The 72,089-nt window shown below is 38.2% G+C and overlaps 1 long non-coding RNA gene across 1 annotated transcript; it reads right to left on the bottom strand.

Annotated features, from left to right (window-relative positions):
- Positions 1-14,580: 14,580 nt before the first annotated feature.
- Positions 14,581-50,439, bottom strand: LOC111095851. Its single transcript, XR_005359325.1, has 6 exons — positions 50,300-50,439; positions 49,403-49,510; positions 24,949-25,011; positions 21,018-21,144; positions 17,563-17,666; positions 14,581-15,951 (listed from the first exon to the last, which is right to left on the bottom strand). It is a non-coding gene; the product is annotated as an uncharacterized LOC111095851 (long non-coding RNA).
- Between the last annotated feature and the right edge of the window lie 21,650 nt (positions 50,440-72,089).

Here is a 72,089-nt window from a genome sequence, read left to right as displayed (position 1 = left end):
GGTGTAGGTGAGGATAGTGGATTAATGGGAATTTTTCTTCAGTGTTTCTGGGGGTTTATATGGCATATAGATCTCCTGGCATGGTTAATCCTCTTCCAGGTGTACACGCTTGAGACCCTTATGCACATATGTCTGGGAAACATGGACAGTAATATACATATTGCAGAACAGTAATAATTAAGGTTGGAAAAATCCAAATATCCAGAAAAGGTAAAGTGTATGAAGAAATTTTGTATATTCATAAAACATTATATCTATAGTAATGAACATTACCAAAATCACAGCTTTGATCAACATTATAGATAATTTTCACAAACATAATGCTAAGCAAGACAAGAAAAAATACACAAAGCTGCCATATTACTTAGGGATGCGTGCTTAAGTGGTATATCATAAAGAAAAGTAGCAATATGATTATCAAAAGTGTCAGGATAACCCTTACCTTTCTTTGGAGGGAAGTTTGGAATTGGGTAAGGGGGAGGCACCCAAGGGTTGAGAGCTTCTGGAGCTGCCAATGCTCTATTTCTTGAAGTTAATTGTTATACTTTAGGGGAGAGGAATTAACCTAAATTCTGTTTTAAAATTTTGATTGTGAATTCAGAGGTTAAATCTTGTCTTCATGTGGGTCCTAGAATCTCTATGTTCATCAAAAGAGAGAGAGAGATTTGTAGCAGTAGATTGAGCTGGAGAAAAGTGGACAAAGGAATTGGCAGATACTGGATTATAGAAACTGGTGAGAAGAGATTAATGAAATGGGGTCTTTTGACTAGCTTTGTTCTGGGGATGGGCACACTGCTCTTCCCCCTGAAATCCAAGGTCATATCTTTTTCTTTTCCCTTATTCTGCCAAAATGGGGCATCCTATAACTTGATTCTTTTCTTTAAATTTGGCTCAGTCACAGTGGTTTTGGGAGCCTTCCATTCATCAGAGGGCAGAACATGCCCCAGAGTCACCTTGGCAGTATACACATATGTAGAGTGATAGTTTCCTAAAGGTCTTTGTCTGAATTGCAATTGCGTACATTTCTTCTTTGTAAATTCTTATTATAATGCTTTTATTTTCTGATTACTAACATAATACATGAGATCTATATGTACTAACTTATAAAGGCCACTAAGATGTAACATTGAATTTTTAGAAAAGCAAGTTATAGCTATGTACAGAAAAATGCCATTTTTAAAATTATACATTTCTATATGAGTGTACATGTGTGCCAGTGCATGGCGGGGAGGGATGATTTTTAACCCCAGAGGACATTTGGCAATGTATGGAGATATCTCTGGTTGTCATAACCAAGAGGTGGGTTCATGCTGTGCACCTCTAATCTAGCAAACAGAAATCCAGGTGTCTATGAAATATCCTACAGTACACAGAACAGCACACCCTCACTCCTAAAAAGCTACCCTGCCCTAAAATGTCCACAGCGCTGCAGATGAGAAGCCCCTCTATTAATAAAAATTAGGAATAATGTCAATTTCTGGGGAGGGGGTTGAAATGGTAAGGTATTTAAGGAGTATTTTAGCTTTATCTGAGTTTTTAAGTAAGAAAGTAAGTTTTATATTCTATAAAATATTAATAAGCATAATAAAGCATGAAAGTAATATGTGTATGTTATAAAAATTGGAAAATAGTTATAAAGAAAGATTAGTATAGTTAAAAAGAAAATTAAAACTATACAAAATTTACCATCTAGAGGTATCTGGCATTATTTCTCTGTAAGGATTTTTTCTATGTGTATATCTGTGCATATATAGAATTATATTTTTTAAATGATGTTCACACTCTACATAAAGTTTGATATATTTTACCACCTATGTTATATCCTGAACATCTTCCCATGTCAATAAATATTCTTTAAAAGCAGAATTTTAAGTGGCTGTGAAGCATGCGCTCTACATAAATGTACCAGAGCCACATTTCTAAAATAAATTCCAAACTATTTGTAATAAGGGAGTGTGTGTAAGTTTAGAATATATTCAAAGTGGAGGTGAATTTCTTTGGTTTTTGGAGAGAATAAGCCATAGTACAAAATGCCAACTTGAGATTTTAGTCAGATGATGACCTCATTCCATTTTCAACACTGGACAAATTATCAGAAATTAATAGATAACACACATTTGGAAATGGAAATTTGAGAGCTGGATGCCAACTTAGAAAATATATTACTTAGTAATGTTGCTACAGCAAGAAGCCTACTAAAATACTAGTAATTGCCACTTGTGGTTTAATTATTCCATTTTCTCAAGAACATAGTTTGGAGCTCAAGTATGCATATTGGGTAGCGATTAACCTTCAGTGGTAATGTGGAGGACACCAAATAGCTTATTTAAGCATCTCCCTTCTCAAAATGCCACTAAAATGAATTAAATTCCAATTTCTATTCATGGATTAGAGCAAATTGCTCATTACGGCTGGACGGATGGAGACCTTGTGACAAGTGGGAGGACACTGGGGGAGGAAATAACTGCCTGCAAGAGGTTTGTGCCCATCTAAAGATGAGGAAGGTGGAAGAGCAGAGACCTCGGGAGCCCGCAGGCACTCTGACTTCCCCAAGCTTGGCTTTCCCACACCTGGACAAGCCTGTTAATTCGGCGCTGGCTGGCTTGAAAATGCTTCGAGATCTCTGCCAGGTTCTCATTTGCCCTACCTCTGCCCCGTCCACTTGACCTTGCATGCTTCAGACTAGCAGGACGACACAGTGGAACAGTTGGAATTAGCTTTCTAAAGCACCATAAACTCAGCAAATATTTCTCTCCCCTCTGGCAACGCAGTGATGAGGTCATGATTCTGAGGTGAGACAATGTGTGAAAACAGTCCCGTTTCTCTCTGGCTAAGGGGGAAGACTCTGGAATCCGAATCCTCACTGGTCAGCCATGCAGGTCTGGGCATGTCACCTGAACTCCCTGTACCTCAGCTTCCTCTGTCTGCCCCATAGTGAGAGCCCTGACACCCATTTCTTTTCATTGCTGAAGGATTACATGAGATGATATAGAAAGCAGTGTGCTGGGTATAGAGACAAGCTCAGTCCCAACAGTGGTACAGCTCTCTGTTGTCACCCCCACCCCCATTCAACTGCTGAGCTAAGTACAGAAGAATGGAAAGAGAAGAATGAGAGCATTGGGGAAGGTGTCATGGAGAACATTCATCTGTCATGGTCTCCGAGCCTCTCTCTAACCTGCTCAGACTCATGTACCTCTTGGTGGACCTGTTTCTTTTCTGGCTTTGCTTTGGCATGCTGGCTAGGCTGGTTTATCTTCTCCTTCTGGTTTAGGAGGGTTAGGGAAAGGAAGAACAGCTTTCTGACACAGTATCTCCAGGGGAATTGTCATTTACACATTCATTCATCCATTCATCCACTCATTCATATATTCAAATGCTCAAAAATATTGATTGGATACCTTCTCTCTGGGCTAGACATGAGATAAGGAGGTGAACAAAATGCACACCATATTCTGGAAAAGCTCGGCGTGTATTGAAATAAGGAGATATTTGAACGAACTCAAATGATGAGCCCTGTTAGCAAGAAAAACAAAGCAAAACCAAAAAAAGAAATCACTGACCCCCTTCTCTATATGACCTTCTCCTGCTTCCTTTTTTAGAAAACATCTGCCTCTTTCCACAGCTGCTGGTGAAGAGGCGGAACGTCGATATTCAACCTACAAAAGCTGCGCCTTATGTACCAATTGTTGAACATCTCGCAGAACATTGTTTGGAAATCTTGAAGAAGTAAATCTTTTACTAGCCTGGTCTCTCAGAATGCATTGGCATTCATTCCTGTTCGGGTCTCTCCCTTTATTTATATTGAAAGGAAAGTATGTCAACATTAAGGAAAAACTTGTGAAGTTTGAGTTGGATCCAGTTCTAGAACTTAACTCCAATGTTGGGAAGTATTGATTTCTGGACCAAACTCTCTGTAAGGTTATTGTGATGAATTTCCTAATTGTTTGAAATGTTTGGCTGTATGTTTGGTTGTGGGTTTGTCTTTAGGGCTGAGATATTTTTTCTCATTGGTCTTACTTAAAATGATTCCTTTTTGGCTTATCCTGGGAACTTTGTAACAGAAGCTATGACTTGGATACTTGGTAGAAATAGTAGATGTCAGAATCACATCTAGAAAACTACCATGAACAAGTTCAGCTCCACTGAAATTCTTAGACTGTGGAGTAGCTCCCCTAATGGTGTGATGACTCAGACTGAATCAGACATGGAATATGCATTACAGAATGGTATTTGGGAAAAGCACCAACTTGCAGGCCTGAGAAGGACATGAGTTCTCCACAAACAACTGGGTCCTGGGGTTAAGCAGAAAACCCTTTGAGGGAACAGTAAATGTAGTGAGCACTGAAGATCTGGAGATCTGTCCCTCTGCAGCTTCCAGGTGGACTGCCCAGTGATTGTCTAAGCAAAGTAACTACTAGACACAGCCTCCTAAGTCAGTTTGGCCTTTCTTATGATTGAATCACCTGACTTCCTCACTCGTTGTCCTCACCTCTTTCAGATCAACGTATTAGGAGCTCTTCAGCATTCACAGGCCTAACTTTTCTTCAGGCTCTAGATCCAACTATTTTCCTGAGTTTTAGGAAACCCAAGGATTCCTATGTTCTACATCTTCCACCTTGTTCTGGTCCCATTCTGACCTTGTACCTCAGACCTAATGGATGTATTCTGACCAGTTCTTGATGTCTGAACATTTATTTCATACACTGATTTCAGTAATTGGATCTCTACGTTAATATCTTGACCCATTCAGGTTCCTTTGGGACTGGGCTTCTCCCTTGCATTGGAAAATTTTCTTAAGGACAAGACTCAGGGTTCTGAATGCTAATTTCCATACTACTTGAAACTCAAAGCTAGATCCCTGCATGGAGACTTCACTATTCTCAGGAACACCCACCTGCAGCCCTAGCTGGCACTACTTGTGTATCTACCTAATATGTACTATGTGCTGCGTTCATATCTCAGTCTTCTTTATTACTCTACCTGTCCATCCCTCCCACCTCTAATTCCCTATTGGTACCACATAACATGATCTGAAATTTGTTCATCTGAGTACCTATGGTGGGTGCTTTGGACACAATAGTGTATAGGACTGAGGACATCTCAGTGCTTTTCATCCAGTGAGGCATGCAGACAAGGAGATGAGCAATTATGACAGCATGAAATGCTGCTGTAGGGAAAATGTTGGGTGCTCTGGAAGCATTTGTGTGGGGGAAGCAGACATGTAGTTTGGACATAAGATGAGAGATTCTGGAGGTAGTGATATTTAAACCAACACTGGAAGGTTAAGCCAGACAATGGGAAAAGGCAAGAGAAAGAGTAAGGAGACATTATATCAGACAGAAAATTAGATTAGTTGAAGACCAATGAATAAGAGAAAGTGAAGATGACCTATCTGAGGAGTTGACCAAAAGCTTGAGAGAATGAGCGATGAGAAAAGAAGCTGAATAGGGCCCAGACCACACAGGTAGCAAGCTTGTTCTCTATCCTAACAGCAGCGAGAAAGCCTTGAATACTTTTAGATAGGGAAGTGGCATGCCATGTGGGGGTATGGACTCCTCATCCTGGCCCCCCTGATCTGGTACATTCTGTTTACAACCAAAATCAGCATTCTAGCAAGCACTTCTGTCAATTACCATTGAAGGTTTTGTCAGGATAGGCTAGAAAAGCTTTATTCATGCCATGTAAGTATAGTCTCACCTTGATAGTTGATATGGATGGTTCTACTAAAAATAACTCTCTCGTATTTGATGGCCACAGGCAATTTGGGGGGCTGATAACTTTGTTATGCTTTCTAATGACTCTGAGGTGTATTTTGAAATATCAGTCCACAAAAGGCATCTTATTGTGGGAAATGAAGCCAGATTGTTCTCCAGATGCCATCTTCAGAAAGAAAACATTGAAGTCTAATTAAAATGCAGCCTAAGCTATATTTCACTGAGGCTTTATAATAAGTATTTCCAATAGCTAGAGAAAAAAAAATACTCTTCCTGATAATCTATGTCCACACTCTTCCAGCCAGCCTTATGTTTATTTTTAAATATTGAAAGAGAGAGCAAGTGAACTTTCAAGAATCCAGTCATATCTTCTATAAATACACAATATTCACTAATTAATTTTTTAATAAATATTTCTGAAAACCTGTTAACTCCTAGGTAGCTTATAAAGCTGACAGAAGGATTTTTTTTCTCCCTCTGTAGAAAAAGCAACGAAAACATTAGAACCAACTTTTAGGAAGAAAGAGTTAATATAACATATGAATAAGATACTGCAATCCGCAAGACTATAACTATCATCTACTTTCTTCACTTTTCTATTTAGCTGGAGCTAGAAATGAGGGGGTAAGACAGAAAATGCTTCTTCCTATAACAGAAATGAGGACTGTCTTTTCTACTCTAGGCCTTTGCTCTGACTTTGATCATTATCCTCCCTTCATCTCTGTCTCTCTGTCTCTGTCTGACTCTCTCTCTCTCACACACACACACACACAAACGCACATATGCACACACCCACAAATATGCTCACATATAATCAACCAGATACTATATAGGTGACAACTGTTTCTTTGTTCTTGTTTTTTATTTTATTTATTTATTTTTAAAGATTTTATTTATTTATTCATGAGAGACACAGAGAGAGAGAGACAGAGACACAGGCAGAGGGAGAAGCAGGCTCCATGCAGGGAGCCCAATGCAGGACTTGATCCTGGGACTGCTGGATCATGCCCTGGGCCGAAGGCAGGGGCTAAACCACTGAGCCACCCAGGGATCCCCAGCTCTTGTTTTTTATTTTATTTTATTTTATTTATTTATTTATTTATTTATTTATTTATTTATTTATTTATTTTTTAAGTACAGAGATTTAAACAATTTCACTTATTTTCCTTAAGAAATTTCAAAACAATTCAAGAAACATGAAGTACATTATATTCAGGAGACTTTACTATTCAAGAACTACAAAACTCACTTTTTAATTCTATGTCACAGAAAATGAAAGAAGAAAAACAAAGAGAATACAGGAGAGAAAATGAATATATTTACAGATATGAGTGTATACCTATATCTGTATGTACACATACCTTTATGAGATATACTCATATATTGGGGGTAAAGGCTACACAGCAGAAGGACACCACAAAGGGAGCTTCAGAGGCAACTACACAGTACAGGGAAGTAGAAATCCAGAAACCTGCAGCGCAGGGGTGGGGGAAGGGGAGACAACAACATGGAGCCTTTGTTTTTTGTTATTGTTTTTTTTTTTTTTTTTTTTTTAAGCATGGAGCCTTTGGATAGACCTTCCTCTCCCAGACTGAGAGCATTAGAACTGGTGAGCACTGCCTATAACTACTCTTCAATACCCCAGTGAACTCTTCATCATTTGGAAATCATCTTTTTTCCTGGACAAAATTAATTCTTTTTTCCAGCCTTTTTGTTTAGATTTGCTGAGATATTGCTGATACACAAAAATTTGCACACATTTAATATACACATCTTGATGAGTTTGAACATATGCATACACTCATGATACCATCACCAGAATCAAGGTACTGAACATATCCATCACTTCTAAAAATGTTTCTTGTGTTCTCGTGTGTGTGTGTGTGTGTGAAAAGCATTTAACATGAGATCTGTCATTTTAAGATTTTTTAAAGTACACAATACCATGTTGTTAACAGTAGATATTATGTCATACTACAATAATTCTTTAGAATTTATTCTTGAATAACTGAAACCTTAATACTCATTAAACAATGAATGTTCCACCTCTAACTTCCCCAGTCCCTAGCAACCACCAATCTATTCTTTGCTTCTAGGACTTTTGACAGTTTTAGGTACCTCTTATAAGTGGAATTCTGCAGTAATTTCTCCTTCTGTGACTAACATATTTCATTGGCAAAATATTCTCTAGGTTTCTCCATTTGTTGCAAATGGCAGGATATCCTTTTTAAAGGCTGAATAATATTCCTCCATATTTAGAGAACACATCAAAAATAATTATAATTGTTTCTTCTTTCTTTTATAAGTTACAAATTTTCATTTTTTTTTTTTTGAGGCAGAGATCAACTCCAGAAGCCATAGGTTCTCCAGTCCTGTTGTCCAGGGCTCTTGGATGCATAGTCTTCCCTCTACTCTTTGTTGTTGTTGCCTTTGTTGTTGCTCTGAGGGTTGCTATCTATATTTTCTGGTTGATGACCTGTCTTAGTGGCATGCATGAAACCTGTAGGTATAATCTGGCCCCTTTAGGCTTGTGCTTCTTCAGAATCCTGCATATTGCTTCTTCCTTCTCTAGCTGCAGATAAACATAACAAAGAGATAGGCAAGGCAAGATATCCTCAGTACTTACCATGGTATTGGGGTTACGGCAGGCACCAAACAAATATTTTAGGAATATTAAATAAGTTAGAAACTGTGCTTTTTTCCCCCACTTAAAAAAAATTAAGCAATATACAAAAAATCTCTGGTATTTACATTTCAAATCCTATTAGTTTTTGATGTCCTCAACTGAAGTTCCCTGTATTGTCTCATGTTGATTAGTTCTTGAAATCAGCTTGGATTCGGGGTATTTGTTAGCCTCAAAATATTTTTAACATTTTAATTGTGTTATTCAGAAATGCAATTGCCCTTTGTTCTTTAAGTATTTTTTTCTCATTTTCACTTGAAACCGGGAATGTTTGGTCATTCTCCCTTGGGGGGTAAACAGAATTAGTTGGATAACCCTGATCTGAGTGTGCTTTAGGACATAACTCTTCTTTTTTTCTCTATGAGGATTTGCAAAGACATGCCCTGAACCATTTATCTGAATGTAAGACACTGGAAGATAAAATGAACACATTTGCATCTTAGGACTCTTGCTGTAACCCCAAATATATTACTAGCTATCAGTTCCATTGTCAAGCTTCAGTGCAACTCTTCTTGGCAAGCGATTTTATTTAAGTCTTTCTTTCTTTTCTTCTGAAAGCTTTTTTTTTTTTTTAAGCTTTTCTAATATAAGATATAAGATTGGAGTATAGCAATGGCCTTCACTGCCTTTTCTTTCTCCCCTTCCCAACCATGAGCAGCCATACAGGAGATTAAGGGATGAACTGGAAAGAAGCCAGCCTGTAGCCTTTCCATTCTTCTCGCTCCCCTGCCTTTCTCTATGTTTCCTTTACCCTCATTCAAATTTCAAGGTGAAGTGAGGCTCTGAGGAGGGCAGGTGGATGGTCGCTATATGAAAGTGAATTGGATGACAACAGAACCCAGAGGACAAGGATGTGTCATCCTGTGTTTACTACAGTTAAAATGCTTTTCAGTATTTTTGCATTGCAAGAGTGCATAGATTTTTATAAAATACACTTGATTATATAATCTAATCCTCATTCCAACTCTGAAAGCCAGGTGTAGGGCAAACTACTACATAGCTGTTCTTGCTTTTCTGCCTCAGCCCATAAAAATAAGAACTTTACTTATCTTAGAATTCTCAGACGATAAGTCCTTTCTTCTATCCCTCACTGGTTTCTTTCCATGGGAAAAGAGTGCTCTGACTAATTTGTGGTATGACAAGACATCAATCAGTCTGGACTTTTCCATTTTATTGGGTTTATGCATTTACAATTTTGCACAAAGTGACCTCAGCACCCTGAGCTTTAACTTCTCTTTGACTTGCTCTTTGGACTCTATGGACTTAATAGCTGACAGCAAGTCATGGTTCTCCATGGTACTGACCCATTTAGTGTCTACACAGCAGCCCGAAGTTTCTTGGGCATTCATAAGATCTAGGACTTTCAGCCACTTCAAACCCCAACAAAAGATTTTATTATTTCCATGTTCAGATGTGGAAAATGTCCCAGAGAGGTTAATAACTCGTTCAAATCCTTATAGCCAGTAGAAGGATTGAAGTTTAAATGCAGGTGTACCTTGGCTCCAAGCACACACCTTTTTATTGTTATTGTCCTGTAACATTGGCCCTGCAGATCATATGCCAACACTGTGGTTGGAAAACACCAGAACGCATTTTTCTGCTTGTAGAGGACAACGTGTTTTCCTAAAATGGTTAATCTGAGTTCTAAAATGTACATATGAAACAAGTACAGATAATCATCAGATGGGACTTCATCATGTTTTTGGAGTTCTCTGTCACTCCTCTATCACTAGGAAATTAGAGAATTCTGTGTCTCACCATCACAATTTTCCCCAGCCCCTCATGGGCAGCAAGTGAAGCTGAAGTCTCTTCTCTTGCTTAATTTTTGTAATCTAGTCGTTTATATATATATTTATATATAATATATATATATAAATATATAAATATCACATACTCATATTATCATATGAGTATCGTATGAGTAAATCATATGTATTAGGAAAATCATGAGAAAAATAGGCCACATGATAGTCACAGTTCTTTGAAGGTCAGCAGCTATACTGACCCACCAGAGAGGCAAGAACTCTTTTTTATGGTTATGAGACTTGAAAGATAAAAGTCTGGTGGTGCTTGTTGCCATGGGTTCTAAGGACAGCCAACCTCAGAGAACAGAGTCTGTAAAGGGGATGTGGAAGGAAGCAGGTGTCCTGAGGGTACACAAACCTCAGATTCCTGCCGCTCCCTGCCGTTCCTTCTGCAAGCCCATTCTCCTTAAACTGATGAGTGGGTTTTTCGTTGCTTAGAACTGGAAACCTACAAATGTAGCCCAGACTGTCATCATGTTGTAATATTGTGATATCGCATCCTTATGTTTCTTGATTCAAACCTTTCTCTCTCTAAAGGTCATTAGCTGGATATGGATTTGGTTGGGGTTTTGTGCCCCAGACCTCCCAAATTTCTGTGTGGTTGAGATCATCTTGAGAAGTACCTCATGCTACATGACCCCCAGAAGAAATAAGCATGGAGAATGGGCCTTTTCCATCTCCAGCTTGAGATGGGAAATGTCAATCTACTCTTGGAGACAGAAGACTAGAGGCACTTATGGGAAGAGCCTTCTGTCGTGGAAGGGGGGTTATGGGATGCAGACTAGGCTGATACATAAAGGAGCGTGGGTGTGCACTGTGGGTGTTTTCACACTTCTGGGAGAAGATTGCAGTCCAAAGCACAGCAATGAGGAGTATAACCAAATTTGAAAATGCAGGCGCCATGTGTGTCTTGAGCCTTCAGCAGTAAGACCACATCTCTGAATGTGTGGGAAGGGCACATACACTTTGCCAAGGTTTTATATCAAGGCAGTAATGAAAGTCACAGGTTAACTGGATCTCCTAAAAACACAGCAGGTTCTAGCATCTTCCCTCGCTCATGCTATTTTCACTAAAAAGTTGCATTTTTTAATTTACGGCCAGAGTGCCATCCCCCCTTTATATTTTCTTCCTTACCTCATAGCTGGTTGCTAATAAGTAATAAAATGAGCAAAGGCTGACAGCAGGAAAAAGAAGCAGAGAAGCAAATGGCATGGATCAGCCCAAACAACACGGACTTTCCCTGAGTAATCAAGAGTGCTGATTTGCAAAAGTATCATGCATCCTAAACAGCATGCTTTTCAAAGGCTGCACGCTCTCCAGTAATTACCTAACCAATAGGCACAATCCTCTGCATTGAGATTTGCCGTTTGCAGGTGGAGAAACAAGAGGTAGAGCCAGTGAGGGAATTGCTTTGTTAAGAAATCCTTGCATGTGTATCGCTTTTTATAGCTCCACAGTGAACTCTCACATTCATTATCCTGTATATGCCAGCAATGCTGTAAGATAGTTAGAAGAGATACAGTTTTTCACATGCAGTGGGTGGGAAAGCTCAGACTCAGAGAGGTTCTCTGGGCAGCCCAAGATCACACTCATGGACTGTCTTGGAGGTGGGACTTCAAACTGGCACCTGCATTACTGGCTTAGGAGTCTTATTACATGATCTGGGCTCCAGATCAGGAGTGTTGGCCCTTTGGACAACCCACATTTTTTGAGTGATTTTTTTCCCCTGAATATTTAACTAAGACAAGACTTTTATAGAACATTTATAACACAAAATGCACACAAATCACTCAAAACCAACAGTCTGGAGATTGGATGTTCAAAATATTTTAGCATGTATTTTTTCTTACATTTTTCTTGTATAATAACAATTCTAACATAAAAATATGCTAGGCACTACTTACATACTTTATACATATTAATTTATTTAATTCCCACAATAACCCTTTGAGGAAGGAACTATTATTCATTTTATGAATGAAGAAACTGAGGCATAGAAAGGTTAAGAAATTTGCCCAAGGGTACCTACCTACTGCATGTGACTCTTGAGCTTATGCTCTTAATTACAGTAATATATAAATACTCCCTACTATAACACACATGTATACACTCACACACGTGTGTGTAAACACACAAATTTGGGATCGTGCTTTTCAGTTCTTTGGAAGCTTCTTTTTGCATTTTTTAAAATATTTATTGCATCACATTATTAATCTAGGATAAAATATTTGCATATATATTTTAGATTTACTAAAATTTTCTTGACCTTCCTTTATTAATATGTATTTAATTTTCTTCTCTTTTTTCTTCATAAATAAAAGTTAAGATTCTTTTCTTTTTAAGATTTTATTTATTTGAGATAGAGAGGGAGAAAGCACAAGCAGGGGCTGTGGTAGGCAGAGAGAGAGAGAGAGAACCAGACTCCCCGCTGAGCAAGGAGCCTAATGTGGGGCTCAATCCCAAGACCCTGAGATCATGACCTGAGCTGAAGGTAGATCCTTTACCGACTGAGCCACGCAGATGCCCCAAAAGTGAGCATTCTTAAACATAGTCCACTTTTCCCAGCTCTGATTATTTTCTTAAGATAAATTCTTAGCTTCTGATTCAAATTTGACACATCTCCTTCCAGTAGCTTTTCTTTGCATGCTTACAATGTTAAGATTAAAATCACTTATAATTTTCACCCTGCTTTTTAATTTACTACCATAATGGTCATTTTCACATTTCATTTAAAGAGGTAATATATGTGTTAATATGACAAAAGCTAAATTGATATGAAGAGAGTGAAGGAAACAACGAAACACAAGAAGATTTGTGAGGCACCTGGGTCGCTCAGTTGGTTGAGCATCTAACCCTTGATAGAATCCTGCGATGATGATGACGGGCTTCCCGCTCAGCAGGGAGTCTGCTTGTCACCCTCTTCCTCTGCCCCTTCTTCTCCCTCTACTCCTGCTCTCTCTCTCTGAAATAAGTAAATAAATCTTAAACAAACAAACAAAAAAAGAAATTGTCGGCAATGGTGACTTATTTTCAGTTTTACTCTCCCTCGAATCCATCCTTCACACCATGGCTAGAGTTGTCTCTCTAATATGAAAAAGCACCATGCTGTCCTCTGCCCACAGCTCTCAGTGGCTCTGGGCACCCACAAGTTATTACCCAAATTCTTCTGCAGGGCACACGGTGTGCTTCATGACCCAGATAAAGGTTCATGGGAGACCATCTAGTCACCTCACAGGAAAATTTAAGGTTCTGCACCATACTATTTCTCATACCCAGTTTTTTTTTTTTTAAGTTTAACTGATATGTAACATTGTGTTAGTTACCGGTATACAACATAATGACTCAATATTTGTATATATTGCAAACTAATCACCACAACAAATCTAGTTAACATCCATCAGCACACATACTTAACAAATTTTTTTTTCTTGTGATGAGGACTTTTATGATTTACTCTCTTAGTAACTTTCAAATATGCACCACAGTATTGTTAACTATAGTCATCATGCTGTACATTTCATCCCCATGACTTATTTGTTTTATAACTGGAACTTTATAGCTTTTGACCCCTTCACCCATTTTGCCTACCTTGTGCCTCAGGCAACCACCAATTTTTCTTTGTATCTACGAGCTTTTTTTTTTTTAATCCCACGTATGGGAGATATCATACTATATTTGTCTTTCTCTGACTTATTTCACTTAGCATAATGCTCTCAGGTTCCACCTGTGTTATTGCAAATGACAAGATTTCATTCTCTGTTATGGCTGAATTGCATTCTCCTAAGTCCTACCTTTTGATGGTCCTCTTCCCTGGAATGCTTTCTCTTTCTTCTTCCCCAGATTGACCTTGTTAATTCTGTAGGACCCCGTTCAGATATTATTTCCTTCAGGAAGAATTTTTTCTTGGACTCCACTACACTCTGAGTTGAATAGATGAACCCCATCTGTTAATCACATGGCACCGTGGGGACAAGAGAGAAGCTTGGGAAGCCCTCCAATATGGGGAATAAATCCACTCAGGGACACAGTCTGCAGAGGCATTATATTTGAGGTTTTCCCCAGGCTCTCTGTAAGGAGTATTGTTCCTCTTGAGTGATCAAGGAATCCCGTAGGACTCCTTGATCAGAATTTCCCTGGATCATGAGAAGTCACTGGGGAAGGCCCCTTGTGACTGCTTTTCTTTGCCCCCTCCTTCAATAGCCCACCAGCTTTCCTGGTGCAGAAGTCAGTCTGTGTCTTAGAAGACTTTTCAAAAACGGTTCTCTACCTCTGCTGCTATGATTGCCAATAACTCTCTTTAGCTTCTGGTTTAGATTCATGAGAAAAACAGATTTCCTACAGGATAATAACTGTTTTTATTAGTTTTCTATACCTTTGTACAAATGAGAGTCTGAAAAAAGGAGAGAGAGAAGGAAGGGGACACAGAGCATTCTGAAATTTGCTGAAGGCTATATAGAATTAGTCTACCCTAGGGGTTGCAGCCACCGACCCTAGACAGTGAGTATCAGTGGGACCTGGGACTGGGACTCACCAGGACTTGCTAAAGTCCTGTACCCACAGGGGCTTGACTTGACTCTTTAGCCCCTGTTCATAAGGGCTCATTGTCTCCTCATTTGAGATCCCATAGGGATTACCTCTGCATCCCATGCTGGGATCTGGACAATTCCAAATGCAATTAAGCAATCCATTATTGCCTAGAGGATTTGTTGCTTATGGAAGATATAGCAGCTGAGATCATAAAGAATCTATCTTCCTCTCTGTGGTTTCTTTGTAGATAGTTTAACGTCACTTATTTCAGCAGTATCTGACTCTGCGAATGGGACAGCATCTGTGTGTTGCTTTTTTTAACCTTATTGCCTTGGTCAAAATCAAAGTAATCTTATTATAGATATTATTTCCTGTCCTCCCTATGCAGATCTTTATTTCAAGTCCCATCATGACACAGCTTACTGGAACCAGCATCCAAAATAGCTTAGCCCTCAAAGCAAATATTGCTCCTTTAATGGAAGGGCCTGGGACTAGAAGTCAGACTGGGATGATACTCTGCTTTCTTATACAGGCTGTCATGATCTGGATCAAATAATTTCACCACTGAGTTGCTATTTCCTCCTGAATCAGGAAAGTGGTATCTCCCTCCTTCGTCCAGGTGCTGATGGAGAGCAGTTGAAAAATGTCCCCAAGGCATCGGAGTTACATAGTTGCTTTTTCTAGTAGCATCTCTATCTTAGTAAAAGTTCTCTGGGGCTCATGTGGCTCAGGTAAAAATTGCCTTTCATCTATTTCTTCCTTGCTTTCCAGATAATCCGTGGCTAAAATTAGCAATGCTTAGTTCAGTAAAAAATATTGTTGCAGCAGGCAGCCATGGAAACGGTGTTTGAGCAGCTTGCCCTTCAGGGAGCTGCCTTTTGTGGGATATGCTTTCTCACTGATTAAATGAAACAACTCACTGCTTTTGAAACTGAGGTTTGAAACGAGTTAAGAGTACAGGCAAATCTTTCAAAAGAACCATCCTCCTCATTTTTTCCCCTTAATTTCCATCAAGGAAGGAAAAAATCAAGTGTCAGAATTTGCTTTTGAATAGAGTATGGGAAGATTAATCTGTTGACCCACCATCCTGCATCTGAGGTGTCTTTTCAGTAGTAATAGCGGGTAATGATATTAACATTAATTAATGCCTTCCTCCATAGATGATTTTGTAGTTCACAAAAGAAGCTTTCCTCTGCACTGCCACTGAAGTCTGATGAGAAGTCTAGAAGGTAAAGAGAACGTGATGGAGATATTCTTGAACAGATGAGGACACTCTTTGTTATTCACTTGCTAGTGACTGGAGACCATGGAATGAGAGCTCATGTCTCTCATTCCTGGTTCCAATGTTCTTTTGCATTCCCTGGCCTATCTCCTTGTACCTGGGGGTACCAAATCCAAGCAGCCGAGGTCAGACTCGTGTCCAATTGTTTGCATTTAATAAACTCTCAGCTTCATCCTGCTTAATCTCCCTGACTTCTAGAATTGCCCCCCTCTCAGAGAGCAGAGCCCTCCTCGTGCCCCCTGGGAAGGAGCCACATTCTGACCTGTTATTCTAAAGGACCCTTCCTCTGGGTCCTTATTTTCTTCTGATTTCTACCATACTCATTCATCCCTTTCTTTCCAGACTCTGCTGTCCTGCCAAAGATATCTAAGTTCGTTCACCGAAATGTGTTTATAGAGCCTAATGAATTAATAGATCCAAGGCAGAGACTTGTGGACTTTAATAGACTCTAATTGCTTAGGCTCTAGTCAATGGCTTCTTCATGCAAATTTGGCCAACCAGACTAAGGTCAGGAGCCTACCCCAGCGTCTTCCACTAGGGCCACACTGGTGACTGAAGGGTAATGATGTTGGGGAGAATGAGTATAAAAAATAAACTATTCCTATGAAAAAGTTTATCTTTTTTGCTGTTGGGTAAAGCATCCTTAGGAAATGGAAGGTTATGTTATTCAAATGATTTAATATTTAAAAAAATTTTTTTATTTAGTATTTTGAAGCTTACTATCACTATAATTTATCAGATAGATTTCTGTCCCCCTTGCTCCACTCCTCTCCTCCATCCAAAATGCTTCAATAGCTTCCCCAAAAGCTCTGTGGGCCAGAGTGAAGTTGCCCATCTCTGCAGCCACTATAGTCACAGGCAGCTGGCTTTCCTCTTGTCCTGGCTACCTGACCAGAGCTCCATCTTTGGGTCTTTAAGCCCACATGCCACTGCCACTGTATGCCATGAGGAGAGGGAAAAACTCATAATAGTTTCCTCGGCTCAGGAACTATCCAGCCCTGTTGCACTAAGATTTGTTTCTACTCTATTAATAGAGTATGATGATTAATTTGATGAGCTTTCAAAATTGGTGTCATTATCAATTGTGCTGTGTGGAGATTCTCAGCCCTCAGAAGTGTATGGGAAGGCAGTTTGCATAAGGGTCTCCTCAGGTATTCAGGTATTCATTCAAGGTTGCAAGAGAAGGTGTACTGTGTTGGCATAACCCTGACTGTCAAATTCACTGTGCAAAGTGGGTCAGAGAAAACAGCCACACATAGGACTTGTAGTTCTGTGTCAAAATTTGTGTATTCTGAGTATATGAACATAGTGTTTTTTTCCTCCATGAAATCGTCCCTGTGTCTCTTCCACCCTCCACTCTGGTCTCCTCTGGGTTCCCATAGTATCCCGTGCTTATCTCTGAGGTCTTATCAATCTGTACTTTTCCCTTATTCTTAATCATTTATCTCTCTAGCTCCAGTATCTGCTATTATATCTGTTGTATGAATTTAGGTTAAGAGCTTGCACAAAAATACAAAACAAATAGATCTCATTTTACATCTTAATTCTCACCAGCTAAAGGTGCCAGGGTAGAAATCGTGCACTGGTTGATTGCTAATGCGTGATGCAGGTATGGATGAGGTCCAGGTGCCTCCAGTCTAGGGATAGATGCACCTCTAGTTAAAAAAAAAAAAAAAAAAAGAATGTGGCATGTTGAGAACACTTGCATGCTGTGACTTTCATATGTGCTCTAATTTAGAAAATGCTATCTTTTAAAGGTCTGAATGGATAGATACAGATTCAGAAGGCCACTCTGCTTAGGTTTTCACCTTTACCCTCTATTCCGAATAGAAAGGTTCTTAGGTTTCTTTCTTTTTTTTTTTTTTATAAATTTTTATTTATTTATGATAGTCACACACAGATAGAGAGAGAGAGGCAGAGACACAGGCAGAGGGAGAAGCAGGCTCCATGCACCAGGAGCCCGACGTGGGATTCGATCCCGGGTCTCCAGGATCGCGCCCTGGGCCAAAGGCAGGCGCCAAACCGCTGCGCCACCCAGGGATCCCGGTTCTTAGGTTTCTAAGAGTAATATAAGCTAAATTCTTTAGGAGAGTTCATCCCTACAATACTCTTTTTGAAAATTCTTGCCTCTTAGTTGAAATATTGTGAAATGGGAAAAAATACAAAGAAAACATTGTGAAATGTTTCACATTTCAGATATAATGAATCCCATATCCTAGGAAAAAAAATACATATATTGTGAAGCCTTTCTTTCTTCCTTCCTTCCTTTCTTTCTTTCTTCTTCTTTCTTTCTTTCTTTCTTTCTTTCTTTCTTTCTTTCTTTCTTTCTTTCTTTCTTTCTTTCTTTCTTTCTTTCTCTTTTCTTTCTTTTAGAGCGAGAGTGTGAGATAGAGAGAGAGAGCATGTACGGGGGTGAGGGAGGATAGGAGAGAAAGAGAGAGAAGCAGGTTCCTCACAGAGCAGGGAGCCCAACATGGGGCTCGAGCCCAGGACCCTAGGATCACACCCTGAGCTGAAAGCAGCTGCTTAACCAACTGAGCCACACAGATGCCCCTGAAGCTTTTATTTTCAGTACTGTGATAGCTTCAGTTTCTATGTCTGGAATTATATTAGGTTCTTGTATTATCTTATATTTGCTCTCTCCATAATAAAATCAAATATTTATATATAACATGTATATTGTCAGTGTATATAAAGCCATATATATTGCTAGTATTACTACTAAGTGATTGAGTATATGTATTTGGTTGCACATTACCAGATATCTAGTAGGGATCCACCATAAACTGTTATCTTATGAACATCTAACACTTCTTTCAATTGAAATATGTACATAATTAACTTACATACCTAAACTAGAAAACTACTATTTTTCTCATTTAGAAAAAAGTAAATCATTACTGATGACCCTAATAAAGACTAAATTATAATTATAACATTTATAAAATATAAAACTGATATTTTTAAATGTGAAATTATTTTTTTTTAATTTTTTAAACTAGAAATATAATTTAAATATAAAATAAGCAACATAGAAGATTGAAGTCCTGGGTAAAACATCCTGGTGTTAATGGTGAGTGGTCTTAACCAGGGTGAGAAAATGAGTACCTAAATGTCCTGTCCTCCATTTATTAGTGCTCACCCCCTTCTGAACCTCTGAGAAACATCCTTGCTGGGTCAAAATTAATATTCATTACTTTTCTTGGCTGTAACAGAGACAGCTAGTGATCTGCTCTCCTTATCTTTTCGGAAATAGAACCCTCAAGTTTTTTTTTTTTTTAAGATTTATTTTATTTTATTCATAGAGACACAGAGAGAGAGAGAGGGAGAGAGAGAGGCAGAGACACAGGCAGAAGGAGAAGCAGGCACCATTCAGAGAGCCTGATGTGGGACTAGATCCAGGGTCTCCAGGATCATGCCCTGGGCTGCAGGCGGCGCTAAACCACTGCGCCACCGGGGCTGCCCAGAACCCTCAAGTTTTATTTGGTATGTTCATTCTCCAAATTCCCTCTCAGCTAAGTGTACCCTGTGTGACTAGGTTCTTTTTTTGTTTTGTTTTAAGATTTTATTGATTTATACATGAGAGAGACAGAGAGAGAGGCAGAGGGAGAAGCAGGCTCCCTGTGGGGACCCCGATGTGGGACCCAATCCCGGGACCCCAGGATCATGACCTGAGCCGAAGGCAGATGCTCAACCACTGAGCCACCCAGATACCTCTCTTTGTTTTTCTTTCCTTTTCTTTTCTTTTTTCTTTTCTTTTTTTCTCTTTTCTTTTCTTTTCCTTTCTTTCTTTTCTTGTTTCACACAGGCGCCCTGTGTGACTAAGTTCTGACTAACAGGGGTAGTGATGTGGCCATTAGCAGTCATGTCTTCACTTCTTTTCTCCATTTCTGCTAGCTGGGGATGTGAAAGTGGGAACTAGAGAAGTCCTCTCAGACAAAAGATGGAAGCTGTATGCGGAGGGTGGCAAGTCTCTGGTAGAAGCCCAAGTCCTTGATATCATGGAGCTTCCTGGTCGGTCTTGGCCTGCCTATGCTCCACACATTTTGTGACAGGAACATACACTCTCTTATTTAAACCACAAGTATTTTAACTTTGGTTCTATCCTAACCCTTACAGTGGCTTCCTTAGTCACTCTTCCTAATCAGACATTAAACTCAGGATGTGTTTGCCCTGGAGTGGGATTGGCTTTGGAAGACTACACTGGAAGAGCAAAGGTGACCTTGGCCACATCACAAACACCAGATAGTAGAACACACCATCTCCTATCTTCTCTCCTATCTTCTCTCACAAATGGGGATGAAACGGTTGAAATGAAGGGCTTTGTTGTAAGCCCTTGTTCAAACCTAGGTTTGAACCGTAAGTCTGCCTTAAAATCTGTCTTTTTTGGGTTTGACTTAATTGCCCGTGACCGAGATGGTTAGCATATTAATCAAGATTCTCCAGAGAAATAGAACCAATGGAAGATAGATAGATGATAGATAGATGATAGATAGATAGATAGATAGATAGATAGGTAGATGATAGATAAATAGATAAAGACATTTATGATAGGAATTGCCATGTCATGAAGAGAGTGAGGGGAGAATCTGAAGTTTCAGGCATAAGGTGAAAGGGAAGAAAGAGATCATTGAGTCTCTACTCAGGTGGGAGGGGTAGTGATTCCTGCCATGTAGGTAGGATGAGGGGTAAGCCCTAGAGAAGAGTTACTTGGTGCTGCCAGCTTAATACAGCCACACAGGCCAGATGATCCAGCTGGGAGGCTGGCTTCAGTTATTGGTAAAAGCTGAGAGAGACAACATAGATAAGACCTGAATGGAAGGTAAACCCCTTGACCCCTGTGGTTACTCCACTTGCAGGCTCATGATTTTTCTCATATGCTTGTTTTAAATCTGCTTCCTGCACAGAGACTCAAGCTGTCAAGGAACTGGACAGGCTAAACACAGAGATGCCTCCTCTCCACAGACTTCTCTTGCCAGCGCCGTTCCCCTTGGTCTCTTTCTCACCTTCATATGCACCTGTGCTGCAGTTCTGTCCACAGCGGACATATACTCATTCAGTTGTTTCTTCCTTTCCTTGCTGTGTTTTCTACCAGACCTGTGAGGATTCTTCTGATTTCTCTAGCTGTCAGCTCTGCTTAACGTTAGAATGAGTTAAGAGAGACCATGAGATAGAACAAAACTTTGAAATAACATGGACATTAAGGGAATTAAGTAACCTAGGCAGGCTTATGAATTTCACATAGCTTGGGACTGACTTATGTACCCCAGAAAAGCAGTCATGTATCAACACCTGCAGGATTTGAAGCTACAGGGGAAATATTTGAAAATTGTTGTGCTCTGATGTTTGAGCACATCTGGGCATGTAACAGAGGGGTTTCTCTGTACCTTCTCTCGGACTCTGGAGAAGTACAAGTGAGATTAGGGATATTGGCCTGGCATTCCAGAGTTGAATCTGGTCCACAGAATAGCAAGTAGCATTTGCCCAAAGATTTCTTAGAATTTGACTGATACACATCTATCTATGCCTTGTTTCAACAACAGATTTTATTGTTCACTAAATCTTGGATCAGGTGTCCTATGTGTGCAGGCTTATTTGTGTAAGTCATTGAGTAAATGGGAGTGGATTCTTCCTCTCATTAGCATGGCCAGTGCAGACCAGAGCAAGCACCTATTGCATATGGACTATTGTTATTATATGCCTGGCTTACCCCCAACCCAAAACCCAACCCCCTAACCACACCCCCTGACACCAATACATTGTACACTCTATAGAGCAAGGACGGATCTCTTTGTACCTCTCTTTACCACATAGTATCCAGCAAACTTGCAACAGAATATATCTTTAAATTGTATTTTCTAAAGATGGCTGCACCAACACATCTCATCTTACTTGCTCTGCTCGCAGTATGATGTTGACCCTACTCCCATTGAGAAGTAGGGTCTTGTTCTTTTCCCTTGAATCTGAGCGGCCCTGTGACTACAAACAAAGTGACACTACATGACTCCTGAAGCTGTTATAAAATGGCAGTACAGCTTCTACATTATCCTCTTTGGATGCTTGCTCTTGAAACCCAGCTACCATGTTGTGAGAAGCCTGAGCCACCATGGAGAGGTAGAGAGGCCACGGGTAAGTGTTCCCAGTGACAGCTCCAGTTGAGGGGTTGAGATCCCAGCTGTGAGCTAATATCAACCTTCAGACATGTAAATCAACAAGCCTTTAATTGATTCCAATTGATTCGCACTCCTGAAAGCACCCTAGTTAGTGCCTCTGAAACAGAGACTGCCTGCTGAACCCTCCTCACATTGCAGACTAATGAGCTAAATAATTGTTTTAAGACTAAGTTTTGGGGTAATTTGTTATGATGCAACTGATACCCCAAATAACACCTATTATTTCCTCTCTGCTGGTATATGTCTTCATGGTCTCATCTTCTCTCCTATCCTGGAACCTAGGCTTCTTAGAGTCTGGAGCTTTTTCAGTCAAAACTTCTAGAATTTTCTTTCATGCCATACTAAATTTCATATTAAGTTCCTGGCTGTTGTCCTTACATGGTCTTAGATATCCAGTCTTCATATGCTTGGTCATCCTATTTCTTTGTCATGCATGCTTACTGTTACCTGTGCTCACCCAAGTCTTACTCATTTTCAAGACTGAGTTAGATCCCATGAAGAATTTCCTGATTCCTTCAGGCAGAAGAGATGTCTCCTCTTCTAAATGCCCATAGAATTAGAGACAAATTTCTCTCATTAGTATTATCATCTTCTGCCTTATGTTACAGTTACTTCTTTACAGAAGTTTCTCCACTTCTAGATTGTAGTGTTTGTCTTTATATCCATTCATATATACAAAAATACTTATGGAATGTTTACTTCTTGCCACACAATGTGCCAAACACAGTGTAAAAAGCAGCAAACAAAGGAAGAAGTGGTCCTACCCTGTTTGGACTTTCAGTCAAGTGAGAGAAACACAAAAAATAAACAAATCCTTGACGATTATTCTTTTCTAGGGGTTTTTAACTAAGTCACTAACATTGAGGATCTAACATGGTACCCCATTTCCCTTGCACTCCTGGGAGGCAACCTGGAAAAACTGGAGATCTGGGTTTGAGTGCCATCAGCCTACTTACTATCTGAGTAGGAGCAAGGGCTTTGATTCTTTATGTATTACTGTCCTCATTGCTCAAATGGAGATACTTTTTTCAGCTGCATAATATTTTTGCTATTATTAATGAAAAATCTCATATAAACTTTGTGCTGAATATATATATATATACTCCTCTTGCTTAATATGCAGCCCCACTTTTTGGCTTATACTCAAGTAAGGAGGCTGACCAACTGACATCTGTTATATGGATCTTGTACTTGTTTTTTTGTTTTGTTTTGTTTTAAAGATTTTATTTATTCGTGAGAGACACACAGAGAGAGGCAGAGACATAGAGGGAGGAGCAGGCTCCCCATGGAAAGCCTGATGAGGGACTCAGTCCCAGGATCCTAGGATCATGACCTGAGCCAAAAGCATACCCTCAACCACTGAGCCACTCAGGTGCCCCTGGACCTTGTATTTCTGTACATAAAGAACCTTTTCAGGTGTGAGGGTGCTGAATTTTAAGCCAACTTTTGGTGCCATCTGGAGAGAAAGGTAGGAGGACCTCACTCTTTGTCACATGACTGACTCCTTACTCATTATGTAAAATTCAGACCTCGTGGCACCTCCTCGGGAAAACTATCACTAAATTGAATCTCCTTGGGTTTTAGGCTTCACAGCACCCTGTATTTCTCCATGACTTTGTCACAACTGCAATCAATTACTTAAAAAAAAACAAAAACAAAAAACAAAAAACAAAAAACCTAGCACTTCTGTTAGACTACAAGCTCAGTAAAGGCAGGGACTAGATCTGTGCCATGATCACCAGCACTAAATAAAGTGTCTGCCATATAGTGTTCAAAGAATATTTATAAAATTAATGAATTGGGGAAGGCTTTACAGTTGTAGCTGGAACCCCAAGAGATAAGTAAGCTCAATAACTATCAATAATTTTTCTTTATCCAATGGCCACTCCCCCAACTACTCTTGGAGACCATTCTCCTTGAGCATTTTTGATCTACCCTCAGAAGATTCTGAGGTCAGAGGGTGGAACCTCACTTTAATGGACTCAGAGGAAGAATGACCAATTTTATTTTGCCAGCTAACAGTTTTTTTCTGAACACCACCTCTAGATTTTTTGTGATGACCTATGGAAGGTATAAGAAGTGAACTTCTTAAAGCCTGATGGTGCAGTCAAACCAGCAAGCTGCTTCCAGCTGAGTCTGTAATAGCAAACCCCAAAAGGTAACTGACAATTTGAGAGAGTTATAGCTGGACTAACTATAGTCCCTGAGACAGTCATGCTATGGGACCATAGCCTTCCAGACACATCAAACCCCAAGACCATTAGAAGTTGAGCAGCTCAGAGAATTTTAACTTAAAAAAAAGTAGGTAACAGCTGTCCTGCCCTGTCATGGGCAGGTAATAGGCCATTCTCCCAAGATACTCTAAAATAGCCTTTTCTAGTCTCTGCTCATAGCCAAAATGGTTGCAATAAAATATCTTCCTCTTCAAAGTATGAGTCCAGATACAGCAGTGTAACAAATAAAAGTAACACTTGGAATCTTTTTGTGAATATTAGCATTAATTATTTCTGTAGAAATATGAGGCTACAGTCCTCATGATCTAGCTAAATAAACACTACAGTCATCACCAAAAATGCAGTTCATGGTACCAGATCTGCTTCCTTGCTCATTAATGGGGCCTGCCAAAGCTTCACAGTATAAAGCTAAGTGTAGTCAGAATTAACATATCTACTGACCTAAGACCCTTAGTACAAGGAAGATTTATTAGAATATTAGACCATAATTTTAATTCAGGTTACTCAACTTCCATAAAAATCTCACATACCTTTTATATTTTAACATGTTGGAAGGGGCTGTCCTTGCATAGGATTAGAAAGATCTGCTGGGGCTAGAAGAGAATTAAAAAGAACTGGTACTTGTCATAGGCTCACTTTCATGTATCTGAAAAATATTGTACAGAAATTGAATAGAGTCTATTACCATTTTGCTCTTGTATTTTTTGTGTGCTAGATCCTGAGAAAATTCATTCAACTCTGCTTCTTTTTTGTTGGAGATGTATAACTGCTATTAACATGAAATAGGGAGGAAAAGCAAGGCTAACGCATCTCATTTTCCCAGAAAAATTTTTTCCTCTGAGATGCAAAAGGCTTTCTCTTCATCTTGCATGCAGAAATATTCTTTTCCAGTTTCTGTGAAGTTTCCTTGCCTAATGAGATCTGAATATTGCACCAACTGGTGGAAACATTTCTTAGTTCCTTAGTCTTATTCTGAAAATGAATACTATTTTTGCTTCCAATAGTCCCGGGTTAGAGAAATATCTTATACTGTTGATATTGAAAATGCACAGATGATACCTTTATAATAAAGTCTTTCATTTAACAAAAATTTAATGAGCACTGCACTAGGCATTGTTGGGATAGAAAATCCAGTGAAGAGAGAACTTCTATTTCCAGCCAAAATTGAAGAACCATAAATACCCTCATGAATAAACCAGAAATATACACAATACAAATCAAACAATGGTTTAAAAACATTAAACATCAGGCAATAATGGACAGTGATTCCTGTGAGATGTGAAATAGATGAAGTGAGACCTACAATTGCTTCATCTTAAAGCCTTGAAAGAATTTCCAGGCTAATGCACAGGTAAGAAGTCAGAAGGAACCTAAATGACTCCCTGTGTTGGGAAAACAAAACTGAAAGTTCAGAAAGTCCAAAGGATTAGAATTCAGAGGATTGTGTACTAGAAATCAGAGAACCCTAAAGATCTAGAGAAGGTGCCCTTTGAGTATTCAGCAGAGTATTAATCTATGCATACCTGTGAAGAAACAAGCTATGATGGAGAAAGATTCATCTGAAAGAAATAAGACTGTTTGTAGTGGTTATACATGGGTAGGACTAGTGCCTATCACCACAGCCAGACTAGAAATCCTTATGACTCACAGAGTATGACACAGAATACACAGTCTGTCTTAAGAGTGGGAAACAATTAGTCCTGGTATGAGCAATGCACTGGTCCTGCTTGATAAATCTTAAAAGAAGACCTGAAATGATAAAGATTTTAAGTAACTTAACTGCATTCCAGAATGAAGCTCAAGAATATTTGTAAGAATACAAAAGTATAAGCATACAACAAGTTAAAATTCAGTGTTTGACATCCAATATAATACTTCTAGATACACAAAGAAACAGGAAAGTAAGACTGTCAATGACAACACTCAGACAAGTGAAACTGATCCAGTAGTGACATAGAGGTTAAAATTTGCAGCCAAAGACATTAAAATATAAGGAATAATTACTGTATATATTTGAAATATTAAAGAAAGAAAAAGAAGACTATAAAACCTAAATCAAACTTTTGTGGATGACAACTACAATGTGGGAGATAAAAAATACACTGGATAGGATTAACCATAGATTAGACACTGCAGAAGAAAATATTAGTGAACTCGAAGATGTAGCAACAGAGCAACAGAAACAATCCAAAATAAAACACGGAAAAATATTAATTTAAAAAAATCAAACAGTGCATTGCGTCCTGTAGAACAACTCCTTATGACCTAACATATGGATAATTAGAATTCCAAAGAGGAGAAGAAAAGTGAAGGATAGAGAAAAATTTTGAAAAAGTAATAGCTAAAACTTTCCCAAACTTGCTGAAAATTGTGAATCCAATATCCAAAATGCTCAATTCCAGACACAGGAAACAAGAAGAAAAAAACCTACACCAAAGCACTTCAATTTCAAAAAATTGCTAAAAATTAGGAATATAGAAAAAAATCTTAAAAGCTGGCAGAGGAAAAAAGACATCATATAGTAAGGAAGAAAGATTAAGATACCAGCATATAAAGCATGTAAGAATATGCCATTTCTCCTGGGAAACAATAAAACCAAAAGACAGTGGAGCAACATCTTTTTCTTTAACATTTTTAATTTATTCACTCATGAGAGATACAGAATGAGAGGCAGAGACATAGGCAGAGGGAGAAGCAGACTCCTCACAGGGAGTCTGATGTGGGACTCAATCCTAGGACCCCAGGGATCATGCTCTGAGCCAAAGGCAGACACTCAACCACTGAGCCACCCAGGCATCCCATGAAGCAACATCTTTAAAGTACTGAGAAAAAAAAATGAACTGAAAAAATCTTGAAAGACAAAAAAGAATTCTATAGCCAGCAAAATATCACTCAGAAGTGAAAGTGAAAGACTTTTCCAGACAAATGAAAGTGGAAATAATTTATCTCTAACAAGGAATGCTAAACAACATCCTTAAGACAGAAGGAAAATTATACCAAATGGAAATACAAATCTACATAAAGAAATGAAGAGTCCTGGGAATGGTAACTACAAGGATAAATATAGTCTGTTTAATTTTTGTGATCTCTTTAAAAAGGTAATTGACTCTTCAAATAACATTGAACATAGAGTGGAGTTCTAATACTCATACAAATCAAATGTGTCACATTAACAGCACAGAGCCTGGGAGGAAAAAATTAGAAGTATAATTATTTAGGACTTTTATACTATAATAAAGGTAGTTCATTTTCACTTGATCATACTTGAATAAGTTAAAGCTGTATACTATAAACACTAAGAAATTAGAAAAAGAAGTTTCAGTTAACACAAATGGAAAAAAATAAGAGTAAAGGGAAATCAGTGTCTTAGAAAACATATACTACACAGATGAATAAAAAATAGTTCTAGCTTTTATGTTTAGATATTAATTTTTGTTTATGATGTGAAATTAATTGAAAAAAGTTACTTTCCCATCGGTACATTTTTGAAAATCAATTGACCATGTGTTTGTGAGTCTATAATTGGACTCTCTAATCTGTTCCATTGATATATTTGATATCTCTGTGCAAATGTGGCATAAAATATGCATTCTTTTTTTCAAAGATTTTATTTATTTATTCATAAGAGACACACAGAGAGAGGCAGAGACACAGGCAGAGGGAGAAGTAGGCTCCATGCAGGGAGCCCAATATGGGACTCAATCCTAGGACCCCGGGGATCACGACTTGAGCCAAAGGCAGATGCTCAACCACTGAGCCACCCAGATGTCCCCAAAATATGCCATTCTTAATCACAGTGGCTTTATATTAAGTTTTGAAATGACTTATTGTGGATCTTCCTGCTCTATTCTTTTATTCTTTTTTCTTTGTTTTGACTATTCTACCTCCTTCATTTTTCCAAGTCACTTTTAGAATTAGCTTGTAAATTTCTTCAAAAACAATTCCTTCTGAGATTTTTATTGTAATTGTTTCAAATCTATAGATCTATAATTCTTCTATAGGAAGAATTGACATCATGAACATTATTTTGTCTTCCAATCAATGAATGTGATATATCTGACCACTTCTTTAGAATATCTTTAAATATTTAAATATTTAGAAATTCTCAGCAATGCTTTATAATTTTCAGTATAGATATCTTGCTATCCATGGGGATCCCTGGGTGGCTCAGTGGTTTAGCGCCTGCCTTTGGCCCAGGGCATAATCCTGGAGTCCCAGGATCGAGTCCCACGTCAGGCTCCCGGCATGGAGCCTGCTTCTCCCTCTGCCTGTGTCTCTGCCTCTCTCTCTCTGTCTACATCTATCATGAATAAATAAATATAATCTAAAAAAAAAGATATCTTGCTATCTTTTACTAAATTTATTGTTAAGAATTTTAAATTTGATGATAGTTGTTTTTTCCTAAAGTTTCATTTTCCAATTACTATTTGTATTATAGATTCAATTAATTTTAGTATATTAATCCTGTATCCTGCTAATTTAGAATTAAGATGCTTTGGGTGGAAAACTCTATGCTATATATGATAATGCACTTTCATGAATTCAAGCACTTACTGCATGCCTCATATATGCCAGAAATGTCCTGGATTATTTTCTGATGGAAATTTGATGATTGAGTTATTGCTTAGGGCCATTTTACCTGTCTTACTTTTTCTACCCACTTAATTCTGAGTTAGTATTATAGCATTATGTTCTATAATATAATTTCATGATATAACTTATTTTTAAAAATTATATAAGTAGAATTTGGACTAAACCATGAGGCCTAGATACCAGTCCATGATGTTAGTGGTCTATTTTGTTTTTTAATAGAGCTATAATTCTAGTTTAAGTTTACTCTAATTATTTTATTCTACCTTTTTGATGATTTTATAAATTTTGCTTATATTTTTGGATAAATATACTGCAGTGTAGTAGTAAGAGAATTGAATGTTGAGGCTCTAACTGACTCAGATACTTTGTGTAGTTAGTGATTCTTTCTTTGGATATAAAACACAAGTATTTCTTAGATAAGACACAGATAGAAGGCCTGATCTTTCTGCCCCTCCTTGATGAGTTATTCTGAAATGATTAACAGAGATGAAGTAAAAAATAAGGAGGTTTTCAGTCTACAATTCCAGATACAGCTTTTCATGTCAGTAGTAGCTCCCAGGATGTGGCAATCCCAACTGTTTTGTATAGGATCAGATACTAGATGCCCTAATAGTATCCTTGAGGCATTTTGCCTCAAACATCTTCTTTGTGTCAGCAGTTGGACAGCTCCAAATTATGGCCTTGACCAACCAACCTCAGCACCACTCAGAGAAGCCATTTCATAACGGGGTACATACCGATCCTCTTTTTTCTTTTTTTTTTTTTTGAGAGAAATCTACAATGAGATATAAACACTGAGGTTCATTAAACACCATAAATATATAAAATCAAAACAAACATCGCAAAATGTAATACCTACAATATATAATGCCCACAAAATACAGTATGTATAATTTTGTATTCTACTTAATTCTTAAACAAGAACCACAACCACCTTAATTGGTTTCATGACTAATGAGGTACAAATTGCCATCTTAAAAAATATTACTCTAGAAGTAGCAACTATATGGAGACATAATCTTTAATAAAAGAGTTTAAGAATTAAACAAATTTCAGGTTTAGAGGAATGAATAATTCCCAACAATTTGAATATGAGGATCCCATATATTTATATATGAAACCTAATCAGAGATTCTTATAATAGAAAATAACACAGTTAAAAATGATATCCTAATGATTTCTGCACCACTGCCAGACATTTTTGGTAGCATTTTGTTTATTTCAGCATACATCTCCATATAATCACACCTCCCCAAAATTATTTACTTATTACACTGATACACAAAAGAACATGACTGGATATTTTTTAGCTTACTAGAGCATATGTTCTGCTTTTTCTTTTTTTTATCTCATGGAAAAAAATGACTTTGATTTAGGTTTTTGGAATTACATGCATCTGGATTTAGATGCACTGAGGTAAGTGCATGTGCATACACACACACACACACACACACACACACACACATCCCTTTGTTGTCTGCTTTCAGCTACCAACAACTCAGCTCCCCAGCTTGATATATTATTCCCAATTCTAACTCAAGAGTTAGGTCAGAGGATGATGCCAGAGTCCCACATGTAAAAAACTACCCACGAAAATGTTTTTGGGAAGGCTACTTGTGTAGCTTGGCAAGTCCAACATGGGCAGCATCTCCTCCAGTAGCAGCACAGATCTCAAATCTCAAGTGAGAACTCAGGAAGCCCCTGACTTGTGTTGGTGGTCAAGTTGTGTGAAAAATATGAAATCTTAAAAACTAGACTGACAGCAGCACAATGAGATTCATAGACTATGAAAGGCAGAATTATATCTCCCATTTTGCTCCAGAGCATAAGATCACTGAAAGGACACGCACATCGCTGACCGGTGGAATCATCTACTGTTTCCATTAGGATTATGTTTGCCCCAACTAACAACACTATAAAACAAAAATACTCCAATGGCGTAAGCATGTAGAAGCTCATTTGCTCCATGCAATAAGGTACGTAGACAGTCTAGAACAGCTTTTGCCGGCTCACCTATGCAACCAGAGACCTGGTCTTTAACTCTTCCTTCCACTATCCATAGCATATTGGCCTTTATCTACATTCTTATAGCTTCATGAGATCAAGATGACTGCTCAGACTTCGTATGCACATTTTTGGCAGTAAAGGTGTAGGACAAAAAAGCTGAGAGGAAAAGTAACTTCTCTCACAGAGGCTGCACAGGAAGCCCTCACTAGAGACTTTCACAGACATCTTATTGGCCAGGAATGGCCATTTCCTTGCTGGTAGAGAAAATGTAAAATCAAGTATTTTTAGTGGGCATATTGGTACCCTGCATTAAAATAAGTAAAACGGAAATTAACAGATGACTCTCTTTCTCTCTCTCCCTCTCTATTTTTTTCTCTGAGTGCATGAGTTCATGCACTGAGTTCAATTAAATACACTCCATGTATGACATGAGTCCACTATAATTCATTTACGAATACTAGAGAAGAAAATTTGGGAGGGAATTAAAATTTATTGAATATCTCAAATGTGTTAGGCATGTTGTTAGGCTGTGTGTGTGTATACATACAGATACACACATTTTATATATGTGATATATAAAATAAATATATTACCCTATGTATATTTTCTTATATATAATATATTATCCTTTATCACCCATTGTCCTATTATATATTACTTATATATATAATCCTAAAAAATCCTATAATAAAGGTATCATAAATATTGCTTATGTCTATGCTACAGATTAAGAAAATGATGCTCAGAAAGATTAAGGAGGTTGCCTACAGCCTCAGCCTCTTAGAGCAAAATTAGAGTTAGGATTCAGACATAATTCTGTCCATAGCCTATGCTGCCTCACATTGATAAGATAAAACAGGCAAGAAAAAATATGCATGCAGTGTTTAGTAGTCTGCACAAAATTTTAAAGTGATTATTACTGAGACACTCAAGTCACCAGAACAATATATTCAGCCAGAAAATAGTCTCTTGTGCCCAGTAGTTCATATGTAAATTTTGAGTACCTTCCAAGTCCAGTTCTAATGTGACAGGGGCTTGGAGAACCTGTTGCCAAGCAAGCAGCAGGGCTACATTTTTTACTCAACTGACTAGCTGTTCTGATGTCATTTAGGAATAGCCTGAGGGTAAATGCATCTTCTTGCTCCTGTTTCCTGAATCCCAGATGAACAGGGTTTTGTCAGAACCCCACGTCAGGCACAGCTTTGGCACAAATCCCAGAGCCACCATGTGGCCACCACAATGCTCAAACTCTTTCCATTCTGGCATAGTGAAAGCCAGATCTGTTCTGAATTGGAAAAGAGAGTGTGACATTGTTCCCAGAGGAGGAGATGGTGGAAATAAAATAAATTTCACTGTTATTATCAAAATATAGCTTGCATATTTCATTAGTAGGGAATTTAGGAGCATTTCAGGTATTGTTTATTAACATGGCTCTGGGATCATTTTCACCATATTCCACCTTCGACAGGGCATGCATAGAATAACAGGGTTTTCTGCATAATGTACAACTGTTTAAAGCTGTGTTATCTCTGAGGAAAATGAGATTTTCATCTACTAAAAAAAATACAATAAGAAATGGATTTGTTTAAAATTGGATTGAGTTCAACACAGATATGCAAAACTACTGCTAGAATATTTGCATCTTGCCTCCTTTAAGAAAGTAACCAGGATGAGATCTCACAGTCATTTGAAAAACTGAAACTGTCTTCTCATTATTACCTAGTTACTGGTACACTGCTTCTACTACCTCTAATGATCAATTCTCATGGCAGCATCATACACTGTTTCTTCAAGTGGGAGGGAAAATGACAATCATCATTCTGCCTGCGGCTAATGCCTGTTGAGACCAATCCCTTTTGGGGAAGTGGGGGAACTGATAATAATTCCCTCTGTGATTTTCTCCAGGGCTGGGCAATATCTACACCCAAGGCCAAATAGGGAAACTTGTATTTGTAGTCACAAGTAGAAAGTTTGGCAACAAATATAGGTGGCCAGTAAACCCCCAATCCTACTTTTGAGGCTCTGAAAATCATCCGAATGAACAGAAAATCATTAACCATGGACTTTTCTGCCAATATAAGAAATACAAGAGAAGCTAGGATTTGCTCTTCATGTTGTGTGGGTGTGCCATTTTATTCTGTGCTCCCCTCGCTCAGGGAAAATGCAGGAAGTAAGGATTTTTTACAGATCCCCAACTTAGTATTTTTCAAGGCACTTAACATGCTTTTCTTTACCCTCACAGGAGATAGGTATTATTATTTTCATTGCACAGAAGAGGAAACTGAAGTTGTCAGTGGTAAAGAAACTTCTGGGGATCCCTGGGTGGCGCAGCGGTTTGGCGCCTGCCTTTGGCCCAGGGCACGATCCTGGAGACCCGGGATTGAATTCCACATCGGGCTCCCGGTGCATGGAGACTGCTTCTCCCTCTGCCTGTGTCTCTGCCTCTCTCTCTCTCTCTCTCACTGCGTGCCTATCATAAATAAAAAAAAAATTAAGAAACTTCTGCATGGTCTCAAGATAATAAATAACAAGCCAAAATATGAACACATATCAGACTAGTTCCAAAAACCATTTTCTTTTTCTGTATCATGTTCAGAGATGGGAAAAACTAGTTGTGAGAAATGAAAGGTGACATTCCCATGGCAGAGCATATTCTACATTGGGGGCCTCATATTCTAGAAGGGGAATGGAGAAGCTGAAGGTCATTTTGAAGAAGGGTGACTTGGAATGGAGAGGCGTCTGGACATTATGACATAAGGAAAAGTCAGAGAAAGATAGGAAATGAAGAAGACTTGATCAAGGATCTTAATGAACATTCTCAGTGTAAGAAGGGCTTACACCGGGCAGAAGGATTGCCCACATCCCCAGGACCAATGTATAGCTGTTAGAGGAAAACATAATCCACCATAGGAAAGGATTTGTTGTAATTTGATAATAGTTCCAAAGCTGAATAGTCCATATCATATGGTGTTGACCCAGAGGCTTAACCTCCTGAATCTAAGAGGCTGAAAAGGGAACTTCTGCGCTGGGTAGAACATAGAATGAGGTGCCCTCCATGGAAGCTCCCACCATTTTTCTTTGATTCTGTGATCATAACTCTATGTGAGTTAAAAGTCGTGCATGACTTTTGCTTCTAGTGTAGAAACATTATTGGCATAGTCATTGTGGAGCAAACAAAGATGATAATGAGAAGTGAGCAGCAAGAGGAACAGGAGTAAAAAAATGATTTAGTCAAGAAGAAGCCAAGTCAGAAATAGGATTTCTGACCATGTTCCCCTTCTTACATCAGATATTCTTGAAAATAAAGAATCAAGTTTATAAATCTGTACTTGTAGATCAAAGGGGAAACAAGGAAAGAAGGGAAATGGCAAGATTAGAAAATTAGATTGGGCAATTAGATTATAAAACTGAAAGCAGTCAGGGGGAAATTTAAGGGCTTTTGGAGCTTAGTGATCATGTCTTATTCTTCTACTTGCCCAGTACATCCTCTACCACCTATTCTTGGCACACAGAACTTATTATATATTTGTTGGAACTCTCAGAAGGGGGATAAACCTTAATAAAAGACAGAATTCAGAAAAATGGAGAGACATGAAAGGAAATTGCATGCATTGTGCAAAAGGAAATATTTTATTCCATGCACACTCTACCCATTGTGGAAGTTAACAAATGCCTGCCTGAATATGAGCTGATCATGTGCCTAGAAAAGAAGATGCTATGTATTCTTTTGCTGATACAGAGAAATGTGAAAGATGTAGAGGCAAACCAGCATATCTAAAACCAGCATATCTGCTGTCTGAAAGAAATGGCATAGGGTAGAAGTATGGCTTTTTTGTTGAATCAGACCCAATACTGGGAATGCCATTCATAGACCCCATTGACTGGGCTGAAAAATCAGGAAATTCCTTAAGGATAAGTTTCCACGTATTGCCTGTGTGAGCCTACCATAGTGATCTGTGCTGATTGAGCTAGGGGCAGATTTCTTTTTTTTCTTTTTAAAGTTTTTATTTTAATTCCAGTTAGTTAACATATAGTGTAGTATCAGTTTCAATACTGTGATTCAATACTTCCATACATCACCGGGTGCTCATCACTGCAAGTGCCCTTAAGCCAGAGGCTTCTATCTATGCTTTATTCAGAATCATATTAGAGGTCTGTCAGCATAGACATTTTTTACTGGTGATTTGCCAAATAGATTAGCTTTAGGATTGTCAGATTCAGCAAATGAAAATACAGGACTCCCAGTTAAATTTGAATTTCAGATACATCATTTTTTAGCATAGCATGTCACAAATATTGCATGGGTCATATTTATATAAACATATAGTTACTGTTTATCAGAAATTCAAATTTAATTGGGTATATTGTATTTCATCTGGCATGCCTCATCAGATTGGAGCTCAAGACAGAAAGTTTCACAGTAACAGAAAAATAGGAATTCTAGAACAAGAGACACAGCTGAACAAATGGATGGAATTCATGAGTAGGAAGCAATAGTCGGCTACTGCTGGAGGAACCAAAAATGCTCCAAGCACTAGAGCTGCCACTGTGTGAAGAGGATGCTGTGGTACCCCTGATAACATCCCAGTTCCTCATGAAGTCTAACCATGTCCTGCTAAGACAGCTGCCCAGTCTACTGCTCCATGACTTCAAGTAATAAGCCCCCAGTATCTGGGAGAATTAGTGTATTTCTATTATTGACAGGATATAACTGATAGAATATAACTCTTAGAGACACTGTTACTTACCTCCTCAATATTCATCCCCCCCTTTTTCCTTACCGTCAAAACCCTGACTTCAATTGGGACAGTAATATGCTGATATGATCTAAATCAAGCTCGACAACCTGGTTCCCTGTTCCACAGCCTCTCCCAGACAAAAAGGGCAGGTGTTGCCGGCTTGGTCCCTCTCACGACCCTCTGCCCACCTCAAGGAGGAACTGATGGGAAAAACTGCAGCAGCCTTCAGGCCACCGTGATGCAGCAAGCACAAACAGTCAAAGCTAACATTCTAAATGAGAGCATCATTGAGCAGCTGACGCAGCACCAGCAACCACCTCCTAACAGTTATATATCTTTTTATATAAGGAAAACAAATCCTCATTTGCTTATGCCACCATTAATTGAGGTTTCTGTTACTTGCAGCCGTATCCAGTCCTAACTAATAAATCAACCAAAGGAATCATCTTAGAATCTGCTGAAACTATCATACTTCAAGTTCCATTACAAAGCATGACAAATAAGAAGATAGGATTACCTCCCAATATGCCATGATTATTCGTCACTTCATAAATCTTTTTAGAATTGTTCCTACACATAATTCCTTCTTATTCTTCTCTACTTACCTGAACTCTTTCATTAAATATTATCTCTTTTCTGAGAGATTCTCTTATCTTTGCCCACATTGATCCTCTTTCTATTCTGACAGTATTTATAGTCTGAAACTTGAAACACTTATGTAATGCTTGGAGAATGCAGCCCTCCCTTGCTTTACAGCTTAATTTTTGTGCTGCTATGTATGGAACCTATCCTTTTATTGAATGGTAAACTTCTGGAAGGTAAACACTATGCTCTTATTTTTGTGTTTTAGTGTCTAACACAATATTTTCTAGGTAAAAATACTAAGGGAGTCTTGACAATGCCACTAATAATGTTGTCAAAGAATATTTGGCGGGATTTGGTAAGACCCCTGGCCATGATTCTAGAGTATAGGCTGTACTAGATAGGTGTAGCCATGGCCTGAAAGAGAACCAAGGAAGGCAGAAGTAAGCAGCTATGTGACTTTGGCAAGTTACTTAACATCCCTGAACCTTCTCTTCTACAAAATAGAGTCTCACTATAAAGATGAGAAATGATGTTGGTAAGTGCATTCCCCTGTGCCGGTCACATAAAAAACATTAGAATCATTAAAATTCAGCCTTAGTCTCCTAATATGTATGCTAGCCAAATTAAAAAATCTTTTGGCGGCATTGAGAAAGGATAAAATTCCATATTTTGCTCAACAAAATGGATGGGAATGGGAGAAGGATAGTACATTTAAAACACACTGGACTGGTAAACAAGAGATGTACTTCTAAGTCTAATCCCGTGGCTAACTGGCTGTGTGATCTTGGGTAGGTCACTTAACTGGTTTGAAATTCAGTTTTCTATTCGTATAATGTGGATAATGGGACTCGATTTGCCTGCTTTGTGGAGATATTACAAAAATCATGTGAAATAATGTATGAAAATGTATTTTGAGAAATACAAACCATTATATTAACTGCAGGGTGGAAGAGAGAATCTATTGATTCAAAAATCATCAATAGATGCAAATTTATTCATAGCTTGAAAAATCTTGTTCAAATTTCAAACTCACATTGAATGATTTAGCAAAACTCCAGCACTTAAGAAAGTGTTCAGCGACAGAACGAGCTAGACTTTAATTAAATGGAACCGAGATGAAATTAAAACAGAAAACTCATTTCCCTTGAATGAAATGCAAATGCATTTAAACACACCAAATAGTAGTACTATTTCATTTTTTAAGGAACACTTGTGAAAAACATTAGCCACACTGAGAAGAACTGTCAAGACTTCAAACCTACAGTGTTAGACTGGAAGAGACCGGGGCACCAATTCTACCTGGTATGGACATTACACACCATAGTGAGCTCTCACATTCATGCTCTGTGTGACTCAAGATCATTAATACAGACTCAAGGTCAAGGACTACAAACTTCCCATCAGTACTGTCTATCACTTTATTTCCAATAATGTTTGGAGGTATGATCATGCATTTTTGTTTATTTGGTGGGTTGGTTAAGGTAGGGAAGGATGTGCAGTTGAAAAAAAAAAACATGCAAAACTAGGTATGTTTGAAAAGGGTCTCATTTCCACCTCGGGTCAGCAGACCTCCCTGGAGAAGTCTTTACAATGACAGGAGTCTATACCAATGCCAATGCATTTGACATTTCTCTTCTGAGATGATCATTCCACCTTCTTGATCGAATTCTCCCTCATTTCCCCATCTGGAAGGAATTGCTTGGTCTTTTAAGCTACTGGAGCAGATCTAATCTATGCTAACCATCCATAAACTCTTCATTCTCTTGTAGTGAAGTATTTGTGTGTATGCAGTATGGCCCATAGTGGATTATGAACTCTTAAATGGCCTGCTAAATATGTTTTCACAACCTAACTCCAAGGGTTTCTAGGCCAATATCTTTAATAAAGGAAGCAAATGATAAGTACACTGGGTGATAGTTATGCAACCAAGCCTCTACTTTTGCTAGAGCTCTAACCAGTGGCTATTAGTCTAAGGCTCATTGACTCCCACAAGGTCAATGAGTGATCTTTCACAGTATTCATGAATACGAGGTCTGTCCTTTGCTGTCTACCCATCTGTCACTATCATCTATTTATCTGTCTACTTATGTTAATTGGTCTGGTGAGATGAATGATCTCTGACTTTCATCAGAATCTCAAAAAGACTTAAGAATCATTGCATTCCATCCACATTCATATTGTAGACTTTCCTCCAGTAGTTCCTGACTTTGCCTGAACATTCAGACAGCTTTTAAAATATATAGCTATTGCTTCACGCGTTATTATATCTTTGATGGAGGGTAAAGCATAAGCACAGGTGCTTTTTGAAATTCCCTAGAAGATTCTCATGTGTAAACAAAGTTGATCCTCAATCTTTAGTCACTGGGTATTGGAACTCTCTGAGGCTGGACTGCTACCCTGACCCCTATTCTGTGGAAGTCCTGATCATTCCTACAGGTAGTAATTTTCTAGGGCTTGTTCTTAATTCAGCCCTTAATCCATGACTTTTGTGCCTCAGACTCCAAAATACTCCCTTAGGTCATTTAAAATTTCTGTCACTATACTCAGTGCTCTCTTATCCTTTTAATTCTAGCAGGGAACATGGCACATTTAAAAAATATCATCTGTGTACCTAGAAGGAAGAAACATGAACTGTAGTGTTCAAGGGAACATGTCCCTATATGGACATGTGTAAGCACAAAATGACCTTGGACCCCCCCAAAAAATGACCTTGGAATGGGTAGCTGTAGTGATAATTATATCAGTCCCTCTAGCTTTTTGTCCTTTGGGGTTTGCTTTCCATGATTTGCCAGGAGACCCAGAGTTTGATTGCGCTCTCCCATTCCCCTTATGTTAAGAATCGACAGCATTTGGAACAGAAACAGGTTTCTGAGACATTGTCAGATCTCTTCTGGGGATTTTTTGTGACTAGAGTGTTTATCTCCATTTGCCATTTCCTGTAATTAGGCAGCATATCACACATCGGATTCTTTGAAGGACAATTATTCATTGTGTGTATCATACAGACTCTTTGCTTCTCTGCCTTTCTGAGGCAACCTCTTTGGACATTTCACTCCCTATTAGCAATTCTGCCGAAGTGTGATATGTAGAAAAAGCAGAAAAAGAGACTTAAATCTAAGTGTTGTTGTTTTCTCACATCTTTGCTCAGGATCAGGAAGGTGAAGAAGTCAGATTTCATAGCTCAGGTTTGTTTTACAATCCCTGGTGGATGTCTATTCAAGACATTCCAGTCCAAAATATACAGATATTTTGAAAGGTTAGCTCACTTCTTAAATGTCTTCTTAAACTATTTTTTTCTTCATTTACTGAAAGTGGCAGGTGATTTTAACTTCTACTTTTAGTTCCCCTGAATAATTCTTCTGATGCTAAGCATCCCAATACCAGTGACAGCTTGTATGTGGCCAGGATGAACTGACCAACATAAAAAAACTCCCAGAGAGAAAAAGCAGGACATTTCAAGGTCCCACATATTAGGAGGAAGAATCACACAAGCAGAGGCTGACAAGTGAGTGGCTAATGGAAAATGTGACCAAAAATATGTCTGACCAGAGAAAGTCACAGAGCTAGTAGAAGTTCCTGTATTTATGAGGTGAGTTGCTAGTTCTGATAGAGCACCCACAGGGTGCCAAGTGTTGGGAAATCAGCCTCAGTGGGATATGTAATCATGAAAGAACAGCATGACAGGAACAATGACTAGCAGCCTTTATAATCAGTGTGGACCAAAGTCATGGGGAGAGTGGATCCTGCATCATTATGAAATAAACAGATCCTAGAGGCAAAATTATTAATATTTAGGAAACTAGAGCTCATTGGTGAAGCATCTCATTGGTGAAGCATGTTGGCCTTTCCATCACTCTTTCTTCTGGGGACATTAACTTATACTGCTAAGGCTTTAGGGGAGAACTATGGGATAGCAATATAAGATGTGGGCTTAAGATTCAGTCAAAGATTCAATTCTGCCACCTATTAGCTATGTGATTTTGATATTTTTTAAACTTCTATAAGTCTGGCACAAATAAGTATTGATCTCTATTAACTCCCATTAATAATAATAACATTGTTATTATTATAGCAATCATCAATATATATTCAGCATACAGTGTTATCCTAGGCACTGAGTTTGCCAATGGACCTAGCTCCTGAAATCTGAGAATAGCCTAGCCAAGTGAGAAGACTAAGTTTTCATGACATAAAGACCTTAACTCTAGTCTGAGCCCTACTGATTGTCCTTTTATGACTTGGGAAAAGTTATCTTTGCCATTTTATTTTATTTTTTATTAAAAAAAGGATTTTTAGAATTTATTTATTTATTTAGAGAGAGCACATGAGCAGGGGGAAGGGTAGAGGGAAAGGGACAGAGGAAATCCTCAAGCAGACTCCACACTGACTGTAGAGCCTGACATGGGGCTCAATCCCAGAACCCTAAGATCATGACCTGAGCCGAGATCAAGAGTTGGATGCTTAACTAACTGTGCCACCCAGGCACCCCATATCTTTCCATTTTAAACTGCAGTTTCCTCATTTTAAAAATGGAAGTAATAATGGCTACCTAAAAGTTTTATAAGAATGAAATAACGGTATCACATGCTGCATTGTTAGTAAATGTCTGGTGTGTAATGGGTTCAGAGAGTAATCATAGCTCTTTCCACCCCCTGCCATCCCCCAGCCACTGAATGACAAGGTTTATATTGACAGTGGCAAGGCACAGTCTGACCCAAGCATAAGCATTGAGCAAATGCACAGATTAAGATTGAATGCACATGCTTGGTCAGGTAGTGGAATTAGAGTGGAACAGTGAGTGATGAAACCAGCATTGAAGTTGACACCATGGACACGGAAGGTTCAAGAAACATTCTCTACAGTAGGAAAGATTATTTTAACCAACATCGTAGGAAAGCATAGGGGAAGGTTAATTTCTGTAGGCTTCCAGAGACCTTACAAAGGGCTAAGAGCTAATCATCTTGTGAATATACTTGGTCTGGGATGTTCATAAGATATAGCTATTTTATAATACTTAGTACTAAAAGCCTGTGCAGAGGTCCAATGGATGGAAAAGACATTTTATTGCTGTTGTTCTAAATATAACCATCAGAAAATTAATAGGTTGGCTCTCTTAAGTTGACCTTTTCATAAAAGTGTATATCTTGTTTATTTAAGTAGCATCTGCTGTCTTCGTTATAGTTAGTGCTAGGAAATGGCATTGATTGAGAATTGAAATGAACTCACCAAGAAACTCTGTATTTGTATTTGCTTTTTCCTCAAGATTAATTTTTAAAATCAACATCTCTTTTTCTGATGGGCCGACAGTCTCTAACAAGAACAGTTAAATAAACAAATCATTAGGCTGAGAACAGACGTGCCACCACAGGTCCAATCGCCCAATTTAACTGATCACTGATGGATCTTAGTCATGACATATGACTTCCAATTTTCCAGAAAGCAAAATGTCTGCACTGTTTTGTCAATTATTGTAAAGAGTGGCAGCTTACAAATATGTTAAATCAAAAAAAAGAAAGAAAAAGTTGTAACATGTCACTGGCGCTTGTTTTCTGAGATCTGTTCTCTTTTCTTTGTCAATAACGTATTTCTGTTGGGTTATATAAATACAGCATGTTGCTGTAATCAGTATCTGCTCTGTATGAACATGCTTTTAGGAGCAGGCAGTGGCTGTAATACTCGTTATTCAAACCTCCAATTTTTCTTCTATTGAATAACAGCTTTTATTTGTAGCCTTAGTGTTGATTCCATTCCAACCTCTTTTCTCAAGATGGAGGAGGATGAGCCCCTAGGGTCCTTCTACTGCTTTGCTAGCTAGGAATTATTTTCTAGTAATGTAAGCAGGAGGTGCTTTTTCTCCAGGGTGAAGCATTAAATCCCAACACATGCCTTCCTGGGGCCTTAACCGAGTTCGGAGTGCTCTTGCTGAATCAATTTTGGGCAGGGAATCAGCTTTCTCTGTATTTAGCAGATGTGCCTGGCACATGACAGGGAAAATCAGATTTTCCAAGGGTGTTGGCAATATTATTCTGCAAACCTTAGTTAAGAGGTATGATAGAGGTGAGATAAAGGGCCTCAATTTATTTCTTAGACAAACTGTCTAAAGGAGAAATAGGTTTGGAATGTAGGAGGCAATTGTCCCCTCTTGGCTGCTTTGCTAATTTAAACAAAAAAATGGCCTTACCAAAATACTTTTATAATGGAGGCAATACTCAAGAATGATCAAATAGTATCTCCCATCTACTCATGATGGAAAAATAAAAATATTAAACTCTGTCCTGTTATGGAGTATATTTTAGAAAAACACCTCCCTTTCTGAGTAAGGGCCAAAGCTAACTTGTAGGGTGTTTTGTAAAATGTATCAACAGGTGTGAGAAGTTGATGTTGGACTTCCTGGGTATGGATTGTACACTTAATCTATAAATAATCAGGAGAATGATAATAGCTATTATTCTTCAAATAGTTGCTGTATGTCAGTTTCTGGCTAAGCCATTGGCATATGTAACTCAGTTATTCCTGCCAGCTACACTATGAAGTAGGTGTAACCCCTTTATTCTAGGTGATGAATGTAATGATTCAGGTAACTTGCAGAAGGTCCTACAGTTAAAAAAAAAAAGTGATAGAGACAATGATTGAATCCAAATCTGATGCCAAATTTTGTACTCTAAGCCTATGATGGCTACATTTATGAGTCAGCTTGCCTGACCTAGAGGATGCTCAGGTAGCTGGTGGGAGTTGACTGGGGCAGCTTAGCTGGAATAAGTGTGACTCTCATCTTCCTCTTGGGACAAGCAAGGAAGCAGAACAATAACTGGGTTCCAAGAAAGTAAGCCCCATCATGTAAGTAGTTTCTAAGCCTTTGCACAAGTGGTGTCCATTTCTTCAGTCAAATAAATCACATGACCAAACTCAAAGTCAGAAGTAAGGAAATATATTGCATCTTTACAGTAGAAATGATTGCAAAGTCACTGAAAGAGGTCATGGCTTCAAGGATGGTGAAGAATTGGAGCCATTAATGCAACCCACCATGAATATAAACATATTTTAAATGACATAGGCAAATTACCCAATTTTCCCTATAATGGGATGTAAAATTGATGCCCTAGAAGATGAACCATATTTATTTTATCAATCTCATCTCCAATATGTGGCTAATAATGATATCATTGGGAGAAGTACATTGCTAAGCCCAGAGCCTGACAGTAGTAGCCCTTTGATAAATGTTAACTGTTATCAATATTATTACTTCTGGGATTAGATTGAAATATATACCCTCATAATACTTCCCCCTGCTTTTCAAAATTGAACTATCATTAATCTACGCTCTAGGAATTAGCCCTGGCTTTTGAAACAAATCTGATCAGCTTCCCAGATTATGCCATATTTATGCCTCCTAGCACATCATCACATATGTCAGTTTGAGAAGTTCAAACTCTTGCTTTGAGAATCAAGATTATAGGAATTTTTATACCAGATTTCTGGAGGAAGTGTCAATTGTTTTATCTTTTCCAGTTCTCCCCTCTAAGCCTGCCTTTTTGGAAATAGGCATATTCAGAGGTCCCCGAAACTGACTTTCCCCTGTAGTCAAACAAACAGATGCATTTCTCTGTCTTTCCTTGATGAAAGGGGGCCACTTCCAAATACAGTTGTCCTTACCCACATTACATTTATTAATTGGAAATAAAAATTAACTTGGATATAAATTCATTGTAAGTAGATCGATATTTTCCTCTGCTCCCTGCTGCAATTTCCTTACTCAGAATTGTAACACATTTACTACATTCAGCACCTAGGCCTTCAGTGGGTATATTCTGTAAATCAATGCCTCATAATATAATTCAAACTAATCCCATAATTGAATCTAATTAAGAACAGCTTCAGATAATTATTATAGAATTATCGAAAGTAGAGATTGAAGAGATTTGTTCATTTATCCCATGTACCCCTGCTGAGACTAGGGTTCCCTGTAGCTTTTCCTTCTAGTGATCTGTCTGGTCTTGTTTTGAAGTCTTAAAGAATTAATCTGTCTGATGTTTTATTTGAGACTCCACTTAGAAGTATAAGAGGTTTCACTGGTTATTTTAACATAATATTTATTGTCAGTAGTACTTGTCTCTCATCATTCTGTTAAGATATGTATTTCATTTTTGGAGTCATAGGACAATCTAGACTACAATACATTCCCAAGAGAGAAAATGAAATTCTTTGAGAAAATGTATGCAGTGACTTAAAATATGATTATATATCGGCTGATTTAATGAAAAGTACAGCCAGATCCAGTACTCACAGAAAACTTGATTTTTCCTTCTCTTGGCTCTGTTTTTCTCTGATCAGTTTCCATTTCTGGTAGATGGTCCCAAAGAAGTGGCAAAGGTCAACCTTGATTGCGCCAGGCTTTCATATGAGATCCATTCTTTGCCAATGTCTATATCAGTCCCCCTCAAAGTTTGGTGATTGGCTCTGGGTTAGATGCCTACCCTTGACCAATTCTATCCCAACTTAGATGGGATATTCTGATTGATTAGCCTATGTCACATATCTACCACCATGGTAGGAATGATAGGACCCCTTGATCAATAAGGTTTGTAGAACCATAACGAAAAGAAGAAAGGATTAGTTCCCATAAGTAATGGACTTAGGGGCACAAAAATAAAATATATAGGTATTTTCCACTTATCTTAATTTTATTCTATTTGAATGGATTGCAACTTCTTCTATCTTATTTCCTTAGGAGTTAAACTATAAGGGTGCCCTCCTCTGCTATTTCAGCTATTTGAAGTGTACAATAAAAAGGTTTGCTTTTGCTGAATTCTGAAGACATCTTTGAGAACCAAGTGATTAAACATGCTACCTGTGGAGGGAACACCTTGATATTTCAAGCATCCAAATTAGCCTGATCTGAGAAGGACATAAAGGGAATGTATTAGGGGTAGGGGGAAAGAATGAGGTGAAGAAGGAGGGAATTACATATCCCTTTCCAATTCAGAAATCTTAAAATCAAATGATTTTTTTTTTCTTGAGAGAGAGAGAGAGAAAGAGAAAGGGCAAGCACCAGCATAAGGGACAGAGGGAAAGGGAGAGTCTTTTTTAAACAAAGATTTTACTTATTTATTTATTTGAGAGAGAATGAGAGCACAAGCAGGAAGAAGGGACAGAAGGAGAGGGAGAAGCAGGATCTCCGCTGTGCAGAGAGCCTGATGCAGGGATCGGGCTTGATCCCAGGACCCTGGGATCATGATCTGAGCTGAAGGCAGATGCTTAACTGACTGAGCCACCTAGTTGTCCCAGAGAGAGAGTCTTAAGCAGGCTCCATGCTCAGCATAGAGCCTGACTTGGGGCTTGATCTCATGACCCTGAGATCATGACCTGAGCCAAAATCAAGAGTTGGGTGCTTAACTGACTGAGCCATCCAGGTGCCCATAAATGATTTTCTTAATAAGAGAATGATTCCTTAGATCCAGCTAAAATGTTGGGATACCTACCAATCTTAAAATATCATTCCCTCATGAATTCTTTTTCCTGAAGAAAGCTAAATTCTAATCAAAAGTTGTGTCTGCAGTCAAATAACACAGTCTCTTCAATAAATGGTGCTGGGAAAATTGGACATCCACATGCAGAAGAATGAAACTAGACCACTCTCTTGCACCATACACAAAGATAAACTCAAAATGGATGAAAGATCTAAATGTGAGACAAGATTCCATCAAAATCCTAGAGGAGAACACAGGCAACACCCTTTTGGAACTTGGCCACAGTAACTTCTTGCAAGATTCATCCATGAAGGCAAGAGAAACAAAAGCAAAAATGAACTATTGGGACTTCATCAAGATAAGAAGCTTTTGCACAGCAAAGGATACAGTCAACAAAACTAAAAGACAACCTACAGAATGGGAGAAGATATTTGCAAATGACATATCAGATAAAGGGCTAGTTTCCAAGATCTATAAAGAACTTATTAAACTCAACAGCAAAGAAACAAACAATCCAATCATGAAATGGGCATGACAGAAAAGACATGAACAGAAATCTCACAGTGGAAGACATCGACATGGCCAACAAGCACATGAGAAAATGCTCTGCATCACTTGCCATCAGGGAAATACAAATCAAAACCACAATGAGATACCACCTCACACCAGTGAGAATGGGGAAAATTAACAAAGCAGGAAACCACAAATGTTGGAGAGGATGTGGAGAAAGGGGAACCCTCTTGCACTGTTGGTGGGAATGTGAACTGGTGCAGCCACTCTGGAAAACTATGTGGAGGTTCCTCAAAGAGTTAAAAATAGATCTGCCCTACGACCCAGCAATTGCACTGCTGGGGATTTACCCCAAAGATACAGATGCAGTGAAACGCCGGGACACCTGCACCCCGATGTTTATAGCAGCAATGCCCACAATAGCCAAACTGTGGAAGGAGCCTCAGTGTCCATCAAAAGATGAATGGATAAAGAAGATGTGGTCTATGTATACAATGGAATATTCCTCAGCCATTAGAAATGACAAATACCCACCATTTGCTTCCACGTGGATGGAACTGGATGGTATTATGCTGAGTGAAATAAGTCAATCGGAGAAGGACAAACACTATATGGTCTCATTCATTTGGGGAATATAAAAAATAGTGAAAGGGAATAGGAGAGAGGAAGGGGAGAGGAGAAAAATGAGTGGAAAATATCAGAAAGGGAGACAGAACATGAGAGACTCTGAACTCTGGGAAACGAACTAGGGGTGGTGGAAGGGGAGGTGGGTGGGGGGTGGGGGTGACTGGGTGACAGTCACTGAGGTGGGCACTTGACGGGATGAGCACTGGGTGTTATTCTGTATGTTGGCAAATTGAACTCCAATAAAAAATAAATTTATTAAAAATGTCAGGAAGCAAAAAAAAAAAAGTTGTGTCTGACTTCTGTTGGCAGGTCTGACCTTGTGGGTGGAGGAAGTTGTAGGGTAGGTTCAGTCATGGCAACCTAAGTAAAATGTTCACTTTTTGCAGATGACATGATACTATATATAGAAAACCCTAAAGACTCCACTAAAAAAGTGCTATAAGTGATGAATTAATCATGGATTGGAAGAAGAAGTATCACTAAAATGTCCAAACTACCCAAAGCAATTTACAGATATAGTGCAATCCTTATCAAAATACCAATGGCATTTTCCAGAGAACTAGAACAAACAATCCTGAATTTGTGTGTGAAATCACAAAAGACACCAAATAGCTAAAGGAATTTTGATAAAGAGAAACAAAACTAGAGTTATCACAATTCTATGATTTTTCAATTTATATTACAAAGCTGTAGTAATCAAAACAGTATGGTACTGGAACAAAAATAGATACATAGATCAATAGAGTAGAATAGAAAACCCAGAAATAAACCCACAATTATACGGTCAATTAATCTTCAACAAAGGAGGAAAAAGCATTGTGATGGGAAAAAGAGTTTCTTCAACAAATGGTGCCAGAAAAACTGAACATCTGCATGCAAAAGAATAAAACTGCATTACTTTCTTGTACCATACAGAAAAAAAAAACTCAAAATGGATTAAGGATCCAAATGTGAGACCTGAAACCATAGAAATCCTAGGAGAGAGCACAGTCATTAATGTCTCTGACATTGGCTGTAACATCTTTCTAGGTAATGTCTCCTGAGGCAAGGGAAACAAAAGCAAAAATAAACTATTGAGACTACATCAAAAAAAAAAAAAAAGAAAAAGAAAAAGAAAAAAGCTTCTGCACAGCAAAGTAAACAACCAACAAAACTAAAGACAATCTACCAAATGGGAGAAGATATTTGCAAATGATGTATTCAATAGAGGGTTAGTATCCAAAAAATATAAAGAACTTACATAACTCAACATCAAAAGCCCAAATAATCCAATTAAAAATGGGCAGAAGACTTGAACTTATGTTTGGAAAAATTGTAGTATTGCAAGTGTTTTTAATATACATTGAAAAAATATCTGATAGGAAGCTAATAAATTTAAATGAATAAAAAACAGCCTGGTCTATCAGTGAGTTTGTCTTGTGCATTATTTCCAACATGTGAGGCAAATAAAAATGTAGAGAAGGGCTAGCAGCTAGGAAGAACCTCCATGCAATACCAAAATGTGTGCAGCTTGAGAATAATGGTCAAATCTGAAAGAGTGATTGAAGTCACTAAGATTTTTCAAAGGCTTTGTTTGAAAATCGGAGATTGGCATTAAAGAATGAGACTTCTCCCAGAAAGACTAGTTATCTGGCTCCTGGGCTAGCATCTACTCAAGTGGTTATTCAAAGTTTAATGATTATTACTATTATTTAAAATAGCACAGGTTAGGTCTATTAAAAATGATGGAATTGTGTCACTCTTTGGTATATTACAAAACTACCTTCCAACTCCAATCCATAACCACTTATCTAAAGAGATGAAGTATCTTAGTATCAGATGATTTCGACTGTTGGAATTAACCGTAAGTAATTTATACTTGGTTGCATCATAATTTGTACAACAAAATATCTTTAAAAAGGAGTATCTTTAAAATCTTGGACAATGATTTTTATTACCTTCTCAGGCCCTTCCACCTTATCCCTCCTATACCCTGAAATCTCTTATATACATCCTGCATTCACGGGTTCCTGGGATTTGCTAACCTATCCATAAACTCTAGAAGAATATTTAGAGCATATGGAGCATGTTTCTCTTCCAGTTAGTTACCAAGCATAATTAGCACCTTAGGCTAGGGATACATTTTATATCTTGCTTAATGAATCAACAAGTAATGACGTCATCCTAATATAGTATATGTTCCTTATCTTCCTTTCCATCTATATCGCTAAAAACTTTCAGAGCTAGCACTCCAGCTATATAGGATTTAGGCCGTTTGCTTTCCAAATAAATTACACAATACCAGGATTTCCTAACTTGATGATACCTTAGACTTCACTTGATCCATTTAGCTAATGGAAAAGACCCTAATAATAGGGTACGTGAGAGAATCCTGTTCTTGGCATCTGGAGAAATCTCTACTTACTGTGCCAGATGTATTCATGAGGTCAGGGCCAATGACAGAAGATGCTCCTTACCTGCCTGTGCTCTTATGTGATGAGGATTGGGGGATGGGTAGAAGAAGAATAGAAGGCGTACTGGATTAGTAATACACATAGACTGTCCTTTCAGGATGATGCTTACACCTGAAAAAACAAGAACATAAGTGCAAGTCTGGTCTCTCTATTATTACTTAACTATTTAGCACTTGATGTGTCTGGGGATCATCGTAGTAATTACTCTCTTCTCCTTGAGGTGGGTAGAGAGTAACAAATATAAAACTGCCCCCAACTACCATCCATCTCCCTTAAACCAAGATTATCATACTACTCTTTGCAAGGAGTCTTATCTTTCCTGGGCTAATCCTTATATTCTTCTAATCTTTTTAAACTTAATTTTTTAAAAAAGATTTTATTTATTTATTCATGAGAGATGAGAGACACACACAGAGAGAGGCATAGACACAGGCAGAGGGAGAAGCAGGCTTCCTTTGGGGAGCCTGATGTGGGACTTGATCCCGGATCCTGGGATCATGCCCTGAGCCAAAGGAAGACGCTCAACCACTGAGCCACCCAGGTGTCCCTAAACTTTATTTTTGTCCGAGCTATGTAGGCACATAGTTTAAAAAATCAAAATTTTCACAAGCATTATAATTTAAAACAAAACTAAACAGCCATCATCTGCCTAATTCTTTGCCCTTTCCTGCTTCCCAGAAACAGTCACTTTTTGTTTATTTTAGTATTTACTAAAATATCCAAGATATCTTGGAGTAACAAGATTATTTTACCACTTTTTGATTTGGGAAGGTTTTGGTGTTAATGATTATAGTTTTATGGAAGCTGAGAACTTCGCTCTTTTTTACCATCTCTTCTTTATTTGTGCCCCATTTTTCTGAAATTGCCATAATTATGATTAAACTGGCATTTAGTACTTACTTTAGTAGGACAGTGTAAACACTATGCACAGCTCAACTTTGTAGTATGTGAAAATTACTTTTACTTTCTCGCATTTATTTTGTTTATCTGGAGTTAAAAATTGTATTCTGTTTGCTTAGTTTTTTGTACGTACTTATGAATTCATTATCAAACTCATGAGTCATCTAGAATCTTCTCTCAGTATATGCAGACACGTCAGACATCTTGTCAATTTCATCTCCTTGGAAACATCTTTATCATAGTTTTCTGCCCAATTCCTAAATGGAATCTGGTCTTTATGTTCCACAGCTGTCACTTGGGGGTTGCCCTTTACCATTGACCTGGGGACTCCTTTGCCTTTCTCTTGAGTTTGATCTGATCCTTAGATCACACCTTTTCCTTTTTCTTGGCCTAGTGCCTTGTTTTCATGGGGCACATTCTCTAGCAGCCTCCTCATAAAGGGTACTGAGGGGTGGGGAAGAGACTTTCTGAGATCTTGCATGTATGCTGTATCGTCTGTCCTTCTACAATTGTGGGGGCATGGATCTATTCTGGTTCTCAGTGCTGCTGTTGAGGACTCCAAAGCCATTCTGAATTATTGTGTTCCATAAAAGACAGGTGCTTAGTCTCCGATGGTCTTTCATATCTTTTCTTTATCCCTAGTGTTGTTAAATTTCACAGTAATGCATTTACACGGTGGGCTTTTCTTCACCTATTGTTCTGAATGCTTAGTGCATCCTTTAATCTAAAAATTCATAGACTTTAAACATTTGGGGATAATTTCTTTGATCATCTTCTCCCTTTATTTTGTCTGTTCTCTCTTTCTATATTTCCTATGATTTAGAAGTGGAACCTCCTGAATTAATTCTTTAACTTTCTTTTTTCTAAGTCTCTTATTTGGTACCCTTTTTCTTTCTTTCTTTGCTCTACTTTTTGTGTAATTATCTTGTTTTTCAGCTTTATTGAGGTATAACTGACAAAATTGTAAAATATTGGAAGTATACAAGGTACTGACTTGATGCATGAACACAAGTATTTCATCACCTCACGTTTACGTTTTTTGTTTTTTGTTTTTTTTTTTTGGTGAGAACATTTATGTTCTATTCTTTTAGAAAGTTTCAATTATGTAGTGGAGTATTCTCAAATGCAGTCACCATGTACTACATAACTTTTTTCTATCATCCTTTACATTGAAGTATTCTTTGGTTTGATTTTTTATTGTTGTTAGTTTTACTTTCTACCACAATTGTTTGCAATTTATATGAGGTCTTTATTATTCATTAGAATTCTTTTTTATTAACCTTGCTCTTGGTTCTTACTCTTTTTCCTTTTGCCTCTTTTGAAGTTTTCACTGTCATTCTCAGTATTAGTTTCTTTAAGACAGTCTTTCTAATTTAAAAAAGTATATATTTCCTGAGATGTCTGACTATCCTTAGCCATCTGTTCATACTTTAAAATGACATTGTTTAAAAGCTAATTGGTTTTATTGCGACGATGTCAATTTTCTGGTTTTGATAACTCACTACAGTTATTTAATAGTGTTAGCCACTGGGGGAGCTGGGTGATGGGTACATAGGACTTCTCTATGCTGTATTTTGCAACTCTATTAAGTTTACAGTTTAACACTGGGCTACACAGATGCACAAATCTCCTGCAACTTGGCCAGAGTCCTGGCTATTGAGGAAACTGTGTTATACATCTGATAGAGATATTCACATAATCTCTCCACTTCTGGTATGGTCCCCTTACTCTGACCTATGCCTAAGGTATCCCATTTGAAGGCTCTTTATATGTGCTTTCTGAAGAATGAACCTCCTGTTTTCTCTTGAAGTGGGAGGGGGCTAGTTGCCTGGCTATATGGAATGGGTAGAGGGGTGTGACCTGCAGATCTAGTTGTTTCAGTTATTCCCTTTTATTTTTAGTGTTATCCAGGACATCAATTCTTAAAGAGCCTCTTGCCTCCAATTCCTAACACTATCATGAATTTTGTCTGCTTCTTGGCTTTATTCACTACTAAGTCAATTACCATTCATCTATCGGTTTTTGTTATTTTGTTGATGCTGGACTTTATTTTGTTGTTTTTCTTCAAATTTTTATGGGCTTTTGTAATTTTTTTTTAAAAGTCTCCTACTTTTATGTTAGTGAGGTTTCCTGGAGGAAATCGAATAAATGCTATCTGCCAAGCTAATCTTAAAGTAAAAGTCTACCGAAGCCAAAAGCTTAAGCAGGGTTTCATGAGCTATACAACAATAAGAAATGGATAGCAAGGGTTATACACTAAAGAACTGTCCTCACTGTGTGAATCCAGACCAGAATTTCAGACAAAGGCAGTTAACTTCTGCAGAGGAAGGTTTTCCTTCATTAAAACAACAAACAAACAAAAATCTTGATCCTACCTTTTATAATAAACAATAGCCTATCTCAAAGAGCTCAATCTTGTCAAACAGCAGTTTATGACAAATACAAACTAAGAGAATTCAGCTCAGAAATGTTAATATCTGGTCTGTATAATTACTGTGGTGCAATGGTAGATATCTCTGCTTTCACATATTTGTTCAACAAATATTCATTGAGCTCCTGATATGTGTTTAAGATATCTTCGCACTAAAGTTAAAACTTAACTACAACACATAACCACTGCTGTTGCCTAAAAGAAATATGAAGGGGAAAATGGCAGAACTCATAATATTAACGATTACAATCTCCTTTAAAGCACTAAAGAATGTTAAATTAGGAAAAGACCATGCATATTATGTAATCTTAATTTCCTCACCAAATGTATGAAGAATTATTATAAATAACAATAGTCATGATCCCCTCTTCTATCTGTTAAGTGTAATTATATTCCAGTGTCCAAATAGTGGCAATTTATGATTTAAATAGCCACTCTAGGGCAATAAAGAGTTCATTAAATATACATATATATGTGTATATATATATATATATATATATATATATATATATATAAAATGCATGTATGTATGTGTGTATGGTACCAAATTAGTATGTAAATTATATACCAAATAATTGTCATGCCCTTATTTATTTTTTTTAAAGATTTTATTTATTTATTCATGAGGGACACAGAGAGAGAGGCAGAGACATAGGCAGAGGGAGAAGCAGGTTCCCTGCAGGGAACCCAATGGGGAACTTGAACCCCGGAATCACAACCTGAGCCAAAGGCAGACGCTCAACCACTGAGACACCCAGATGCCCCTGTCATGCCCTTATTTCTTCATTGTTGCAAAGTAGCTAGTTCAATTCAAAGTTCCTGATTTTTTAAAAAAAGGAATTTGAAGTCCCCTGGTATTAAGACAGACTTCTAAAGTATTTGCAAAATCCTTTTACTTGCTGGGTGAATTTTGATACTTCACATGAAATGAAAATTCACAAAGTGCAATAAGGCACTTCAGTGTTTGACACTATGCAGGGTATTCCTCAGTCACTTTCATAAATATCATTTGCCTATAGCTTAGAAAACTTCACTCAACTACCAGAAACTTCTTCCTATATCTTAGAGAAAATTTAAGTCTTCCTTATTTACATAATTGGAAATAGCCCAATAGTCAAGAACACAGACTCTGGAGCTAGATTATCTGAGTTCAAATTGTGGCTCTACCATTTACTGACTCTGTAATTGTGACCAACAAGCCCCTTATATTCTCTATGCCTCAGTTTCTCCATCTGTAAAATAGGAACAGTGGTAGCATGATTAGTGTAAGATTATCTGTATGAAGCACTTTGAACTATATTTGGCCCTTAGCATTATCATTATTGCCTGAAATATAACATACAGGGAAAAAAATTAACTGGAATTAATCTTTCAGAAAGATTATTCAGGTCCTTTACTCTGCAACATACGTTTCTCTTTCCTTCAGTTGTTAAAATTTATTTCCTAGTGAAAATATGGAGCCTCTTACAATCTCTTTCTTATTTCCTTAATACTTTATCAATTTCTTATACTTTTACAGAGCTTTGATGGTTTGCAAGCCAGTTTCCCACTTTTTTTCAGCCATCAGGTCAATGCCATGATTATAATTATTTCATTTTCAAGATAAACAAATAGATTTGGATGGTGGGTGACTTGTTCAAGGTCCACACTTAAATCCAGGTCTTATAATCACAAGTCCTGTGCTCTTCTCATTATATCAAATGGCTTCTTTATAAACAACAAGAGATGAGAAATTATCAATGTCAATTTCTACATATTTACTTTTAATAAAGTGACTTTGGATCCTTGTTTTGGAAGGATATGCTCATAGCAATGACTTCATGTATAAGGAGGTAGCTAAAAAGAAGAATTCACCCAGGGCAATTTTACACTGTGGAAATCAGAGGCTACAGCTCTTGGCAGCAGCTCTTTCTTTGGGTGATTCAATCTCCTAAAATTCTGGTGAGCCAAAAGCATTGCTTAAGAAGGGAACAACTAAGTCTCTAGCTGCCAATCCCAACATTATTCAGAGTGAGATGTCAAGATGTGTATAGTTTTAAAATGTATGCCCATGCTTATTTTATAAACTTCAAGTACAAATTTCAGAGAGGGATAGTATATTTTTTAAAAGTTTGTAAACACTTGAAGGACCTGAAAGACCAGATTAGTATTGAAAGTATTGGCTTATAAGCATAGAAGTGTGGCAACACCTGATTCCATCATCTTTATCTGTTTTGTAATTTCCCATCCTTACCCCTGGTAAGGCAAAGCACATCAAAGTGAACCATTGAGATATGATCAGTATTAGTGAAGACTGGGCTTTTGTCCAGTAGGTGCTGAGATATGTCCAGTATCAACCTGCCACACAAGAGGAAGAGTCTCACCAACCTTGACCAAAAGAGAAGGAAGCAAGAGGAACTGGGGTAACACAGTATCCAAAGGAAGCAGAGAAGCAGAAGGAGGAAGAGATGCAAGAACAGAACCCAGACACAATGTTGGAGAGCAAATCTATGATCAAAGTTGATCGATGGCAACTGCAAGGAAACATTTTCTGTCCATTTTAGCACTTCCAGTGTATTCATAAGTGGCTACTATGAAGATTGTTTTTTCCTTCCTTGGAGAAGGTGCCACTCCACCATGGCTCCAGACACTATGGGGCCAAACACAGGACAACATAGGCATGATTATTCCTGAGCATGAGATGAAAATTGTAAATAGAATGAACTTCTCAAGAGGCTGAAAAACTGTGCAATCAATGCACTAAATTTTCTCCTTTTTCGAAGCATAAATGAGCCAACAAGTCAACTCCCTATCAAAGAAAACCCTGCTTGAAGATAGGACATCAGAACATCAACAAGATAATACTGCTAAGAACTTTCTGAACCCCTGGATTCTTTGTGCAATGAAAACCTTCCACAGTATCTAGAGCATTAAAACATTGAAAACACAGTTGAATGAATTGTTTCATTCTTCAATACCTAACACTTCTGCATAATGAGATCCTCACTCGTGTATCTTCTGCTTCAAATATTTTATTTTAACTATAAATGGTACATTAAAAAAAGACCTTAAAAGCTAGCAGACATGTTTTGTTTTTGTTCCTTTTGCATTGTCTCAGCCTATAAATCATTGTGACTATTAAAATATAAACACCATGCACAAGTCTAAAGTTCAGGTGCAGACTCTGTCCAATCATGAAGTGTGACCAGAAAGACTTGAGGCTGAGTTGTGGCCCTGGGCGTCCTCAGCTCAACCTCTACTTGATGGAGGAGCTACCTCACTTGAATGTGAAGGCTTAACTCAGCTCCAAGGGAAGTTGCTGCAAAGCTAGAATGGAACACCTCCTTCACTTGAGCAGTTCATGTGTTCAGGGATAGTTTGGGGAAAACAACTCCTTATTTGGAGCCATTTAATTTTCTTTGTCTTCTCCTTTCCTCGGGACCTCAGGTGACACCCTACCGGAGGCTAGGGGCCATCTAGAATTGCCCACTGATATGTGCCCCCCCAGGAAGCCCACCCACGGCCCAAGGTACCCAGCTTTCCACCTTTAATGCAGACCAGCACTTGGGCATCTCATGTTGGCCTTGTTTTAAGAAGTAGCTCTGCCTTTTTCCAGGTAACACATTTCCCAAGCCTGAAGTGGCACAAGCAAACCCAATTTCTGAAAGCTCAATTTCTGGGCATAAAGATAGTGTGAAATAAAATGCAACTCCTAACTGGGAAACGAAGGGTTGTGGAAGGGGAGGTGGGTCGGGGGATGGGGTAACTGGGTGACAGGCAATAAGGAGGGCACCTGATAGGATGAACACTGGGTGTATGTTATACTATATGTTGGCAAATTGAATTTTAATTAAAAAATAAAAATTAAAAATAAAAATAAAAATAAAAATAAATGTGGTATATGATTTTTTATGAAAACCCAGGACCAAGAATAGAGAAAAGAGCAGTAGGGGAAATCTCTGCTCTTCCTATCAGTCATCACTACCCCTTCCACCTGGGGTCCTTTACCAGAGCTGCTTTTATAGCAATGCAATTGGTAGATTCATCTTTTATTTCTACAAGTACAAGGTTGTGGGGAGTGAAAGAAAAGACTCCCGTATAACTGCTCATAAAATGCATGTTTGAGTATTTTCATGCCCGGACCAGATGGGGATGTGAGACACAGGTTAAGGGCGCCCTGGACTTGGTCTTAGTAATACTTTTCTTCTTGGCATGGACATTCTAACCAGGTAGCGAATGTTTTTGGGTAATTAGATGCATTGACCCGTTTCTAGAAAGTGAAAGGTAAATCAGTACCTTGTGTGATTGTGGGAGGGCAGGATCCAGCTGGATAGAGAGGAGTGATGGAGAAGCCCCACCCTTTGTGGTGGGCTGGCACATCTCAGAGGGGCTCATTCTTTGAGCTGGGATGGCATCCAGCATCAGTGATGGGTGGTTTCAAACAGGCTCGCTCTAATATGCAGATCCAATGAGCCAGAGAGAAAGGCCCACATCAGGCAGCTGCATCCCCCACGTTATCAATCAGCTGCAGTTTCTACCTCACAGCATCTGCTATGTGGGATTTGGATGCAAGTACAACTACATGCTAGGCAGCTGCAGAGTTTAAATAATCATTGCCCCTGACTTAGGAAGGTCATACCATTCCATGGTGTTAGATGTCAGTGTTGTAGACTCTTGTGGCAATCCACGCAGAATGGATGCTGGGCCCAATTTCTTTGTCTTAGTGAATCTGATTTTCTCTGTTTTTCAAGAAGCAGCACAGAGTGAAGTCAGTGAGAAGCCAAAGGGAGTTGCTGCTGTGCTCAGTCAGATTTAAATGGAACTGATTAGCTTCACTTATACCCCAGAGATTCCTGGAACCTGGATCAGGCTGTTCGTGCCCCAACGGCACCTAGGACCAGGAGGTGGCTGAATCAGAAGAGCAGCATTACATGCAGATAAAATTCATACTCTCCCTTTGAATGGAGCAGCCAGAGAGAAGGAGAGAAGAAAGTCAGAAAAGGTAGACACAAACTGCTCTTGTTGGCAACTGCCTTGGTGTCTAGAGGAAGGGGAGGCTGCAAGAGGGCCAGGGAAGGAGAGTCTGGTGAGCACTTGGGCACAACTGCGGGGGCTGACATCACACTTGCCTCTTTCCATATCCAAGCCCCATCATTCCTCATTCATTCACTACATTAGTTGTCAAAAGCAAATTCCTTTTTCTCAAGAACAAAGTGAAAATTGTAGTCATATCTGACCTTAGAGAGCACTTGTGAGGATCAATGGAAATAATGGTTTTGTGGGTTTTTTGTTTGTTTGGGGGGGGGATTTATTTTATTTATTTTTTTGGTTTATTTTATTTTATTTTTATTTTCTAAATAGTGAACATAGTGTTACATTAGTTTCAGGTTACAGTATAATGATTCAACAATTCTGTACGTGACTCAGTGCTCTTCATGATAAGTGCACTTTTTTTTTAAAGATTTTATTTATTTATTCATGAAAGGCAGAGACACAGGCAGAGGGAGAAGCAGGCTCCATGCAGGGAGCCCAATGCGGGACTTGATCTCGGGTCTCCAGGATCAGGCCTTGGGCCAAAGGCGGTGCTAAACTGCTGAGCCACCGGGCTGCCCAATAGGTGCACTCTTAATCCCCATCACCTAGTTCCCCCATCCCTCCACCTACTTCCCCTCTGGTGACCATCTGTTCTATATAGTTAAGAGTCTGTTTTTGGTTGCCTCTTTTTTCCCTTTGTTCATTTGTTTGGTTTCTCAAATTTCACATATGAGTGAAATCATCTGTTTTTCTCTGACTGACTTACTTAATTTAGCATTATACCCTAGATTCCATCCATGTTGTTGCAAATGGCAAGATTTCATTCTTTTCTTATGCCTGAATAATATTCCATCGTATATATACGCCACACCTTCCTTATCCATTCATCTATGGATGGACACTTAGGCTGCTTCCATCATTTGTCTGTTATAAATAATACTGTAATAAACATAGGGATGCATCTATCTTTTCAAATTAGTGTTTTTGTATTCTTCGGGTAAATACCCAGTGGTAAATTACTAGATCATACAATAATTCTATTTTTATTTATTTATTTATTTATTTATTTATTTATTTATTTTTAATAATTCTATTTTTAATCTTTTGAAGCACCTCCATCCTGTTTTCCACAGTGGCTGTACCCATTTGCATTCCCACCAACAGCACACACAGGTTCAAGGAAATAATGTTTTGTAAGTTATTTGTCACCATACCTGGCACATAATGAGCATCAGTAGGTCACCAGTAATGGTGTCACAGCCACTGCCAAGTACATGAAAAGTATCTCTCCTCTCAGGGTCATTGTAACTTTTTTTCTAAGGGCAAAGGAAGGTCCCAAAGGCAGACTGTTACTCCAAGCCATCAACCTTACTGGCAGTGCAAGTAATTATGTCAAAATAAAACGAAGACAACAAAAACTTGAACTAGAAATGGTAGAAGGGGAAAATTTATTTCAAGGATCATGGAATGTCTCAGGGAAATGTAGTTGGGCCTCAGGAATACCTGAAACCAGAAGGTAGGGATGTCACTGCCTTGTGTTGTTGAGCAGGATTCTCTTGCCCTGGTTTTGGGGAATACAGAGTCAGACCTGCAGAAAGTGAAGGGAGTTGCTACTACAACTCAGGCCCTGTCCCTAATTTTTTCTTCTTAGTTTGTTTCATTTTCCCTTTTTGCTGAGGTCGTGGCTGTGCAGCCACGTAGGAGCTTAAGAGAATCTCAGATTCACATGTTACAGCCTAGGTACCCAGAGAGACTAACTTATCTTTGTCAGATCCAGTTACAAACAACAAAGGAAAGACAGTAATTGTCCAGGTAGGGCAAGAAATCCACCTTTAGATTATAACCACGTCTGTGAGAGGCATAGCTTGGGTCAGGTGCGCAGAGCTGGATCAACCACCATGGTCATGGGGGCAGAATCAGGTCAGGTTAACACAGGAGCTCTCATGATGACCATGTAAATGGGAATGAAGGAGACGGTTCCTAGAAAAAGTGGAGTTCTTGGCAGGCAGAGTTTAAGAGAACTCAGCCCAGAGCCCTTCTTGTGCTATAAGGGTGATGTGATGAAAGCTGATTCCTATTTCCATGTCCCTGGATTCCTTGAAACTGTCATGTTAACCTGCTTTATAGAGAGGCAAAATGAACTATCATCAGGGTGAACTTAGGGTTCTTATAATCTTGGAAAGGAGTGAAGGATTGAAGGAACTTTGAAAAAAAAGAAAAAGACATTGCACCACTTTTTTGAAATGACTCATTTGGAGTCATCTGACCCAAGGCAAACAACTTAGGATTTACTTGATCTCTATTTATTGATAAAATGCAGAAGTTGATATATGGGTTTGGATCTTGGCTGTGCTGCAAAATAGTTGTATGACCCAGGGTAGGTTATTAACCTTGGTTTCTTCATGTGTATAAGGAAGATAATGCAATGATACAATCTACGTAGTGTTGGGAGAACTGAGGAAATACATATTTAGCATGCTTAGTAGAGTATAGATGATATAGTACTCAGGAAACATGAGCTACTATTGTTTATACCTCTTAATTTCTCATTTAACTGACTTACAATATACAACCTTAAATTACAGCTATCAGTGTCTTTCTCCTTCTTCAGAGATTATAAACTCCTATCAGGCCTGGGTCACTTCTTATTTGTCTTTATATCCTAGGCCTCCAATAGTGGAACTTCACTAAATATTGACCAAATAAATGTTGACTGGGCTAGATGGCCATCTGTACTCTTTCCACTGTCTCTTGGGGGCACTGCAAACAGGCATTAGACAATGGTAACACAACTGAGCCATATATTGTGAGCTCGCATCTTCCCCAATTTCAGATAAATTGGTTCCATTTATTCCTTCAGTTTATTCATTCAACAACTTTTTATTGAATGTTTACTAATATTCTATAAATGAGCCAATTTCTGCTTCTCTGGTGATGAACAATGAGCTCTTGCCTCCACAGAGTTGATAAGAAATATCCTGTGCTAGTGCCAGGTTTAATGCCCCTGTGTGCAAACCCATCAGCCCTGGATTATAACTTCTGTTTCTTTCTTTATCTGCCTCACTTGTCAGTGACCTTCTTGAGGACAGAAGGCATGTATTTTACTTCTGTGACTAGCTCAGTGATTTTTACATAACAGGGTTCAATAAATGGTGAACCAATGGATGAATGATTTCCTAGAATTATCCTAGAAGACCCTGATAACCTTTGAATAGATTCATCTATATTGAATCTGCATGTCCTTTGAGTGTGATGGGAAAAACAGTGAATTTTACAGGTTGGGCCTTTTGAGCTTTCCATGTTTTGCATGAATGGCTTGAGTGATAGATATGCCCATGGTCTCTGAAGCAAACAAAACAAAGCAAAGCAAAACAAAACTTAACAGTGAGAATAAAATTTGATTTCAAGAAAATGCCCCTTTCTCTAATCTTTCAGCATTCTCTTTTCTTGGAGAAGAGGTATACCTTCTCTCTCCAACCTTAGCTCTTTGCCCTTGAGCTGAAACTTATATTATTAATCATTTGAAACTATTGTTTCCATGGAGATAGCCTAGCAACTTCTAGACTTGGATTTAGCACTGAATAAGCCATACTATTGATAGATATTACATTTTTAACTTCTTGATCCATGAAAGTTAAATATATTTAGTATCTAGTTCATTAACAAGTTCTTTTTCCTCTGATTTCAATAAAAACAAAATAAAGCACCTTATTTTTCTAAAGCCAGGAGTGATTGTGTAAGACTGCCCATGAAGTAATAGTTTCATTATTTGTGATTTGTTTAGTGAACTTATATATAGCCAGGCACCATTCCAACTGTTTTAGAAATATTTAATTCACTTAATCGCCATAACAACCTTATTAGGCGTGTGCTAATATCTACATTCTATATATGAGGAAACTGGGGACATTAAGAGGTTGTATAAATAAGAGAACTGGCAAGTGGGTACATTTATGATACATTTCTATTCCTTGGACATGTGCTGAATCCTCTCACCCTGAAAACCTGCTGCAGGTCCAGTTCTCATTCATTCCCTGCCTACCACCACTCTTTGTATTCCTCTATCCTGCCCCAAGGACATATGCTGTTGTCTGAGACATGTTTTAAAGCTTGCAAATTATTATATGGTTGTAGTTTACCTTAAAATCCTTTGGCATCTATAGACAAGTACATTATCATGCATGTCATAGGCAGTGCAAGCTTCAACTCTAGGGACAATCACTTAATTGAATTGAAAATGCACCTTGCAGGAGTGGTCAGCTAGGAAGGTATCAGAAAGGCCACGGTCAGGGACAGTGCGGACAGCTGCACTGGTATCACTTTGCTGGTGTCCTTCAAAACAAAAAGCTTGGCTAATTGACGTAACAAATGACACACATAATTTTATTCTCAGTGAAAATAGTGCCTTGTCAGTTAACTTGATAAATATTAGAAATGGACATTCATTCATGGAATTATAGGTATTCAATCTATGTAGATTGGCTTAGGTATTTTAGAAATATTTCCTGTCTTTGCTTGAGGAGAACATAAAACTCTAGCAAGCCTGGTAGTGAATGCTGTCTGTCCCACATCCATTTTCCAGCCAGTTCCCGAAGGATTTCTGGTCGGCTGATGCCAACTGTTAAGTAACAGAATCCTGCCTCTGGAGTCTTGTCCTAAATATTTCTGGTGACCCTTCCTGTGAAATGGCGCACAGAGCACTTGCAATGACAGAGAGCTGGGACTTCATTGAGCTTGAGGGACGTGTGTCATCAGCCACATTGGACTTGGTTACTAATGTACATTATTTAGTAAATGTCTCCCTATATGGCAGAATGTACTCTGAGACTTGTTTGCATTAGTAAGTTTTAACCTTGTTGTAGTTAAGATTGTGGGGATGGGCCTAACCCTTACCTACTTCAAATTTCTTTTAAGCCTACTGTAGTCTATCAAAAAAGAAGCTGAGTTGTCCGTGGTGAAATGATCGAAAGTCAGTTCACAACAGGCATAACAGAAAGTAAGAAAGATTTCATCCCTCCTGCTTCCTGGCCTCTCCCTTCCAGATTGGCCTGAGGCCCTTTCCTTAACATATTTTTCTACATGGTGGTGTGTGTGTGTGTGTGTGTGTGTGTGTGTGTGTAATGATGGTAGTCATCCTTGTCCCTTCCTTTATAATATAGAAACATCTCTAGGTTTCAAATATTACATTTGTTTTCTTCTTTTGTTCTGCTATTAGATGATTAACCCACAATGAGCTAGCCAAGGCAAATGCTTGAAGTTGGCCAATTGTATCTTCAGAGCTCCAAATGCCTATAGGTGCTCTCATGGCAAGATGCTTAGAGGTGTTCATTCTCTCCCTGTCCCTGACACTTCTCAAGGAAGGGTTCACAATGAGGTGCTCTTGATGGGTAAGAGAACAAAAACAGGAAAACACAGCATGGTTTTCCAGATACCCACACTCAAAAAATGTTTATTGAGCAACCCCTGTCTCTTACGAGGTACATACTAACAGGTGAGCATAGAAAGATTCAAACTCAAAACCTGTCAGAGGGTGACTAGGTATCATTTCTTCACAGCCAATTTTTCCCTCTCTGCTTTTGAATTTACTACTGGTGCATGGTAGCAGAGGCTATTACCCCACCAAAGCCAGCATTTCCTGGGCTAAAGGAAATTCCTAAAGAAGTGCGCATTATATAAATTCTGGGAACAGAATTAGTTCTGTGCTTGAAAACCTGCCTTCTAAATTATCTTCCTTCTAAGTCACTTCTGGGTAAAGTGCAGAAAAAAAAAAAAAAAAAAAAACCCAAAAACCAAAAACCAAAACAAAAAAACCAGAAGGAGATTTTTTTTAATTCTAATTTTGCTCCCTAAAATCACATATGATATCCCACCTGCAGGGCGCTGCCCCAACAGGCAGAGAACACAATCTGCTATGTTGATGAAGCCATCCTCCCTTAGTCAGGCAGCATGGCCCAGCTGGAGGGTTCTGGCTCCCTACCTGATTGCAGTTAAGTGCTGAATGCAAAGTCTTCTGGGAATTGGCACCTCCTTGAACCTGGCCCATGTTTTGATTACAGAAGCCAAAAATAGGTAAGCAACCGCGGAGCTCCAGGTAGGAGGCACTGCAGACAGAAGGCATCCGCTTTTGCCTTGAGTAGGAGACAGTCTTTAAGAGATGCAAGTTCTAACACCAGCCCCATCACAGCCTGTGATTTAGTATTTATGGGGGATGGGGGTGTGAGAGGCGATTTAGGGAGGAGTACTACATGCCCAGACCTTGCATAGGGGCTTGAAGATTTAAAAACTAAGGAAAACGTTATGAATTCTTCATATATATATAATATATAATGTATATTATATATGTATTATTTCTTGCTATTCAAATGTAAAATATTATTGTAGCAAGAATATGGAGGTGCTCCTTGAAATGAATGCATTATACATGGAATTCTATGCTTACCTCAGTTCCTAGCTTCTATACCTTCTTTCATCAGGCAGGCCAGGTCTTATACCTTGAGAATTCTTTCACTTGATTCTTCCATTTCTCTGTTTGTATAGGGCCTCTTTGTTTTATAGGAGCCATTCCTGGTCCTCTCTTTTTCATCACTGCCTGGGACTAGAAATTAAAAATTCCTCACAGCAGGATGTCCTAAGTGCCTGGCTGTCCTGTCACCACCTCTTCATTCTTCTTTTCCTCTCTTCTTTTTCTTTCCTGTTTTCCTCTGGTCCCTAAAGTAATGGAATAGTGAGAAGACAGCAGAGAATTTGAAGTAGACACCCCAAGAGTGCGGTGATATCTAGCATTTCCTGATGATTAGTAATGCTGAGCACCATTTCATATATCTGTTGGCTAGCTCTATGTCTTTTTGTTTGGAAAAAAATGTTCTCATATTCTCTGTCCATTTTTTAGTTGGATTTTTTGTTTGTTTATTTGTGTGCTTTTGTTCTGTGAAACAGATGCCTACTATTTTAAGGAGCTGTTTTAAATCTTATCCCTTCACCCTAGATTAAGAACATCTCCAAACCTTCATTTTACAGGTGAGAATAAGTCTATGTATAGTTGTCTTCATTCAACTATGAGAACAAAAATACACTTCCAAAAGCCATGCTGATTCTCTGATACTGGCTAGCTTCATGATCCTGGGCAAGTTATCTGACCAATGTATGCCCAAGTTTCAACAACAGGCTCTTGTGATGATTAAATGAGTCAATACATGTAAAGTGATAAAAAAATTTCTTGGCTTACAGTAAGCTTTCAATAACTGTACATTATTAGCACTATTAGTAGTGATAATTGTGTTCACTGAATGCCAAAGAACTTCCAGTAACATGAGGGTCCGAACTCTTTCTGTGCAGCTTTAATAAAAATAAAGACTACTTTTCAAGATCCATCATCTCTATCTACTTCCTATCATCTCATCTCAAAGAGTAAAGTCCTGAGAGATGGCAGGCAAGAGAAACGAGAATGAAAAGTTCATAAGCCTGAAAGTCAGGACAACCAGTTTTTAATGAGTACCTGTCACTAACTAGCTGTGTGACTCTGGATAGCTAATAGGGCCTTTCTGGGTATCTTAATGACTTTCTTACTGTCTTATTAACTATCTCTTGAAGGTAAGTTCTAGCTTTAACACCTCAGGAATCTGTGTTCTGCATCAATGGCTACAGAGTGAGGGGAGGCATTTACAGAGCTCAGAGAGTCTTTCTCTTTCCTAGTACTTCACATTTGGCTGACTTCCTTGAACCTGACACTGGAAAAAGAAACTCAGAACATTTTAATTTATGGCCCAAACAAAAAGTACTCTTAATTAAAATTTAGAAGCCAATTCCATGGACAATGTCTGGAAGTGAGCCCAGAAGAAAAGAAAGATTATGGCATAACCAAATAAGCCTGTAAAAGTTTAAAAAGTGGTTGAAGAGAAATAAATGTGTATCTATGCAAATCAAGATAAGGTAATTTGGGGATAAAAGAGGGTCCATTATAAACTGACTTGGGCATTCAGCCTTGGCTCAGCCAAGTGGTCAAGGAATTATACATAATCAACAAGTTTCTCACTTTTCACTTTACAGGGTTATCTCTGGACAGGAACATATGTCAAAGCACAGAGGAGTGCTTGTCTTTTTAAGAGACTCTTATCAAGGGGAGCTATGAGGAAACTTTTAGGATCATAGATTATTATCTTGATAGGGGCTTCATAGGTATACATGTCAAAACATCAAATTGTACACTTTAAATCATGCAGTTTGTAATATGTCACCTATACCTCAATAAAATTGTTTAAAAAAAATCTACTACAACACTATAATCACCTAATTCTTCTTGATCCTATTCTTATGTTCCATGTGGGGTCTACCTGAGAGGATCAACTCTGGCACACACCTGGAACATCATCAGGTTTCTGGCCAAACTCCATCTCAATAGCACCCTAACTTCATCTCAGATAATAGCAAGAACAGTGGCTTGCACCTTTGCACAAGGTGATCCTTCTTTCCTGTTCTACCCTTCCTCCTCCTGGCCTAGTACAGCATCTTGGTGATTGGATAGGACTCTGCTGGACTAAAGAACCATATTAAAAACAAAAGGACCAACAGTGGAATCAGCTAAAACAATGGACAGACCTTGAGACTAGTAGAAATAATAGAAAAGTGTCAAAGGAAGAGGTATATGTCCAACGAAGCCATGGTGGTTTATCTAAACCTCCACAGCCTCTGTTGGGCATAACTGAGTATGAGAAACCCTATCATGCAGAAGATTGGAAACTCCACTGACAAAGCTCTGCAGAAAGCAGCAGCAAGATAGAGGAACATGATCATTTTATCTTATAGTTATGTAAAACTGAATGTAACTCAGGGTTGGTAGAGATCCTTGTTTAATGATTGCTTGGGAAGACTTGTAAATATGTATTAAGCATATGCTTTTTATTATAATGTGAAAGGAACTAATGAAATAATGCACATGAATGTGGTTTGTAAAGTATAAAGCATGAATAACATGAAGCACTAAACATCTTTAGTACAGCTCAGAAGAACTAATGGTTATGGACGAAACACAAACACATCCTAATGATGCAGGAGGCACAGAAGCAGAATATAGAAATCAAAAGAGGTCTGAATGTCTTTAAATTCAGAAATAAACCCTATAAAGAGAATCACATAAAAAAAGAGCTTCCAAGGGGTAAGATCTACTGACCATCTTCATAAATTCTAAAGCACAAACATTTATTTTGAATTTATATGTGTGTGTATCCATCTATTTATCTGTATATTTATATATGTATGTTGTTGTTTTTATTGTTATATGCCTTACCATTTTGAATTCTATAAAAGGCAGAAATCTGGCTCCATGGTTCAGCCTGAGACTTAAACATCAACCAATAGCAAATCTGAGTACAAAAATAGTTATAGGTTATGTTGGTCAAGTCAGAAGCCACTCTTGCAAAAGGGACTGTGTGATTTGGCTTTAGACCATATTGAAGAATCCCTGTATTAGAGCAGCTCCAACTCATTTTATGCTTCAGTGCATTAAAGATAAATTTAAATTATACTTTTGGCTCCTGTGTTGCCTTTGGGGAACTCTCCTCTTCCACATCTAGTGAATGTGATGATCTAGCGTTTGTTGATGAGGACACCATCTCCTTGACCACAGTGGTTAGTTCAGGTATGTGCACATGACCCAGACTGGGTCAATGAGGACCATACCTGAGAGTTCTTCATATAATTATTGATAATAAGGTGACCTCTTTTCACCGGGGTTGTGAAGGTAGTCAGTCTGAAGCTGCTGGTGCCTACCACAAAAGGAAGAATTTATTTCAGAATGTAGCAAATAGGGGATGCCCGGGTGGCTCAGCGGTTAAGCGCCTGTCTTCAGCCCAGGGTGTAATCCTGGAGTCCTGGGATCGAGTCCCACATCGGGCTCCCCGCATGGAGCCTGCTTCTCTCTCTGCCTGTGTCTCTGCCTCTCTCTCTCTCTCTCTCTGTCTCTCATGAATAAATAAAATCTTAAAAAAAAAAAAGAATGTAGCAAATATACAGAAAGGAAAACCAGCCTAGAGATGAATAAGCAGCATTTTTATGTCAATGTTTGAGCCTCTGGATCCAATCATTCTTTTTACTTTCTCCAGTTTTATTGAAAAAATAATTAACACACATCACTGTATGAGTTTAAGGTGTACAGCAGGATGGTTTGATTTACATGTGTTGTGAAATGATTATCACAATAAGTTAAGTTAACATCCATCTTCTCATATAGATACAATACAAAGAAAAGAAAGAAATTGTACTTTTGATGAGAACTCCTAGGATTTACTCAGTTAGCAACTTACCTATCTATTGTACAACAGGCTTAGCTATAGTCATTGTGTTGTGTGTCATATCTCTGATACTTATTTATCTTATCACTGGAAGTTTGTGCCTTTTAAATATCTTCCTCTAGTTTCCCTTCCTCCGCCCTCTGCCTCTGGTAACCACAAGTCTGATCTTTGTTTCTGTGAGTTTTAATGGTGTTGTAATAACATTGTATGGTGACAGATGTATGGATCCAATCATTCTTGAAAGCAGTTGCATCACTGCATTTTACAAGTGCGTAATACATAATTTCTGTATTTATGAAATGAATTTGAGCTGGTTTACTTCTCCTTGCAACCAATCAATGTTTACTAATATTATGAGATGGATTTAAAATGCAGGCCTCTCATCAAATTCTCTTCCTACCCAACTAGCAAGGAAAAACTAGCGTTCAATATAATAATATTTACCTTTGGGAATCTTAAAGGTCTTGGCCAAGAATTTAGGTCTGGAAGAGCTTAAAATAGCTCCTCAAAGAGATAAACCTTGTAGAAATTCTGGAGCAATGCATATTCCAATGCCTTCTTCTGGATGGAAGTGAAATAAAGCAATGTATATAGTTTAAGCACTTTTCAGTTCTTTTTATTCAGTCTAGAAAATGAAGTTATTCATTTATGTTGGCCATGTCTATCATATCATATTAAAGGGAGAAAGTTGTTTCTATTTTCCTTTATATTGTAAACACTCTAAAAGTTTATACATGAGTCGTGTCATGCTTGTATTCACAATAGAGAAGATTCCTTGGACCAGGCTGGGATTCAGGAACCCTAGTCTGTGTGTGTATTGTCATTTCTACAGTGAGGAACAGGGGGAAAAGCAAATACTTCTTATATTTCTTTTTTTTTTGTTTTTTTTGTTTTTTTTTTTTTTTTTACTTCTTATATTTCTTTATTGTGCAAAACAAGCCTTTAAAATAGTCACATAAGGCATCATATCCTATTATGGTAAAACTTTCATTCTTCTGGAGTAAATACATAAAATATAGAGTCCAGTAAATTGTTTATTTCAAAAAGTCTCTAAATAAGAAGAAACTCCTTTAAATCTGTTTGGTAAGCTAGCTATGTGTTAGCCAACAGGGAGCCCATATCCCTGTCATATTTGATCAAGAAGAAACATTCAAGCTAATTTATGTTACAGAAATCTCATTGGTATAGATTTTACTGGAATCAATTCTTCAGAGAAGAAATTAAAATAGTTTTTACTAAATCAATATGAATTCTTAGGCCTGGAGCTTCCCTGAATTTAGAAAATGTAAACTAATCTTTGAATACAAATTGAATTCCTTGATAGTAGGCTGTGGAATACTAACCTATAGTGCTTATACATTTAAACACACATGCAGATACACATATGCACATACATTTATAAGAAGAATTTATAAGAATAATTGACATCTGAAATCTACTTACATTTACTTATTCATATTTACCTCTGGTTCTTCATCAATTTTCTTCCATTGTCCTCTGTCAGTAAGCAATAATAACATAAGTACTTGCCTGCAGCCAATTCTTTATATTCCTCTTATTCTGTTTATCTCAATCAACTTTTTTTTGCTGCCAATATTAAATATTCAAATACAAAGCAATTTTCTGTATTGTTATATGAGTTATCCAATTTCACTGTTTAAATGTCCAAATTAATTTGACAGTTATCCTAGTTAATTCAGCTTTAAAAATAACAAAATACATACACCATCTCCTGAGTGACCAATAATTGCTATAAGTCTATTTCCAAACATATGACCTATGCTGAATACAGATCCAGCCTTTAATTTCTTCCATTGGAAATGCATTTTAATAAAAGCATGACAGGGGGAATCATGACTTAGGAACTAAGATAATTAAGGAGAAAGGAGGATTGAGTTTGGGTCAGGTGATAGATGGCATGAGTCTCAGAGATGCTGGATTTTAGGAAGGAAGGAGAGTAAGTCTGGGAGTGGAAGAAATGGATGACACCCACCCCACATCTAGGCCCAGTGATATGCAGGCTGTGGAAGTCAGAATCAAACTTTAGGTAGGACAAAAAGGTGGGGAGAACATTCAGAACAGGTTCTAAAGATGAGAAAGTTTTGCTGACACCTGGCCTTCAGTTTTAGAAAGCATAGTCCATCAGTTTTAGGAGCTGGGAAGGATAGTATGGAGTTGTAAGGGGCATGTGAGGAGCTTGATGGGTTGAGGGTGAGAGTAGAGTGACCGTAGAGTCCTAGCCATCTCCTTTTTTTTTTTTTCATTTTTATTTATTTATGATAATCACACAGAGAGAGAGAGAGAGAGGCAGAGACATAGGCAGAGGGAGAAGCAGGCTCCATGCACCGGGAGCCTGACGTGGGATTCGATCCCGGGTCTCCAGGATCGCGCCCTGGGCCAAAGGCAGGCGCTAAACCGCTGCGCCACCCAGGGATCCCCTAGCCATCTCCTGATGACAAGTGTAAACTGAGTAGTGGGGATGGTCCGCTCTTAAGATGATACCTAACTGCTGTGATAAGTTAGTAAAAGTATTTTATGAATTAAAGATTTCTGTTCTTTTATAAGCTTCTGAATACACTTTTGATTTTCATTTGGAAAATGTATATTGAAGAAGTATGACTTTCTAAGAACAGAGATAGGACAGATAGCTAGATGTAATGTATAATGCTTGGTTAGATATTGATTGATTGACTTGTATTGACTTGTATTGAGGTAGAGTTGGCACACACTACATCAGTTTCAGACGTGCAACATAGTGATTTGACACCTCTATATATTCTGCTATGTTCACAAGTGTAGCTACCATCTATCACAATGTCTTTGACTACATTCCCTATGCTATACCTTTCACCTTCATAACTTACTAATTCCATCACTGGAAGCCTGTATCTTCCTCTTATCTTCACCCATTTTGCCCATGCCCCCACCTTCTCCCCTCTGGCAACCACTAGAATTTGTTCTCTGTATTTATGGGTCTCTTTGTGCTTTATTGTTTGCTCATTTGTTTTGTTTTTTAGGTTCCATATATAAGTGAAACCTTATGGTATTTGTCTTTCTCTGACTGACTTATTTCTCTTAGCCTAATATCCTCTAGTCCATCTATATTATCACAAGTGGCAAGTCTCATTCTACTTTATGTCTAAGGAATATTCCATCATATGCTGCATTTTCCCTATCCATTCATCTATCAATGGACAATTATGTTGCTTCCATATTTCAGCTATTGTAAATAATGCTACAATGAACATATGAGTGCATATATCTTTTTAAGTTAGTGTTTTCATTTTCTTTGGGTAAATACCAGAATTACTGGATCCTATGGTTATCTCTTTTTTAATTTTTTGATGAATCTCCATAGTGTTCTCCACAGTAGCTGCACCAGTTGACATTCTCACCAATAGTCCACAAAGAAACCGTTTTCTTCATATCCTCTCCCAAATTTGTTACGTTTTGTCTTTTTGATACTAGCCATTCTTACAGGTGTAAGGTTATGCTGCATTGTGGTTTTGAATTACATTTCCCTGATGGTTAGTGAATTTGAATATCTTTTTTTTCATATGTTGGCCATCTGTATGCCTTCTTTGGAAAACATCTATTCAGGTTCTCTGCTCTCCCCCTTTTTTTGGAAGAGAGAGAAAGAGATTGAGAGAGCATGTAGGGAGGGGAGCAAAGGGAGAGAGAGAATCTTAAGCAGGTTCCGTGCTCAGTGCGGAGCCTTACATGGGGCTCAACCTCATGAGCCTGAGATCAGGACCTGAGCCAAAATCAAGTTAGACCCTTAACCAACAGAGCCACCCAAGCATCCCCCTCTGCCCATTTTTAAATTGGATTGTTTGTTTTTGTGGTGTTGAGTTTTACAATTTCTTTGTATGTTTTGGATATTAGTACCTTATTGAATATATCATTTGCAAATATATTCTCCCATTCAGTAGGTTGCTTTTTTGTTGTTGTTGGTGGTGGTGGTGGTTTTTTCTCTGTGCGAAAGCTTTTTATTTTGGTGTAGTCCCACTATTTTATTTTTGCTTTTGTTTCCCTTGCCTCGGGAGACATATCTAGAAAA

The sequence above is a fragment of the Canis lupus genome, chromosome 5 (genome assembly GCF_011100685.1).
Source record: "Canis lupus familiaris isolate Mischka breed German Shepherd chromosome 5, alternate assembly UU_Cfam_GSD_1.0, whole genome shotgun sequence".
In the NCBI taxonomy this organism is placed as follows: Eukaryota; Metazoa; Chordata; class Mammalia; order Carnivora; family Canidae; genus Canis; species Canis lupus.
This window is presented reverse-complemented; position numbering and strand designations above follow the sequence as displayed.